Source organism: Pongo abelii, chromosome 2 (assembly GCF_028885655.2).
Source record: "Pongo abelii isolate AG06213 chromosome 2, NHGRI_mPonAbe1-v2.0_pri, whole genome shotgun sequence".
In the NCBI taxonomy this organism is placed as follows: Eukaryota; Metazoa; Chordata; class Mammalia; order Primates; family Hominidae; genus Pongo; species Pongo abelii.
This window is the reverse complement of record NC_085928.1, coordinates 119984712-120056800: the sequence shown is the minus strand read 5'-3', so window position 1 is coordinate 120056800 and position 72089 is coordinate 119984712.

The following is a 72089-nucleotide window of genomic DNA, read 5'->3' as shown; positions in this document are numbered from 1 at the left end:
ATTGTGCAGCAATAGATCCAGCCCCTGGAAGATGAAGTTAGTTCACATTTGGTGCCCAGCTAGCAGCAATGTGACTTAGGCTTTTTGTCCTAGTAGGTATGGAGTTCTGCTCTGAGCAACAATTCATTTATTTTGTGCTAATAGTCTGACTAGCTCATTCTAGAATCTTCTATTTTGGTCAGAATCTGTCCTATATTCTTGGCTGTGGTTCAATTCCTTCAATCAAAGATCTGCCGAATCCTATTTTCCCATAGCTAATGTTGACAGGGTTCACCATGCCATCCTCATCTCCACCCCCACTTCTCATCTTCAGCCCAAACCCATCTTCATCTCTATCTTCATCTTTACTTCCATCCACACTGCAATCTTCAACTCCATCTACCAATACCAGTCTTAAGCTCCTGTGCCCTACCATCCTCAGTCATAGCAGTGCTGGATGTGATAACCTATTCAAAAATTTCAAACCAAACTGCCTAGCATTCACGGTTGTAAAGGACATGTAGAATCAGTCAACTGATAGATACAAAGTAACACTGAAACTGGTTGAGCAATAATCAGAAAGTTGGCGCTGCAACAGCTTCCTCAGTTGTACCTCTCTGTCCACCGCCCAGCTCTTTCCTGTTGCTTCCAGTTCCTCTCACTTATACTTCTTTATTAACTATTTGTTAACATAACTTTCTATGGTTTTCTTTCACCTAAGACCCAAACCTCTTCTCCTGGCTTGCATTTCCACTACTCCCTGCCCAAGCCTGAGGTTGCACAAAAAACATATCTCTAATTAATGTCCCCTGTTCCAGGAATTTCACTAATTGGGCCTGCAAAAGATTTTCATGACAAATGAAATATTTTTCCAAACCAAGGACTTGGGGATAACTTGAGGGTCAAGGACATCTTATCATATTTAAGGTGTGACTCTTATCTCTCTCTGTTGTGTTGTAATGTGTCAGTCAGCGTTTACTATTAATAAGAAAGTTTCTAAAAGCTATGTAGAAAATTTTAAAAAGGAATGATAAATTTTGCTACAGTAGAATCTGCTCAAGATAGAGCACTGAGATTAGCTGGCACACAAAGAGATAAAAAGATGTGCTAAGAAAGTCATTTACTAGATAATAAATCTAACCCAAATGAGGCCTCTGGGTCCCACCCCAATGGATACAATACTCTAATTTCAGAAATGCAAATGTTATAGGATTAACACAAAATGGAATAGTGAAAGAAGATTAAGCATAACCTGATGCACTATTAATCTCAACCTTCCTTTGAGAGTCATGTTTCAGAGAACGTAGCAAAGAACTCCCTAATGAAAGTATTTATGTCTGGGAGGCTATTCAATAGACGCAAACAAGTCTTGCTTAATACGTAGATGTTATGGAAGGGAGACTTGTATCTCCATTCTCTATGGCTTTCTGGAGGAGTCATTGACCTATGTCATAGCCAGAATACATCAATGTTGTTTGTAATCACAGCTCCCATCACACTACTGACACTGCAGCACCTGTAAATCGAACTTAGAAACACAAGACAAATTATGCAATTTGTGAGGTGCCCAGAAAACAGCTACTGTGGAAAGTTAACATTTATAACAGCCTCATTACAAGTTTAGCTTATTCTAAGCTACACTGGATCTTGACTTTCTTACTGATTTATTATATCCTCTATTCTGAAGATTATTTAAATGTATTAGAAAACAGTGGGCTTTTTCAATAACAAAAAGCATTAAATAAAAAAGTGAAAAGAATGACACTTTACAGAATTCAATGATTTTTACAAATGCTTCACATCAATAAGGAATCATCAATACTAGTCAAATCCACACTGAAATTTCCGACAACTGAAAATACAAATTCCTGCTGTCCAATTTCAAGTCACCACAGCTTGTCTAAATTCAACCCTTTGACATTAAAAACAACTTGAAATTTATTGAACTCCTTTAAGCTGCAGTTTAGACTTGTCAGATACCCGTAAAGCACAATTGAGCTGAGAAAATCCAACTTCTGTCATATATAAGGATTACAATCAACCAAATTTTCCTTTTATGCCTTCCAATCAGGTTCCTATTCAATGCACTGTTTGGTTCCTGATGTTACTGAGATTCACAGGGCACCATTTTTATGCACAGTGGGATCAATTTTTTTTTTCTAGCCCAACCTAGAATAGACTTTTATTTCTAGAGCTTAAGGCCTTTTGGGAGTCAGAAAATAAGATTGTTTTAATTATTATTTGCCTCTTTGAGTACAAAAATATTCCGGACAGGTTAAAATCTTTCAGGCAATATATTATCAAAAGAAATGCTGACTTTCCTATTGTAAAGCATCAAAAAAAAAAAAAAGGAATAGGCAATATGTTATCAAAATAAATTTGAATTCTCATTTATGGATCTAAAATTCAAGGCTTGCTACATGCCATGGTGTCATGATTTCTAATTATTTTGATATTGTAGGTTCACGGATTTTTCTTTACCTCTGAGTCATTCTGTAGAGCAGAGTCTTTGGAAACAAAAATTTTATATTTTGTTCAGCTTAATAAACATATTCTTAATATGTATTTTGTACTAGATCTGGAGTGATTCTCTGACAAGACAGAAATGGAGCAATCCTTGCCATCATGAAGTGCACAGTTTGGCAAAAGAGCTAAAATAAAAAACTTTATGAACATGAAGCTCCTAGGAGAGAAGGAAGAAAAGATGCTAGACGGTGGATCTGCTGCCTCCCAGCATGATACTGGTGGCTGCACCAACTTCTTTGTTTTTTAGGGCATGAAAACACCAGTCTTGTGTGTGTGTGAGTGTTGGTGGTGGTGGTGAGGGCTATTTGAGGGTGGGGCGGTCAGATTCTATAGATAAGTAAATATCTCCAGATCTCATCCTGCTTAGTCAAGGCTTCTTTCCCTTCCATCTGCCTTTGCCAAGACCCTGAAATGTAAAGCAATGGCATGTATAGTTAGTCCTCTCTATTTGCGGATTTCACATCTGTAGATTCAACCAACTATGGATTGAAAATATTTGGAAAGTAATTAGATCTTTAGTGAACATGTACAGGCTTTTTTCTGTCATTATTCTCTAAACAATATGGTTTAACTGCAATTTACATAGCATTTACATTGTATTAAGTATTACGAGTAATCTAGAGATGATTCGAAGTATACGGGAGGATGTGTGTAGGTTATAGGCCATTACTATGCCATTTTATATCTGAGACTTGAGCGTCTGTAACTTTTGGTATATGGGGGAGGTCCTCAAACTAACTCCCTTCGAGGGACAATTCTCCTGTTAGATCTTTTCGATAACCTACAGTACCCATAAAGATTTCTTGTGTGTATATCATGGGCTATAGAGTGTGTACTATGTGCAGGGCGTGGGCACTGCATTACATGTGGAGGTAGAGAAGCAGAAAAGTCTCAATCAGTTCTTTTAATATTAAAACTCATAAAGCCAACTATTTCGTGGTGAAGACAGGAAAAAAACAAGTAAAGGAAGAAAATATAGTTTTTTATTGTTTCTATGAAGAAAAAGAACAAGGTATAGCAATAGAAAATGGTCTCTGTAAGGCAGAAACATTAAAAGTGGGATTTGACACACAGGAAGCAAGCCACACAAGGCTATGGAGGAGAGAATGTTTCAGACAATGAGGATGAAGCTAGAGGGAATGAAGGAGAGTGAAAATGGAAGAGAGTAGTAAGAAATGAGGTTTGGTGTTTGGTTAGGATATTGGCAAGGCTTTGTGGGTCATGACTAAGAGTGAGGATCTTATTCAGCTCCCATATGAAGACACTAAAAAGTTTTGAAACTTCTCATATATCACCATATGATTTGCATGTTTAAAAAGACTCTTCCAATTGCTTCATGGAGAATGGATTTGTGTCCAAGGGATGAAAAGAATACCAGCAGTTGCACTAGCCTAGGCTGTTGCAATAATTTAGACAAACATTGCTGGTGGCTTGGCCTGGGGCAGAGATCCTGGAAATGCTAAAGCTAGGAAACAAGAATATGGCAACTTATCCTACGCGGTCTGTTTTTCATGTCAAAATATACTCCAGCTTTTCCAACAAAACTGTCCTTCATGAACCTGTTTATTCCTTCAGCGAAAATAGGAATATGTATTTGGCACTGCATTACATGTGGAGGTAGAGAGGCAAAAAAGTCTCAATCAGTTCTTTTAATATTAAAACTCATACTCAAATGGGGGAAGATACAGACTTACGGTTTATAGTGGACTAACAAGTGCAGCTATATAAGCTTATGCAAAATGAATAACTGCATGTAGAAGAGGATGATCTCCCATTGAGAAATGTTACTCTACACAGTGTGTGAGTGTGGCAGGATTTTCCACTGAGGAGGGCACCTGGAAATCTTAAAACATCTAACATTCCAGGGATGTTGGGAGCTGTTGGTATGTAAATGGCCTCAACCATCACCTCCTTCACTTCTTGCTCTTAGAATACAATTTGACATAACTGCTGACTAAAAGATTATAAGGCTGTACTTTATTATATAGTTACAGGAAAGAAGCAACACACTAAAATGTTTCATGGTGGAAATTCAATGAGAATAATCAGAATTTAGGATACTCTTTGCCAAGTTATGTCAATAGAAAGTTTATTTTATAAGAAAATGAAAGACGTGGAATCCAGTGATTTATCTCAGGAAGTTGCTAGTTTATCAGAGAAAGAGAAATCCCAAGAGAATAAGTAGCTATTAGTAAAATGGAGCTTGTGTCTGACTTAGATGCAATGTCCTCTTGTGGAGTGAGGACAAAGAGCTGATTTTAGCCACCCATTCTACACCTCCAAGATAACATGGACAGTCTCAACCCATGGGGCATCCTAATGTCTGATAAGGGATCCTAGAGAATCACACGATTTGGGAACCTGTCACTTACCCCACATAATCCAGAGGACTGGAACCTAAAATATTTTTGAAGTGCCGGTGGCCAAAATCAGTTCTCTCATGAACCCTCTACCATGCTCCTGGTCTTTGTCCGTTTCAGACTCATGTAATTGTGACCTAATTTTTCCCTCTTGCTACTGAATTTACTGGAGAAAGAATTATTATTGATGCTAAATTAACAAGAGGCAATTAGCACGGGCTTTAGAAATGGCCAGATTTTTATTTCCAACCTAGCTTTACTACTTAGTAGCTGTGTAAGTTTGACCAAATGATTCAAATTCTGTCAGACTCAGCTTTTTTTTTTAATTAAAAAAAAATTTTTTTTGAGACAGGGTCCTGCTCTGTTGCCCAGGCTGGAGTGCAGTGGTATGATCATGGCTAACTGCAACCTCAACCTCCCAGGTTCAAGCAGTCCTCTCATTTCATCCTCCTGAGTAGCTGGGACTACAGGCACATCACACCATGCCTGGTTAATGACATGATCTTATATGTAGAAAATACTAAAGAATCCCAAAATAGAAAATATATATATTAGAATTAATAATTAATACATGAACTGAGCAAGGATGAAAGATATATATTAAAAATTTTGAATTTCTTTGTAGTGACAGGGTCTCACTATGTTGCCTAGGCTGGTCTTGAGCTCTTGGGCTCAAGTGATTCGTCTTCCTGAGCCTCCCAACAGCTCCAGCTTTTCATATCAACAAAATGAGGATAAGGATTATGGTTTTGGGAATATTGTGAGGTTTACACTAGATAATGAATGTGAAGTGCCTAGTTAGTCTGATGCTTGGTACACGGTAACACCCAACACATATTAAAATAATGCAATCAGATTTGACTTTTTCCTAGGCATAAGATATGGCATTCTGTACTCTATTGCACTCTATCTCTCTGGACTTCTTGTCCTATTTGGACTTCTCTCTTACATCTTGGCCCTTTTGAAATCTATTCTGATTATCCTACAACCCAAACTTTTATTTTGAATCGTTTCAGACACAGAAAAAAGTTGCAAAATAAAATAACCATCTGTACTCAACGCTTGTAATCCCAGCACTGCGGGAGGCCTAGGCGGGTGGATCACAAGGTCAGGAAATCAAGAACATCCTGGCTAACACGGTGAAACCCCATCTCTACTAAAAATACCAAAAAATTAGCCAGGCATGGTGGCAGGCACCTGTAGTCCCAGCTACTAGGGAGGCTGAGGCAGGAGAATGGCATGAACCCGGGAGGCGGAGCTTGCAGTGAGCCGAGTTCGCGCCACTGCACTCCAGCCTGGGCAAGAAAGAGAGACTCTGTCTTTAAAATAAAATAAAATAAAACAAAATAAAATAAAATAAAATAACCATCTGTATACCATCTAGATTCAATAATATTTTGCCATATTTGCTTTAATTTTTGTATATTTATGCTTTTTTTGTCTAAGCATTTGATAGATACAGACACCATGAGCATTCTCCCTAAATATTTCATTCAGCTTGTATTTTCTAAGAATAAAAATATTCTCCTTCACCACTATAATAACATTATGACTCTTAGGAATATTAACACTAATTTCACATAATCACTTAATATCCAACTCAGAATCAACATTTCTCAGCTGTCCCCAAATGTCTTTTATAGCTGCTGCTTTAATCTTTGAAGCAGCATCTAATTAAGGTGCATACTTTGCATTTGGTTATATCTCTTTAATCTAGAATAGTTTTCCCACTTTTTTTCCATGACATTAATATTTTTTAGAGTGCAGACTAGTTTTCTTGTAGAATGTCCTAACTTCTGAATTTGTCTGATTAAAACCCATTCCTCTGACTCAAACCCACATTTCTTACTCAGTGCCCCAATGTTTTTTTGAGTTGCCACCTTGTTGCTATAATAGATGCTAATACCTTGAAACCTTCTTCTAGCCTGCAAGAAAATCATCAATGGGTCTTCAATATTAGTATTTTTATATTAATTTGATTGAGGGAAGTTCCAAGGTGGAAAGTCAGGCTTGGAGAGGACACTGAGGAGAACTCTGTGCTCTTTCCACCAAGAGGACTGAAACCTGGGAGACAGCCCCCCTTGCCAAGCATAAGGGAAATGCTGCCCTGGAGAAGGGTAGATGGCCAAAGTGACTTCTGGAAGGCCCTTATAGGTTACAGAGTCCACTGAGAGGTGGCCCCTCAGCAAATGGCTCCTGTAGCACTCACCAGACAGCAGAGGGTTTCTCCTAGTGGTGCCTTGACTGAGGGCTGCAGAATTTTCATAGGTCAAGAGAGGCTAGTTTGCCAAGGATTCTAATTGAATCCCTTGTGGGACTTTCATAGTTTCCAGACCACATTAAAGCCATGATCCTTGCAGAAGAAGCTCAGGAAATTTGTCTGGCTAGACATATTAAGTTTTGTTTCTGTCTCTTCCCTGTAGACCAGCAATGTCTAATGGAACTTTCTGCAGTGATTGCAATCTTCCTTTCCTTTTGCTGTGCAGTCCACTATGGATCTAGTAGCCACATGGGACTATGAACACTTGAAATGGGCTAGTGTGACTGGGGAACTGATATTTACATTTAATTTAATTTTAAATAATTTTCATTTAAATATAAATAGCTATGTGTGGCTAGTGGCTACTGTATTGAACAGCACTGCTGTAGATGTTGTTACCACTGAAACCTAATTTCCAGATTTGGAGACAAGGGGCTACTTTGACTAGTTCCATTTTCTTTCTCTTCCCCCTCCTCATTGGTACTACACGGAAACATACATTATTTTCAACTTCCCAGGTTCTATTTTCTCCTTCCCTAGAACAGCCACAGGATGTCTAGGAGCCAGCAGAGGGGCCAGACATGCTGCAGTTTATGCTATAAAAGGAAGCCTGCTGCTGTGAGTGGTCCAGTGGGAGCTCTTGCTTTGTGGTCTCAGCCTTTCACCTTTCCACCTGATGAGTTGCTCTGAATCTTCACTTCCTGGGCAGGTGAGCTGAGTCCTAGAAAACACAGCTCACAGGAACTCTGCTTCAGAGTTGACAGAGATTTAATTTTCAGGATTAAATTTCTCTGAGAGAAGGTTAGCAACACTCTGGCTTTGTCTTAATTAATAAGCTGTAGTTTGTGATGCGATTGCTGGATAAGACATGAAACATATCAGAACAGAATGGCAATAAAAATGACCACAAAATGAGAAGGACAGTAACAATTACATTTTATTATGTGTGAAGTGCTTGGCACTTGTGTATTTTACATATATTTAATCTTTATAATAACAAACATAATAAGTATTGTGACTTCTTATAGATGAGGAAACATGATGTTCAGAAAGGTATATGACTTGATCAAGAACCCACAACCAGGCAATGAGAGGGATACGAGGCAAAATCCAATCTACCTGATTCCACAGGCAGGTTCCACAAGCACTTTCTAGGGCTTCTCATCGTGACAGTGATTTTCTACCTTGAGTCTGGCCTACCTCCTTCTCTGTCTCCGTCTCTCTCTTCCTCTCACACACACACACGGTCTCTTTCACACACACACACACACACACACATTTATGAATTTCCCAAGCATCAAAAATTTACTCCTTCAATTTCAAAACTCTTAAATGGAAAATAATTTATCTTGACAGAGTTGCCAAATACATGTGTTGACTTACCCTGTCCTACTAGAAAATTAATCCTTTCTTGGTGCACATAAATTATTATAGAACTGCAGTGTGATATATGCAAGTTTTAGTGAGACAAGTAGAACAGTTTGCCATACGTGAACCAACTTCAGATCACTACAGTGTTTTTAATATTGTGCTAAACTATACTTAAAAATTGTTAAAATGGTAAATTTAATGTTAAGTGTACAGTTTAGTGGCATTAAGTACATACACATTGTTGTATAACCATCTCTATTACCTATCTTTAGAACTTTATCCAGCATTCCAACTGAAATTCTGTACCCATTTAATAATAACTTCCCACTCTCCTTTCCCCCAGCTCCTGGTAATTATGATTCTACTTTCTGTCTTTGTGAATTTGACTTCTACATACGTGGGCTTGGAGCTTCCTAGTCTGCCATTTTGCTGATATTACTTCTGAAGTCACCAAGTTTTTAAGGCCAATGCACTTCTTGTCCACAAGTGGTAGAGGTAAAAGATGAATTTAGGGTGTGTGTGTGTGTGTGTGTGTGTGTGTGTGTGTGTATGTATGTGTATGTATGTGTGTGTGTATTGCAGGAGGCAGGTGTGGGATCTATAAGGCAGACAGAATAAAACTGAAAATCCTTCATGGATTTAGTTCCTATTTTTCAAAGAACAAAGTAAGAGAATAGTTGCCAACTACATATTCAAAATTACACTTTTCTTTCCCTCCTCCTGCCCTTCCTCCTTCCTCAAAAGGCAAGTTATGGTAGTCTCAAAGAGTAGAAACCCAGATAATTCAGGAGACAGATTTTTTTTATTAATGGAGAAAATCAAGACTTGATAATCATACTCATGAAATTTCCTATTTACTTCAATGCCAATGGGGAACTGAATTTTGAAGACACCTGGGCATATTCAAATATCAACTGGTAGAACCAGCTGGGTTCTACTTTAACTCAGACTCACTAATTAATTCATTTGAATATTCTCTGACTTCTGTGTCCTCCCCTTTTCTCAAGAAATATAGAAGATTAAAAACAGAGTCTCATCCCTAAGATAAGAAGCTGAATTCATAAATTTTTGATTTGGTATATTATTTAATACTTCAGGATCTGATGCACTTTCAGTGAAAACAAGGCTTTTGTAATTTAGAGATATATGAAATTCTCATCACACAAGAAATGTTGATCCCTTTGAGTTATGCAGGGAGGAATAAATATCTAATTATGTAACCTAATAATTGTCATTCCTTTTCATCTTCCAAAATGCTAGTCATTTCTCATTGTTTTCCGCTACCCCATTGGCTGTTTTAAAAAGTTATCCTTTTGAGTTCAGCAGGGATAAAAGAGGCTTAAAGATAAGAAATAACAGAAGTCCCTGCACTTCATGGGGATTACAAGTAGAATTAACATGGCTATATAAAATGAAGCCGCAGCTCAGGGGTTGGGAATGACAAGGTTATTTATTCTCCTAAATCCTGGGCACTGGTTAAGTTGTTATTAATCACAGTGAATTCATGGCTGAGTCCAGGAAACTTCATTTGTAGCTGGCAAACTATTGGGCTTTTGAGTCTCTATCAAAGTATTCTTTCTAAAAGCAATGTCTAAACATGGAAAAAATCTAGTTTTTGAAAACTGTCTAAAATGAAGTTATAAAAGTATCAATCTTCCCCCACCTCCATCACCACACCCCAGAGATAAGTACCTTTTAAACATTTTCATTTTTCATTCTTTTGGCACTTCCAATTAGAATTTTAAATGTTTTTATTTCTGCTTCTATTTATTAAGCTATCAACTTTAGACAGCAACAATCTGCCTTATGCAATAAAAGATGAAGAGAGCCAGGCACAGTGGTGCATGCCTGCAGTCTCAGTTACTCAGGAGGCTGTGGCAAGAAATTGCTTGAGCCCGAGTTCAAGTCAAGCCTCAGCAACATAGCAGTAACCTATTTCTAAAATAAAAAGGAAGAGATTTTAGAATTTTTATTATTATTTTACTGTATATAACTTATCGTTATACTTCAGTGTTGTCAATTATATTATTTTAGTTCTTCTAGTAATTCCCTTTTTAACTGTAAAAGATATATGTTCGTATTTGTATTTCTTGATTTACCAATGCTAGAGATTGTTAGAAGGTAGAATAAATACATTTTTAATTGTTTCTATTTCTTCTCATTTCTTCATCTATTAATCTTTGTTGTTGTTTTGCTTTTTGTTTTTTATTCTTTTTTCAAATCAGAATTTCCACAAATATTCATTTTTATTTATTAATAACATATATGTTGTCAAGTCTTATAACATTTATATTGTTCCCATTATACTTGTTTTTTTTTGTGTGTTTTGTCTGTAGGCTGATTTTCAAATTGAAGTTCTCCAAAATAGTATTTACAGTAGAGTCATGATTATGTGACTGTTACTCATTTTGAACCAAATAAGCAACTCTTCCCACAAAGGAGGACTTTTAATTCTGTGTCATTAAATCCTGCTACCTCCACTTCCAAAATAAATACTTTAGTGTGGAAACCCAGGAGATTCTGTTTTGGAGCTTTTTGGTTTTTTTTTTTTTTAGTTTTCTGGGCACAATCCAATGCTGCTGTTCCTTGTAGTTTACATTATCTTCTTTTTACATTTTTCCCCCAGAGTACCCTCTTTGATGGGTTGTTTTTAAATACAATTATCTGATTTTAATACTTTATGAGAGCTTGCATGCCTGAAAGGTATTTTGTCCAATATTTGTTTAATGGTTTGGCTGGGTATATATTTCAAGGTTGAAAAAACAAATTTGAAAAAAAATTGCTACATTATCTTTCAGTGTCCATTGTTTATGGTAAGAAATTTGATGTTAATTTGTGTTTCTCCAACTGTGGAAGCTTTTATAATTTTCTCTTTGTTCTAGGACTTCTGAAGTTGCTGGAACATTAAATGTTCGAATTAAATGTGAACATTTTTCCTCATTGATTTTGCTAGTCAATCTGAAAATACATTATTTTTTAAATACAAGAAAACTTTCTTCGAGCTTAATCTTGGTATTAAATGCTATCTATTCTCAATCCAACTACTGAGTTTTTTTTGTTTTTTTGTTTTTTGCAATAAAATGTTTATTTTTTTGAAGGTTTCTCTTTTCTGTTTGCTTCATTTCTCTAGAGGCCCATTTTTCGTTTTGGAAGAAAAAACTTTTTGTTCTTTCTGAAAATTACTTACTAGAATAATTTATATTCTAACAATATTATATTCATAATATTTTATTCTGAATATGCTTATTATTTTATTCTAATATGCTTATTAGATAATTTAAATGTTCTTTTCCTTGATCAACTCTAATTTAGCTGGGTTCAGATAATTCTTTTTTTCCACTTTAGGCTTCTTTCTTCATGCTGTAAATTTTCTTCAAATGTCTCAGGTCCTTGTGGTTCAGTTTAATGACTGACTGTAACAGATAATTTTTGTGCCCCACGCCATGTTCTGTGGTCTCCTTTTGGTTTTAGCTGCCACTCTGGTGGACATGACCCTCGCACTGCCAATGACCTACCTCAATTGCTTGCTACTTCTCTCCACAGTTTTGCCTTCTGGGTTTGGAAACATGCTAAGTCTTACTCAGTTCATGTCCAGAGAGCATGGACATATTCATTGGATGATACCTCCAGGGGCAACACTACCCATGGTGGGACTGGCAGGGTGTCAATGGATAAATGCTTCAGCTTTCTGTTTTTCAGGGAAACAATTCCGGGTCATGTTCTATGAGGTTCCTAAAGGTTACCAGCAGGATGGAGTCCTAGCGGCCTACAATGGCAATCCTCAAATAACACATTCTTTATTGAATTTTCTTGCTCCTCTCTTTTCCTACTGTTGCTGTTCTTCATACCTGCTTCCTGGGATCACCTCCCATATAAACCATGTTCTTGTTTAAGTTTGATTTTGTGGGTATCTAAACTAAGTCAGGGTAATTAGGATATGCAGGAGGCTTGGAACAAGGAGTTTCTCTGGAACTCTGTAAATTTCCCTCTCCAGTAACCCTTTTCCTTGGATAGGAGAACTGACTTTGAGTTCTGTGTGTACCATGGGGTGTTTTAACAAACAACTTCCCTGTAGAATGCCTAGATACTTTAAGGTGTGGTTTTCTCTCTTCCATTTGCCCTGTCAATATCTTTTATCTATTTTCTATCTGCTAGAATTTCCTCTCATTTTCTAGTCCATGAATGGCACCTTTTTTTATTTGCTTAAATAGACCATGTATTAGGTAAACATACATATGCTGGGTCTATCATCTTGAACAATTTCTCTTATTTTAGATGATGAAATTATAACTGACTTAAATGACTTGTTTAGTCACATAGACATAGAGCCTCAGAATCTAGTAAAACTAACGTCTTCAGATTCTAAATCTTGTGTCTTTCTGTTTCATAATTTTGCTTAGAGCTCTGAGTATAGATGAGGCAAACTTCACATGGAAAAGAAGCCATAGTTTGAAAAAACTACGTGGAATCAAAGAGAACTAACTCATAGAAGCAAAATTTTGGAGATAAGGTATCTAATAGCAGTAGTGATCTCAGAGTCATGGGTGGATGACCCCCTACTCCTTCTTTTAAATAAAACTCTTACTTGCAGGAGACATACTGAATGTATTTGACCTTGGTGGCAGCTGGAATTCAAAAATCCTGGGTTGTGTTAGTTGACTAAGACAACATTGTAGTACTGGTAGAGAATTCTAAAATCAGAAGAGCTTCAATCTCTTTTAATCTAATTGACTATGGAGATTCAGGCAAGTTATTCTGTCTCTGAGCCAGATTTAATTTCCTTATCTATAATGTAAGGAGAAAATCGATAACTTTAATATTCTCTGATTCAAAATGTAAGCAAACAGAGAAAGGTGATTGGCAACTTAGTTAATTGGCAGGGTTATTGGTAAAGAGTGAACACTGGGCATGATCCTTAAAGATTATGACATTTGGATAACCATCTTGCATCTTGGTCCAGTAGGCCAGCTACAGTAATTGCTGTAGGTTATGCTGAGTCTAGGACTGGATTCCAATTAAGCTGTGATTTTCACCAGTGCTAACTGTGGAAGGGCAGATCCATACAGAGCAGTCCTCAGCTAGGTAGTTTGAATTATTCCTAGAGGGATGCCTCCCATTGAAGAGCACCTGGCATTTTTACTAAGAGGAGATCTAGCCATTCTAGCAACTCTGATTCACTCCCCTTTTGTTCATCATCTATATTTCTCCATGGCTATTCCTTCCAAAGAGAAGCTATTGCTATAGCACACCTAATAGAACAACTTTACCTCAAGGACACAGCTTTATTATCTGCTGAGGACCCTGATCTAATACTGTCAGAGTAGAGCCTGGTGTTCTGGGGAAAACTTTAGGTTATTAAAGCCAATCCTAATGGTTGGTTTAGATATGGCCTCTGTCTTGATATCCCTGCATAGAACTTCTATCTTTTATTAATTTGGTGACTCCTCAGAATTTCTATTCTGAGGAGCCTAGTGCCAGGTGTGTATTTTAAAGGGAGAGCTGTGGGTCTTGATTTAAACCTGTATATGCATACAAGTACCTTGTTTTATTAAACTACATTGTCTTGCTCTTGTTGGTTTTATCCTTAGGGGTTTGGACATGCCCCATCTCTGTACTTGATTCTGCTGAGAATACAGAGGTTGACTGTACCATCATGGCACACTACTCTGTGTGCACTGACCTAGGGCCTGGCACGCCTCATATAGATACCTCCCATCCCCTTTGTGCCTGCATTTTTCTCAACCACAGGCCACAGTAGCTAACATTCTCAGTTTTTGACCCACTAATTTTTGGCTTTTGCCCATCCCCATTGACTCCCATGTAGGCCCTATGTTCACCAGAAGGATCCTCATGTCTGCAGACTACATTAAGAGGGAGGATATGCCTCTGTGAATCCAACTGATGGATATCTCCTGTGTGCCAGGGAATGGCAGGGCCATGGCTCTCTCAAAGCCATGCTCATAAAAAGCCTCCTCTGCATCTACTTCCAGTCCCATTTGATTCTCAAGCAAGGAGTTCCATCCAAGAAGGAAGCTGTCACCTGTCACTCTCTTTTATGAATTCTTAAGGACAGTGGAAGAGTTGAAAGGTTGGCAATCACAATGACAATAGGCTATTACAAGCAGATGAAGAGCCTTCTTCTTTTGCTCCTTACCCCCAACTGCTGTTCAAATAATCAAAAAAGGGTCCTCATTGAAACTGATTTAATTCTCAAGAGTAATGAAAGACATTTAAAGGGCAAGCCAACTTCATAAATGACACTAAAAGGTTTTAAAATAGTGTCTTGCTTCTAAAGGGTGTTTGTAAATGTCAGAGGTAACATATTGATTACAGTCCTGGCAGTTCTTGCTCAGGGCTTCTTAGCTTTCTTTGGCTTAACTCATGCTATTGACTTATGCTCATGGTATGAAATATCTCAGCCATCTTACTTTGTTTGCTTAAACTTTTCCAACCCACCAGACTTTATCCACATGTGAATAAAAGGTAACATCAAATTAGTGGTGTTTATAATTCTTGTGCTTTTTAATGTCTCATGTGAATTATATAAAGTTATGAAAATGGCTATAGGAATTGGCCTACAAACTCTTGAGATGTCCTATAAGTTCCTACAAGATATTGAAAGTTGGTTGCTTTGAGGATATAATTCTGAATGTTGAAACAAATTAAAAAGCCAACTTGGAAGGGGATACATAATCCCCTTTAAGTCAAGACGAGGGGTATAACCTCTCCCATATATTCTGGGCCCAGTCATCTGTGTTGAAAAGAACTCTGATAGTTTATTTGCTGATACTATTAATGGGAGCCAAAAACATTGTGGAGAAAGGTGATATTGTCATCGTGAATCTCTCTGAACTCCTGTTCCCAATTTGTCACCAGTAGAGAGCATGATTGCTCTGATGACAGGATTATACTACGGATCTAAGGAAATGAGAATAGTGCACATGTGTACTCTGATTTACAGTTTACAAAGGCCATTCAATAATTGGTGAAGCTGAAACCAATGACTTCTGATTTTCAGCACCATTCAGAATCTGGACATATAATGTGTTTATGGCATTTAACCTAGTCAGGCAGTAGATATCGCTCTAAGTCATGGCCTACACCTGTGAGCCTACTTATATCAGCATTTGCCAAATGTACTTGTAGCTTGTGGTACTGACCTCAGAGAACTTAGCCAAACAGCAAAGACTGCCTAATTCAATAAGTACTGGTAAGTAATAGATATATTTTGGTTTACTGTTCTAAGAATTTTATACAATGGTGAGGTGGGATAGGATAGACACTTCTTATTTTTATTATAAAAGTGATAACATTCCTATGATAAACTATAACAATAATAAAATGTGTAATGTAAAAATTAAAATCCTACCCCTGATCACCCTCTCATTCTCTATTGGTAATCACTGTTAACAGGTTTTTTTTTTAATATATATTCTCCAGAACCTGTATATTCTACTAGGAATAAACACCCATTCATACCCTTCTGCTTCTTTCTCCTCCCTTCTTCCCTTCCTCACTCCCTTCCTTCCTATGTTTTTTCATCTATATCATATAGGACATTTTCATCTGTCTGTACATGTATTAGATCATTCTTGCATTGCTATAAAGAAATACCTGAGACTGGATAATTTATAATGAAAGAAGTTTACTTGACTATGGTTCTGCAGGCTGTACAGGAAGCATAATGCCAGCATCTGTTTCTGATGAGGCCTCAGGAAGCTTTTACTCATGGTGGAAGGTGAAGGAGGAACAGGTGTCTCACAGGGCAAGAGGAGCAAGAGGGAGCAGGTAGGGGGAGGTGCCACACACTTCTAAACATCCACATTTTGTGAGAACTCACTATCTCAAAAACAGCACCAAGCCATGAGGAATCATTTCCTATGACCCAAAGACCTCCCATCAGGCCCCACCTCTAAGATTGGGGATTATATTTCAACATGAGATTTGAGCACAGGCAAATATCCAAACTACATCAGTACATATAAATGTACTTCCTATTTTAACGACATTACATGGATGTGACATAATTCTTCAATCATATCCCTGTCAAGGTACATTTAGATTTTTTAAAGTTCTTTTTTGTTTGTTTGTTACTAAAAACAGTTCTGTAAATACCCTTAAACATAAAATTTATGTGATTTTGCAATTTGGGTAAAAGCCATACTTCCTTTTGCCCTAATTTTTTATTAAGACATTTCCAAACCTACAGTAAAGTTGAAAAAAAGCATCAAGAATGCTCAGATTACCAAAACAGAGATATACACCAGTGGAAAAGAACAGAGCCCTCAGAAATAATACCACACATCTACAACCATCTGATCTTTGACAAACCTGACAAAAACAAAAAATGGGGAAAGGATTCCCTATTTAATAAATGGTGCTGGGAAAACTGGCTAGACATATGTAGAAAGCTGAAACTGGATCCCTTCCTTACACCTTATACAAAAGTTAATTCAAGATGGATTAAAGACTTAAATGTTAGATCTGAAACCATAAAAACCCTAGAAGAAAACCTAGGCAATACCGTTCAGGACATAGGCATGGGCAAGGACTTCATGTCTAAAACACCAAAAGCAATGGCAACAAAAGCCAAAATTGACAAATGAGATCTAATTAAACTCAAGAGCTTCTGCACAGCAAAACAAACTACCATCAGAGTGAACAGGCAACCTACAGAATGGGAGAAAATTTTTGCAATCTACTCATCTGACAAAGGGCTAATATCTGGAATCTACAAAGAACTCAAACAAATTTACAAGAAAAAAACAAACAACCCTATCAAAAAGTGGGATAAGGATATGAACAGACACTTTTCAAAAGACATTTATGCAGCCAACAGACACATGAAAAAATGCTCATCATCACTGGCCGTCAGAGAAATGCAAATCAAAACCACAATGACATACCATCTCACACCTGTTAGAATGGCACTCATTAAAAAGTCAGGAAACAACAGGTGCTGGAGAGGATGTGGAGAAATAGGAACACTTTTACACTGTTGGTGGGACTGTAAACTAGCTCAACCATTGTGGAAGACAGTGTGGCAATTCCTCAAGGATCTAGAACTACAAATACCATTTGACCCAGCTATCCCATTACTTGGTATATACCCAAAGGATTATAAATCATGCTTCTATAAAGACACATGCACACGTATGTTTATTGTGGCACTATTCACAATAGCAAAGACTTGGAACCAACACAAATGTCCATCAATGATAGACTGGATTAAGAAAATGTGACACATATACACCAAGGAATACTATGCAGCCATAAAAAAGGATGAGTTCATGTCCTTTGTAGGGACGTGGATGAAGCTGGAAACCATCATTCTCAGCAAACTATGGCAAGGACAAAAAACCAAACACCTCATGTTCTCACCCATAGGTGGGAATTGAACAATGAGAACACTTGGACACAAGAAGGGAAACATCACACACGGGGGCCTGTTGAGGGGTAGGGGGAGGGGGGAGGGATAACATTAGGAGATATCCCTAATGTAAATGACGAGTTAATGGATGCAGCGCACCAACGTGGCGCATGTATACATATGTAAGAAACCTGCACGTTGTGCACATGTACCCTAGAACTTAAAGTGTAGTAAAAAAAAAGAATGCTCACATTTCCTTTATCTAGAGTCACTAATGGTGATTCATCTTTTACCACTTTTACTTGCACTGTCTCCTTCTTTCTCTGCATATATATTGATATTTTTATATATTGCAGAATCATTTGAATGTAAATTGAAGATATCATGACATATCGTTCCTAAATAATTCAGCATGTATCACCTAGTAACCAGGCCACTTTCCCATATAGCTATAATACCATTGGCACATGCAGCAAATAAAATTCACCCAATAATGTTATCTAGTATACTCAAACTTTCTCATATTTTTTCAAAAACATTTTTATAGATGTTATAACTGTTGTGAATATCAGATCCAGGCAAATATCATTCACTGCATTTGTTTGTTAAGTCTTTAACTCTAGTCTCCTTCAATCTAGCACAGTTATCTTGGCATTTCATGTTGTTGCTGTTGTGACATTGACTTGTTTGAAATATGTGGGTCAATTATTTTACAGAGTACCCCACATCTGAACTTGTCTTTTTGTCCCCTCATGATTAGATTCAGGTTAAAAATTTGTTGCAAAAAAATATTGCGTAGATAATGTTGTGTACTTCCCATTGCATCCCATCAGAAAGCAATGAGATGTTAATTTGTTGGATTATGGGTGATCCTCAGATAATCACTTAGTTAAGGTTGTCTCTCTCCAGATCTCTCCATAGGAGTTTCTAACTATGCATTATATTAACATGTTTTTTATTATTAAGTAATGCATTGTTACTTTGAAGTTTTATGACTGTTCTATTCCCCAACATTTACTCAGTTTTTTGCTCTTCTATTGACGATCACTGAATGAATTAATGATCACATTCCAATAGTAAAATGGTGATTTTGTAATTCTACCATTTTTTCATTGGGTACTACTCATAGATTCCCCTCCCCTATCCCAGTGTATTATAATCCATCACTGTGCTCAAACTGTACTAAATTTGCTGGTGGAGGCACTATCTTTTGTCTGTATCCTATGCTCTGATACTTTTTCTTGCTTTCTAGAGAAGATGTTCCAGGATTACTTCATGCTGTCCAGGTCCTAGATGTGGAATCATTTGCTTCTTCAAAAGTCTGGATCCCTTTAAGATACAAATTGTATTTAGAAACCAAAATATGGATGCTAGGTGTGCTCATGGCTCATGGCCATTGGAGTGTGTTTCTAGACCCAGGAATAAGCAAATAATGGCCTGTAAACTATATCCTGTCTGTGGCCTGTTTTTGTACAGCCTAAGAACTAAAAATATTTTAAAAATTGTAAATGGGAACAAGTCAACAACAACAAACAAATCAACAAATAACCCCACAAATAAATAGTTTCTTAAAGACCAGAATGACCAAGAAGTCTATGCAACAGAGACTGTATACTGCCCACAAAGCCTTAAGTATTTACTGTGTATCCCTTTATAGAAAAACTTTATCAATCTTGGTTCTATTTTCACTATACAGAGCTAAGAAAAATTATTTCATAAATAATACTGAGTTTATAAACAACTTAAAGGAGAACTACCATTTGATCCAGCAATACTATTACAGTGTATACATCCAAAAGAAAATAAATCATTCTACCAAAAAGACACCTGTGCTTGTATGTTCATCTTAGCACTATTCACAATAGCAAAGATGTAGAATCAATGTAGGTGTCCATCAACAGTGGATTGGATAAAGAAAATGTGGTATATATACATAATGGAATACTACACAGCCATAAGAAAGAACAAAATTAGATTCTTTGAAGCAACATGGATGCAGCTGGAGGCCATTATTCTAAGCAAATTAAGGCAGGAACAGAAAACCAAATACTGCATGTTCTCAGTTATAAGTGGAAGCTAAACACTGGGTACACATGGATATAAAAATGGGAACAGTAAATACTGGTGACTCTAAAAATGGAGAGGAAGGGAGGAGAGCAAGGGTTGAACAACTAGCTGTTTGGTACTATGCTCACTATCTGGGTGATGGACAGGATCATTTCTATCCCAAACATCAGCGTTCATGCAATACATCCAAGTAACAAACCTGTACACATACCCCCTAAATCTAAATTAAAAGTTGAAAATATATTTTAAAAAACCTGTTACACATAAGTTTGCATAAATTGTGCCCACTTTAATATTGAGTTTAGTTTCTTAATCCTGAGTTCTAGTTTGATTGCACTGTGGTCTGAGAGACAGTTTGTTATAATTTCTGTTCTTTTACATTTGCTGAGGAGAGCTTTACTTCCGACTATGTGGTCAAGTTTGGAATAAGTGTGGTGTGGTGCTGAAAAAAATGTATATTCTGTTGATTTAGGGTGGAGAGTTCTGTAGATGTCTATTAGGTCCGATTGGTGCAGAGCTGAGTTCAATTTCTGGGTATCCTTGTTAACTTTCTGTCTCGTTGATCTGTCTAATGTTGACAGTGGGGTGTTAAAGTCTCCCATTATTATTGTGTGGGAGTCTAAGTCTCTTTGTAGGTCACTCAGGACTTGCTTTATGAATCTGGGTGCTCCTGTATTGGGTGCATATATATTTAGGATAGTTAGCTCTTGTTGTTGAATTGATCCCTTTACCATTATGTAATGGCCTTCTTTGTCTCTTTTGATCTTTGTTGGTTTAAAGTCTGTTTTATCAGAGATTAGGGTTGCAACCCCTGTCTTTTTTTGTTTTCCGTTTTCTTGGTAGATCTTCCTCCATCCTTTTATTTTGAGCCTATGTATGTCTCTGCACGTGAGATGGTTTTCTGGAATACAGCACAATGATGGGTCTTAACTCTTTATCCAACTTGCCAGTCTGTGTCTTTTAATTGGAGCATTAGGCCATTTACATTTAAAGTTAATATTGTTATGTGTGAATTTGATCCTGTCATTATGATGTTAGCTGGCTATTTTGCTTGTTAGTTGATGCAGTTTCTTCCTAGTCTCGATGGTCTTTACATTTTGGCATGATTTTGCAGTGGCTGGTATCAGTTATTCCTTTCCATGTTTAGTGCTTCCTTCAGGAGTTCTTTTAGGGCAGGCCTGGTGGTGACAATATCTCTCAGCATTTGCTTGTCTGTAAAGGATTTTGTTTCTCCTTCACTTATGAAGCTTAGTTTGGCTGGATATGAAACTCTGGGTTGAAAATTCTTTTCTTGAAGAATGTTGAATACTGGCCCCCACTCTCTTCTGGCATGTAGAGTTTCTGCTGAGAGGTGTGCTGTTAGTCTGATGGGCTTCCCTTTATGGGTAACCCGACCTTTCTCTCTGGCTGCCCTTAATATCTTTTCCTTCATTTCAACTTTGGTGAATCTGACAATTATGTGTCTTGGAGTTGCTCTTCTCAAGGAATATCTTTGTGGCATTCTCTGTATTTCCTGAATCTGAATGATAAAGGGATATCACCATTGATCCCACAGAAATACAAACTACCATCAGAGAATACTATAAACACCTCTACGCAAATAAGCTAGAAAATCTAGAAGAAATGGATAAATTCCTCGACACATACACCCTCCCAAGACTAAACCAGGAAGAAGTTGAATCTCTGAATAGACCAATAACAGGCTCTGAAATTGTGGCAATAATCAATAGCTTACCAACCAAAAAGAGTCCAGGACCAGATGGATTCACAGCCGAATTCTACCAGAGGTACAAGGAAGAACTGGTACCATTCCTTCTGAAACTATTCCAATCAATAGAAAAAGAAGAAATCCTCCCTAACTCATTTTATGAGGCCAGCATCATCGTGATACCAAAGCTGGGCAGAGACACAACCAAAAAAGAGAATTTTAGACCAATATCCTTGATGAACATTGATGCAAAAGTCCTCAATAAAATACTGGCAAACTGAATCCAGCAGCACATCAAAAAGCTTATCCACCATGATCAAGTGGGCTTCATCCCTGGGATGCAAGGCTGGTTCAATATACGCAAATCAGTAAATGTAATCCAGCGCATAAACAGAACCAAAGACAAAAACCACATGATTATCTCAATAGATGCAGAAAAGGCCTTTGACAAAATTCAACAACCCTTCATGCTAAAAACTCTCAATAAATTAGGTATTGATGGGATGTATCTCAAAATAATAAGAGCTATCTATGACAAACCCACAGCCAATATCATACTGAATGGGCAAAAACTGGAAGCATTCCCTTTGAAAACTGGTACAAGACAGGGATGCCCTCTCTCACCACTCCTATTCAACTTAGTGTTGGAATTTCTGGCCAGGGCAATTAGGCAGGAGAAGGACATAAAGGGTATTCAATTAGGAAAAGAGGAAGTCAAATTGTCCCTGTTTGCAGATGACATGATCCTATATCTAGAAAACCCCATTGTCTCAGCCCAAGATCTTCTTAAGCTGATAAGCAACTTCAGCAAAGTCTCAGGATAAAAATCAATGTACAAAAATCACAAGCATTCTTATACACCAAGAACAGACAAACACAGAGCCAAATCATGAGTGAACTCCCATTCACAATTGCTTCAAAGAGAATAAAATACTTAGGAATCCAACTTACAAGGGACGTGAAGGACCTCTTCAAGGAGAACTACAAACCATTGCTCAATGAAATAAAAGAGGATAGAAAGAAATGGAAGAACATTCCATGATCATGGGTAGGAAGGATCAATATCATGAAAATGGCCATACTGCCCAAGGTAATTTATGGATTCAATGCCATCCCCATCAAGCTACCAATGACTTTCTTCACAGAATTGGAAAAAACTACTTTAAAGTTCATATGGAACCAAAAAGAGCCCGTATCACCAAGTCAATCCTAAGCCAGAAGAACAAAGCTGGAGGCATCACACTACCTGACTTCAAACTATACTACAAGGCTACAGTAACCAAAACAGCATGGTACTGGTACCAAAACAGAGATATAGATCAAGGGAACAGAACAGAGCCCTCAGAAATAACGTCGCATATCTGCAACTATCTGATCTTTGACAAACCTGAGAAAAACAAGCAATGGGGAAATGATTCCCTATTGAATAAATGGTGCTGTGAAAACTGGCTAGCCATATGTAGAAAGCTGAAACTGGATCCCTTCCTTACACCTTATACAAAAATTAATTCAAGATGGATTAAAGACTTAAACGTTAGACCTAAAACCATAAAAACCCTAGACGAAAACTTAGGCATTACCATTCAGGACATAGGCATGGGCAAGGACTTCATGTCTAAAACACCAAAAGCAATGCCAACAAAAGCCAAAACTGACAAATGGGATCTAATTAAACTCAAGAGCTTCTGCACAGCAAAAGAAACTACCATCAGAGTGAACAGGCAACCTACAAAATGGGAGAAAATTTTTGCAATCTACTCATCTGACAAAGGGCTAATATCCAGAATCTATGATGAACTCAAACAAATTTATAAGAAAAAAACGACCCCATCAAAAAGTGGGCGAAGGACATGAACAGACACTTCTCAAAAGAAGATATTTATGCAGCCAAGAAACGCTTGAAAAAATGCTCACCATCACTGGCCATCAGAGAAATGCAAATCAAAACCACAATGAGATACCATCTCACACCTGTTAGAATGGCAATCATTAAAAAGTCAGGAAACAACAGGAGCTGGAGAAGATGTGGAGAAATAGGAACACTTTTACACTGTTGGTGGGACTGTAAACTAGTTCATCCATTGTGTAAGTCAGTGTGGCGATTCCTCAGGGATCTAGAACTAGAAATACCATTTGACCCAGCCATCCCATTACTGGGTATATACCCAAAGGACTATAAATCATGCTGCTATAAAGACACATGCATAAGTATGTTTATTGCTGCACTATTCACAATAGCAAAGACTTGGAACCAAAGCAAATGTCCAACAATGATAGACTGGATTAAGAAAATGTGGCACATATACACCATGGAATACTATGCAGCCATAAAAAAGGATGAGTTCATGTCCTTTGTAGGGACATGGATGAAATTGGAAATCATCATTCTCAGTAAACTATCACAAGGACAAAAAACCAAACACCGCATGTTCTCACTCATAGGTGGGAATTGAACAATGAGAACACATGGACACAGGAAGGGGAACATCACACTCTGGTGACTGTTGTGGGGTGGGGGAAGGTGGGAGGGATAGCATTAGGAGATATACCTAATGCTAAATGACGAGTTAATGGGTACAGAACACCAGCATGTCACATGTATACATACGTAACTAACCTGCACATTGTGCACATGTACCCTAAAACTTAAAGTATAATAATAATAAAATAAAAAAAATTGGGTTTATAATACCTCAACTTCAATTGTAACATCACAACTTTTTCCTATCCTTCTCACATTTGTATTAGTAATTTCCTTCTCCCAATTATCAGCAGAATTTCAACAACAGCAATATATTTTCTTTTTCCTATAATGTGTTCCAGTTTCAGAAATACAACATCAGTACCAACTATTAGCAGAACATCAACAACAGCAATATATTTTCTCTTTCCTATAATGCGTTCCAGTTTCAGAAATACATCAATACCATCCCTAACCACAAATCTAATTCAAGTTCAAGATTTATTTACTTATTTGTTGTTGTTGTTATATGCCATTAAGACTGTACAGTCAAGTTACTGTTTATAAGTAAGTCAATTAATTAATCTCTGTGCTTATTTCTATCAGCGTCGTATGCATTAGGTTAATTATTTTCTTTTTGTATTCAATTTTTGGGTATTCCTTTTTCATACTTTTAAATTAATTTATATTTGTATATTATAAAATATATGATTCAAACATCGAAATAATGTATCAAGCTAAACTTAGATTAATCTTATCCATCCCCAGAAATATTCTTTCTACCCTATTATCCACCCCTACATATAACTGTTTTAATTAGATTTAGCCTTCTGTGTTTACTTTTGTAAAAATGATAAATGAGTATATATACACACACATATACAAACATATACAGACATATTGACAATATATATTTCTATATTTTAAATCACATTAGTGTACAAATGAATATATAATAAATATATAATCAGCTATGCATTTTTGAATATACGTTTATTTTTATGTCATCTTCCTTACACAAGATGTAACATATTATATGTACCCTTTTATACCTTAACATTTTCACTTAAAAATATACTTATGGATAGAAATTTATAAAAAATCTTTTTCATTTTTCATGGCTGCAAAGGATATATCATGATTTATCCAACCATTCTACTAAAGACAGGGTTGGATGTTTGTTTGTTTCTAATATTTCACTGTTACTGTGAATAATCTTGCATATATCATTTTTTATGGTGGAGGTAAGACTTCAAGGTAAAATTTTCAGGATTGAGAAAACTGTCTCAAAGGGTCAATGCATGTGTAATCTTAGCAGACATTCCCAATTGTTCCTCCATGGGGGTTGTTCCATTTTTTTTTTTTTTTTTTTTTTTTTTTTACTACCACCAGCCAGGTATGAATATGCCTGTTTCTCCACATCCTCACCAACCGAGTGAATTGTGCTTGTTAATCACTTGACTTTTTGCCAAGTTAATCGGTGAGAAGTGATTTCCCAACTTAGTTTTGGTTTGTATTCCTTTTTATTATAAGTTGAACAACTTTTTGTATGTTAAAGGACAGTTTGTATTAATACTTCTTTTTTATATAATGACTTCTTCTGTTTTTTACTTACCTTCCCACCAGATTTTAGGTAAATGACCTTATTCTTAATTAATTACATCTATATGAGAAGACATAATTTGAATCTGGCTCCATGCACTAAAATAAATATATGTTGCAATTACTCTTGGTCACTGTGGCTCAAATGAAAAACAGTTCCCCTACAACAAACAAATGCTTACTTCAGTGATAGAGTTTTGGCCCTGAGCTGATGTGCTAGGACTCATATAAATCAAGAATAATGCAATTGACAGTGATTGTAGACTGGGTGAATGGTTGCCGAGTTAAGATTTTATGAAAATCCAAATTGAGAAAATGAGAATGATCTTATGACACAAGGAAAGTGGGAGAGTAGATATTAGCTGCAGGATCAAAGACTCAACTCAGACCCTCATAGAATAGGTTCAAAACTGCCAGGTCCCATGAGGTTTGGCAGCTGCCTATTCCTCTGAGAGATGCCTAACAACCAGAGACAAATGGCTGCTACTGATTCTAGAAAGGCCTTCATTTTACTTCACAATGCCTGGAAAAATACATTTATCAGACAAAGGACTCAAATCCAGGCAATAATAATGCCTATAAATCATAACAAAAAAGAAAAATACATTAGAAAAGTGGGAAAAAGTCTTAAACAGAAACTTCACAAATAAGAGTATCAGTGTTTAATAAATAAACGTAAACATGTTCAATCTCTTTAGTAATGCCAAAGAAAAATTGCATCTAATGGAGTCAAACAGGCAAGAAGAATTTACTCAAGACTATTGCAATAGGGGAGAGAGATGAAATTCAACTCCTCTGAAACTAAAGGCTGGACAGTTTTCAAGCACTGGGGTGAGCTAGTGGAAAAGTGCTGGAAGACATTAGTGGGGAGCGTGGTCCATATGATTAGGTCATCTGTATTTGCTAATTGGCACTTAGGGGAGTTAGGATTCTACCCTCCCACAGAAACTATAGGAGATAGAGGCTCCATCTGTCTTGATGATTGCATTTCAAAGGGATGGCTTCCAGGTCCTTGAGAAAGACATTTCTGGGTTTTAAAACTGGCAAAAGACAGGAAGAAGATGTAATTCTTAAAGAAGGAGAAATGTTCTGGGGCCTAAAGAAAAAGTGGTTCTGGGACCTAAAACCAGGAAGAAACTTGTCTAAAGTTTAATCAAGTTGAAAGGAATGTTAGTTCATCTTGATCATTTTCAAATTATTCAGTAATCTTTAGCTTATTATTATTTTACTCTAATGCTACTAATGAAGTTCTGAAGTTGGTGGTAGAAATCTAAATGAAATAATACATGTCAAAGTGCCCAACACAGTATATTGTCTACATAGCATGTGTGTTAAATAAGTGAACGAATGGTTGGATAAGAATTGGGTTCCTGGGAATTTGTACATACAACTTAATAGCAGGATGTGAGCTTGGATGAGTAAAGTATCATAAATGAGTGTGTTGGTTAATCTCCCAAGTGTTACCAAAAGTGAAATTATATCCTCCATATAAAGTGTAATTGGAGTGTAAAACTGAAGGAAGGTCATGATTTAGTTGTAACTGCCACTTCAGGTCTCAAGAATGCAGCTTCACTCACCTTATAAATACTAATTGGAGTAATGAAAAGCACACACACAAGACATATTTAAGAATTGACATCTTATCTATTGAAGGATAACAAAAGACATTCCCACCTCCTTGCTTTCAACAATTACTCTACCACTGCTGAGGTGTAGTTAGGGTCATGGCCGAGATTGTTAAAATATAATATTACTTTAAAACTGACATTAATCTGGAAAAGAGGTGGTTTTATCCCCCATTAAGAAAATCATTGCTCAAAATATTATTTTTCTTACTACACGTCATGTAACAAGGTTAAATATGCGTATTTGAACTCATAACTGTCTGACTCCAGGTTAATACTCTTTCTTTGTAGATAGAAAAAAAATCTTCAGTTCTGTTTTGCTGGGGGCATTTGCAAGGAATATTAGGAAGTGCTCAATGTCCCCTGTAATGTTATAGCTTAAAATAAAGTGGGAAAATTCAATAACCGCCAACTCCAGCAAGTTATTTGCCTCTAATTTTAGATTGCCTACAATAAAACAACAACAGTAACAAAAGTGACTGCTGTCATCACCTTTACTGTTGGAGTGATAGTTCTACATTTGTAAAACAAGGAAATGTGATGATTATTCAAGGACTGTGCTTTTTTATGCACAAATGGCCTGCCTGCCTGTCTGTGATGAAAATAAGCTGACAGCCTTTGGCTGTTTTCACATAACATTTGGGTCCAGAATGTCCCTAGTTAACAACAGGCCTCCCTACTTTTAGTTCACGTGCATTTTTTTTTTTCCAGTGTAGGAGTAGGAATTCCTTAAGACTCACCAACTTCTACCAATCATTTGGAGCTCTCTTATACTTCTCTAGTTTCATTTTTGTGCTATCACATATATACAGAAAAGTGCACAATTCATAAGGGTAAATTTTCACAAACTGTAAACACATTTAGTGATTTTTTAAAAAGCCAGATCAAGAATAGAATATTAGAAGACGTAATGGCCTCTCTTAGGCCCATTTTGGTCATGACCCTTCATCCTTATTAAAGTGTGTTTATTATACCATACATTAGTTTTGACTCTTTATTAACTTCACATAAATGGAATCACAGCATATACTCTCTTGTGTCTTGCTTTATTTCGTTCAATATTATGTTTAGGTAATTCACTTATTTACATTACTGTATTATATTTTCTTATAGAAATCCACAATTTATCTACCATTCAACTATTGATAAATATATAAGTTGTTTCAAGTTTTTGGCTATTATGAATAAAACCTGTTATGAACATATATGTGTGTATATATATATATATATAACCATATATATGGCCGAGTGCAGTGGCTCATGCCTGTAATCCCAGCACTTTGGGAGGCTGAGGCAGGCAGATCAGAGGATCAAGACTATTCTGGCCAACATGGTGAAACCCCTTCTCTACTAAAAATACAAAAATACAAAAGTTAGCTGGGCCTGGTGGCACATGCCTGTAATTCCAGGTATTCCGGAGGCTGAGGCAGGAGAATCGCTTAAACCTGGGAGGTGGAGGTTGCAGTGAGCCGAGATTGCGCCATTGCACTCCAGCCTGGGGTACAAGAGCAAAACTCTGTCTCCAAAAAAATAAAAACAAAAAAAAATGTGTACATACGTAAGTTACTGGAAAGGGGGTCCCAATGCAGACCTCAAGAGAGGGTTCTTGAACCTCATGCAAGAAAGAATTCAAGGTGAGTCCATACAGTAAAGGGAAAGCAAGTTTATTAGGAAAGTAAAGGAATAAAAGAATGGCTACTCCATAGGCAGAGCAAGGCATGGGATGCTCAACTAAGTATACTTAGTTATTTCTTCATTATATGCTAAATGAGGGGTGGATTATTAGTGAATTTTCTGGGAACGGGGCAGGGATTTACCAGAAACAAGGGTTCCTCCCCACTTTAGATGATATAGGGTAACTTCTGGACATTACCATGGCATTTGTAAACTGTCATGGTGCTGGTGGGAGTGTCTTTTAGCATGCTAATGAATTATAGTTAGTGGATAATGAGCAGTGAAGACAACCAGTGGTCACTTTTGTTGCCATCATTGTTTTGGTGGGTTTTGGCCGGCTTTTTGCTGTGTCTTGTTTTATCAGCAAAACTTTTGTGACCTGTATCTTGTGCCGACCTCCTATCTCATCCTGTGACTAAGAACACTTACCCTCCTGGGAATGCAGCCCAGTAAGTCTCAGCTTTATTTTACCCAGCCTGTATTCAAGATGGAATTGCTTTTGTTCAAATGCTTCTGACACATACATACATTTACTTGGTATACACCTAAAATATATTTTAAAATACACAGCTGAGTCATAGTATATAGGGATGTTCAGTTTTAGTAGATACTTCCAAATACTTTCCCAAAATGCTTTTGTTGTTTCATACTTTGATCAACAGTTTTGAAGCATTTCAGTTGCTTCGTATTCTCGCTGACACTTGATGTTTCCAGCCCTTTATTAAAATAAATTTTAATCTTTCTAATGAAGTAGTAATAAAACATCACTGTAGTTTTAATTTTTCATTTCCTTAATGACTGACCAAGATGGCTTTTTCATTCCCCTGAGCTGAATTAAACTTTTGACAGATTTCTTCCTGGTTTTAGGCCCCAGAACTGCTGCTGCTTGGAACATTTTTCTCCCTCTTTAAGATGTACAATTTCTTCCTGTCTCTTACCAGTCTTAAAACCTAGAAATGTCTTTCTCAAGGATCTGGGAGCCATCTCTTTAAAATGTAATCATTAAGAACAGTGAGGAACAATGAGGCCTCTATCTCCCAATCTCTGAGGGAATGTAAAGTGCTAATTAGCAAACACAGGTGACCTAATCACATGGACACCTCTCCCCACTAATGTCCTCCAGCACTTTTCCCCTAGCTCACCTCAGTGCTTGAAAAGTGTGCAGCCTTTAGTTTCAGAGGAGTTAAATTTCATCTCTTGCCCCTCTTGCAATAGTCTTGAATAGAGTCTTCCTCTCCTGTGTGACTCTATTAGGTGCAATTTTTCTTTGACGTTACTCAACAGATTGAACATGTTTATGCTTATTTATTGAATAATTGGATACTCTTTTATTTGTGAAGTTCCTGTTTGAGAATTTTTCCCATTTTTCTACTGTATTTTTAAATTTTTAAAAATTATTTGTAGGTGTTATGACTACCTGAATTTGTATCCTTGTTTGATATGAGTATTTGCCTCACTAAATTGAAAAGTCACATTTTTACATAAATCGTGACCATATGTATACATGATCTGGTTCTGAACTCCTCTATTCTGTATAGCTTGTTTTCTTGCCATATACCAAAGCCATTCTATTCTTAATTCTTGGAACTTTATAAGATATATCCGTTAGTGTAATTGTTTTAAATTTGTTCCTTCACCCCAAATGGTCTTGGCTGTTCTTGGCCTTTTGCATTTCCATATACATTTTAGAATCAGCATATAAACTTATGCAAACACACATTAACTGAAGTTTTAATTGAGATTATATTGAATCTATAGGTCAATTTGGGAGACATATTTTTAAATATTTCACTTTCCATTTCATAAATATGGCATGACTCCTCATTATTTTTAAGGTTTTGAGTTTGTCATAAAAGTTTTTAGTTGTCTACAGAGAGATGTTACATGGATTTTTATAGATTGAGTCTTAGGTATTTGGCGTTTTTGATAGTATAGATAATAGTATTTTATGATTTTCATTCTCTAGTTGTCTATTGCTAGTATATATAAATATACACTTATGTTGACTTTGCAAACATTGACCTGTGTACATGCATGTATGTATTTTTAAATTTATATATATTTAAACATTTTCCTCTCTATATAACCATGCTGTATTAAAATAATGGTGATTTCATTTCTTTCTTTTGCAATCTCTCTCTGTTGCACACACGCACACTTTTTGCTTTATAATATTGACCTGAACCTCTAGAACAATACTGAACAGCATTCCTTCTTGATCAGAAGGAATCTTTAAGTATTTAACCATTAAACATGTTTTAGTCTTTAAATTTTATTTATTTGTCTTTGTATATATTCTTTATTATATTAAAGAATTTTATTCTCTTGAATTGCTAATCTGTTAAGATGTTCTAATGAGGACTACTTGAAAATCTGCTTTTTTGGTTTTTTTTTTCTTTGATAAGGGCTTGTCTCTTCTCAGTTTGCTTTCGCTTGTGTGGTACAATGTATTAAAGACTCTGACTCAATTCTTTCATGTTACTTCATATTTTGAGACCATTGAAAGCTGTACATGGTGTCTTAGCCCTTTAGCTGCAACTCCCTTCTGGGCTGCTTAGATTCTTGTCTTATCATCAGGTAGAAATCACAAAAGGGGAATTTCTAGAGGAAACACGGAAAAGAATTTTAGGCTCATAGCAATGTAGTTCCCACCTCTGGGATCTTGACTCCTCCATATTTAACTGCCTTTGTTACTTTTCAATCCCTTCAGTAGCCTTTTTAAAATTCAGTTTTTCAATTGTCTGAAGGTTTAGCGCTAGAAGCAAATTCCACCATTTTATTTAATTGAGAATTATATATGCTTCTACTGTAAATTCACCACTGTGTTAGATACAGTGAATATTCAAAGACTAAAGAATTTTCCCCTTCTCAAGAAAGTTGTTATGCTGTAGGGGTATAAGAAACACAATAAAATGCATTATGTGCAAAATAGCATTGCAATCAGAGATTACAGGATTGAGTCACCCTGCTGGGAACACTCGTTAGGACACATGATTTTTACAATTATACTTCTTTGCATGCTGAAAAACAATGGTTGCCTAGCTCAATTGATGTCATAGATTAGCAACACGAACACCCTGAATTTGAATCCCAAATTTCACAAAATATTCTATGTTCACGAACAAGCCAGCCAAGTAGAATTATATACTATGAAGGTTTGTAAGAAATTTAACAGATTATACTATTCAGTTCTTTCACTGAAGTTTCACACAGGCTAAAGTCACATAGCCAGTAGGATAGAAGCAGGAACCAGAATCTGAGGCTTAGCCTTCTTATGCTGTGTTTTCAAAATATTTTAGGTATGTAGTGACAATGTGTAAACATCAAAGGGAAAATCACATTTATATGTGGACTGAAGTTTCATGTCTTGGGAAATATTGATTGATTTCGCAATATTGAAGTGCAAATTCAAGCACTTGAAAACTGGTGATAGACTGCAAAAAAAAAAAAAAAACTAACAAACAAAAAAACACACACACACACACCAAAAACTCAAAGTAAAATGGTTCCTCTAGTTTAATTAGAAACAAACCAAGATAAAACTACTTTTTCAGATTCCAATATGGTAAGCACTTTGTTCCTAGTTTTCCTATCACTGCACTTGTCTCTCCAATTCATTCTTTTTCAGTTGCTACGGTTTACTTTCATAAATTTTGCATCTGAGTCATTAACATACAGGCATACACACTCGTAATATATATAGAATCAAAATTTCACACAGCAATATTTAGTCCTCTAATATATGATCCAATTTGATATAGGTGATCTCATTTTATTTATTCTATTTCATTTAAAAATTATGCTGGCCTGGACTTACTACATTGATCTGAAGCAGGTTCAGACCTGCTGTCTGGAAAACACTGCTCTATATACTAACCAGTTGTCTTTTCCAAATGTCAAAGGGTTGATTGCATCAGCTCTGAATTAAAACCTTCCATTTTTAATCTCATTCTTCCCAATCATTGTACATATTGTAAAGTCAGAATCATTCCGTATACAAGGCTTTCTATGATATGGCTTCATCCCCCTTGCAGTCCTTAGCTGTACCATTTCTTCCAGCTTGCCTGATCTGTTTGATATAGTTTTCTACAAAGTCCCTTCCTCTCATCAATCTCAATATGCCTTTCAGTATATGAGTTATGCCACCTTCTTTGGGAAACCTCCCATACTATCCAATCTGATTTTAATTTTCCTCCTTATAAACTTACCATACTATAGTGGAACATTTAATGATGTTTATGCATTGAACATATAGTTTGTATCAGAGGCTGTTTATTGTGTAGTGCTTTGGTATAGATACTGATATAATCCCTGTTGATTTGACGAGGGAATTGAGGCTTAGAAAAGTGATGCAATCGACTCAAGTAATGCTGCTGGTGAACTGAAGATGGGTGGCTTGAACCCAAGCACTCTGATCTCAGAGCTCTTGCTTTTAAACATCAAGCTATTTGAGGAGGCAAGGGGGTAAAAATGGCATTGTGACTTATCTGGTAGTGTCAATCCAAGCCCACAATTTAACTCCTCTCCATAGCTTTCTTAGCCTCTGATTAGATGTGTCAGGAATTTTTTTTTGTTTGTATTTTCTGAGTTCCATGGTTTCTCTCTATACTTCTCTAGTATGTTGTTTGCATATATGTGAGATACATAGCCTAAGGGATCTGCATGGTATTATCTGAAGAGGTATTATGTTGCTCATTGGACTTGTGGCTTTTAAAGTATGGCTGGTCCCATTCCTGGCTATTCTGGTGTTTGCTGCTGAAGTCTTTGTTGGAACTAGAGGTTTGCCTTCTTAGCTCAATCAGAGATCAGTAATTTTCTCTTATAAACTAATCCCCACAGCACTCTTGGATGTTGCAAAGGTCTTTGATCTTGGCTGTGTCTAACAGCTTGCTCTGAGCTCATCTCTAATGTCAGGTTATTTCACAACAAAAAGCCACTGGCTTTCAGCCATGTTACTGTTTTCTTTATCAAGGGTCACATAGGAACCTCTCTAGGTATCCAAGCTATGTGAAAGCCAAGAAAGGCTTGAAGACCTAACAAGGCTTCTTTCTGTGTGACTATGTTATCAATGTCTATTTTTTATCTTCTAGTGAACCCTATTTGAATTCTATTTTAGAAATCTTTTCCTACCCAAGGGTTGAGAAGATATTCTCTTGTTTCATTGTAGGAGTTTATAGTTTTAGCATTTATATCTGGGTCCATGATCCATTCCCTTCCTCTATGTTTCCATAATTCTTTAATCTAGGAAGGCCAGGTTTAGGGCTTCCTACTTCTTCTTCTTCTTCAAGATATCCTTTGTCTTTACTTCAGGCATTGTGTAAAATTGTTTATGATTTTATCCGCTAAGATGCTCTCTGGATATGTTTACAAGAGAGATAAAGGAACTTAGAAAAATTCCTTCTCCTTTGTAATAAAATCTGGCTGTTACATCTATTATCTTCCTATAAAGCTTTTTGCTTGTTTTAGATAACAAAAGCTATTTTAAAACTATCTTTTAAGATATGCCTCTTGCTCAGGCTGTCCCTTGCTCAAGGAGAAGGCAATGTAGACAAAATTTAAAGAGAAAAAATTTATTTATATTTTTATACAATACAACCCCTATTACACAGAGGTTCCCCAGCATTTGTATAATGAAATAATTCTTCATAAAAGAAGATATCTGAAGGAGTGTATGAGAATCTGGCTGCACATACTAAAGGATAGTAGAATATAAAAATAGCATGATGAATAGAAACTCCATGGTGGAAGTAGAGCTATAGCTGGGATAATTACAGCTGTATTGGAAAGAAGGAGAACAGAAAATCAGCACTGATGGATAGTAATAGAAAAATAATTTAAGACTAGAATTAGGAGGGTAGTGTAATTGTGAGACAGAAAAAAAGAATTGGAACAAGGTAGAAGCCAGGAACCTTACGTCTTCTCTAAAACCAATCTAACTGAAGTTTTCACATTTTTCTGTATATTTCTATATTTCTATATATCAGTTTTCTGATATACAAAAATAGATATTATATTTTGATTATACCTCCAGAAAGCATTGTAGTGCTATAACACAATATAATGCCATTTATATACTAAGAAGCTAAAATGATGGTCATGGATAATATATTTTATTATTTTCATCAAACAAAAATTCAGCTTCTTTAACTCATTCATTCCAGAAATACTTGTGCATTTATTTCTCATCTTATAAGTGCTAGACCCGTGAAATACAGAGTGATTTTCAAACATTGTTTCTTAACTGAAAATCGAAGAACCCTGCAACACAACTGGGCAAAAGTAAATTACTGTCCAAAGAGGTGTGATAAATACATTTATAGGTTATTAGAGCAGATTTCCAGAGTAGGGTATGATTCAATTGAGTAATAACTAATACATGTGAATTTGTCAAGTTTCTCCCCAAGTGCATTTGGGATGCATAGCTCTCCTGTTCCTATAATCACTCAATAATTTGAATCCAGAAGTAGCTGTTTAGGTGGGTTTCATCATTGGTCAAAGGGAGATACTTTGCAGTAGAGGAGCCAGGGAAGAAGGTGATGACAGAAAAACTTGTTTTGTCGGGGGAAACACGATACTTCATTTGGAAATGAATATTGAATAACTAAATTTTCTCACCAAAATGAGTAAAGATAGAAGCAAGGAAGTATTCATGTGATAACTCTTTGGGACAGAAAATGTTATGTGATACACATAAAATATTATTTATATATATAATATTTTATATAAATGTTTTATATATATTCGATATATAACAAGTGTCCCAAGCCTTTGGAAGATTTGAGTCAGCAAGGGAGTCCTAAAACAATAAAAGATGTTTTTCTCTGCGTATAGATTAAAATCAGATTGAGAATGAAATTTATTTCTGCTTCTCTAGAATCATGACAGCAGAGTTTCTCTGTGGTTCAGAAATATTTGAAAAGAACAATAAGAAAGAATTTAATTCCCAAGTGCTTGCTTAGCAAGCATCATGCCAGTTAAGCACTGTTCTTGTGTCGTTGTGCAGATCCCCAGTGGACCAGAAGAGAAACTTCTTAATTAGATTTAAATGGTCCTTGTTTGCCAAGGTGCACTGTTCGGGGATATCTGGTGACTGGCTGGCTAAGCATTTGTTCTAGTTTTTGCCTCTTCTCTGTAGTATTCTGCTGAGGTGTGACACTCTCTTGTTACTTTGCAGTTTCCTCTGACAACAGGTTAAGTTAGTCTGCCCCTGTCATATGTGGAACCTGATGGATGTCAAGGGATGAGACCAAATTAATTCAACAGGTGGCAGAGAACCCTGGGGGAGGAGAAACCTGCTCTGCGTGAATATGCTAATACATATTTCAGTGCATGATTATCATTCTGCAGTTCAGGAATAATTGAATTTGCATATCCCCAACGTTTAAGAATTGATTTCCTAAATGAGGAAATCTGGGGCATAATGACCATGTGCCTATGCATCACTGCACATTATTTCAGGATCCAAAGGAATCTGCAGAGAGTAAATTACTTAGTCCCCTTGGATAGATGGAATTTTCATGTTGTTTTAGGAAAGTTGTGGGCATTTTTTTCTCCTAATCAAATGGAATCATTCTCTGTTCTAAACATAGGATCAGAAGTGCCTTGGAGGCAGCTGCGAGGGTAAATAATTAGCTACCCTACTGCCTAGAGAAATAGTTTAGAGGTTTTTAGAGACTCTGCACAAATGGACTGGGATATTATGCAAAATTCGTTTTGGTTAGACTTTAATTTATCAAATTTAATATAATTATTGAGAAAAGCAAACTGTGGACAGTTAGGAACAAGGAATCAAGAGTTTGTGCAAAAGAGATTGGACATGACAGTTCTACTAAAGAGATAATGACAATTAAGTATGGCTGGATTTATTGCTGCCTTTTAACATAGCATATTTAGAGTTTGTTCTATATCCACCCCACTGTATCTTCAATTGTATCTTTATTATTCATAAACTTCATCTTTATCAGGATCAAAGTCCTGTGAATAAAGGTAAATAATCATGTGATATCATCATACTTCTACAGCATTTCCACATACGGCAAAATTTGATTCTGAATCTATTTCTTTAAACTCCCTGGCCATAGGCAGAAGATAGCAAACCAGGACTCTGAGGCAAGAAGATTTTATGCTTTAGAGGACAGGAAAGGAACAAAAATTTTAGAAGGCTATGTCTAACCAGCCTAGTGCTCCCTTAAGTGTGGTTCAGTTGACTCAAGCAGCAATGTAAGAAAACACAATAAGGTTTATTATTGGCTGCTGTAGGATATTTAGGTTCATTCAGTGCCTCTGATGACTTTCAGACTTGTTAGGGAAGTTGAGTCATAGACCTCTGTGTTGTAGGAGGCATGAAGAATAGATTTTGAATGGGATTGGAGATGGGAAAATTTGAAAGAGACGTGACATTTGATTAAGTCATAAGTTAACAGAAAATGGCTCTTGAGACTAACTCATTGGGAAGTAGCTCAGGTTGGGTGGAGATCTAATGGAGTTTAGTCATTAACATTTCAATTGAGCTTTAGTCACATCAGCACTCACATCAACCTTCTTTCTTGTGAACCACAAAACCATTTATTAGGCGAGCCCTTGCAAAGAGAGCTATATCATCTGTCTTAGAGGCTGACATTTAGTAGGTCTTTGTGGCATATTCTTTCTTAAGAAGTTCAAACTGCAAGTTGAAAACTGATCATGTTGTGGGGCATAGGACCTGCTGAAGAAGCTAGGAGTATTAGAAAAGGTGGGAATGGGCAGGGAGCCTAAATAAACATGCAGAGTCCCAGAAATCAAATTAGAAGAGTGAAATCTGGGGAGTAGGAAGAAGGATGAAGTGCAGACAAAAGATCGGTAGGGGAAACAAATATTCAGCCCAGATTTTTTGACTGCTTCACAGATAGAAACATTAAAGAGATGCACTCCTGACAAAGTTCCTAAAATCAGGCTCAAATAAGGTGCTCCCTTTTTTGTCCTTCTCAGTTCTTGACAAGCTTAGTGTTAAGATCAGATGAGGAGGATGACACAAGTAAGGTGTTCCTAAAAACCTTTGACCCTATCTCACTTTCTAAGCTATCTCCATCATTTTCTCTGCTGTTCTTCACAGACTAATGTCTAGAAATAAGGAGTTTCTGCCTCCAATTCTCTGATTACTCAATATGCTCATAAGCCTACCCCTTTCAGTTACCAGCTCATTCCAATTTGATGTCTTGTCACCACTCACCTGAAACTGGTTTTGAGTTGTTTCCAAACCCAAAGCACACTTCTTGATCCATATCCTATTTAACATTTAGGTTGTAGTTAATATAATTTACCACAACTTTGTTGAAACAGTTTCCTTTCTTGGGCTACACATCACACTTTTTCTCATTTGAGCTCCATTACTCCTTCACTAATCTCCCAGTTTCAGGGCTCTCTGAGCAATCTGTCTTCAGGTGATTTATTCATTCGCTAGATGTGAAAACCATCTGATTGTTATGAATTCCCAAATATATATCTCAAGGTAGAGCTGATTGTCTCAGTTTCAGACTCATAGTCAGTTTTTAATTTTATTTGCATTTGAATAGCTTACAGATATTTCAAACTTAACAAATCCAAATTTCTGGTGATGACCCCACCGTTATGACCTCATTTAAACTTAATTACCTCCCAACAGCCCCACATCCAAATAACATAACATTAGAGGTTAGGGCTTCAACATATAAATTTGGGGAATGGGGACACAAACTTTCAGTCCATAACAATTGAATAGCTCAGACACAAGTACAGTGTCAAGTAACCCAAGAACAGAACTGTTAGTTGGAAATTAGAGAGATTCCAGCCTCTTCATTAAGTTAAGGAATATTTCTTATTAGAAGTAGAGTTGGAGAAAGTTGGAAAAATGTGAAAAAAGAGACAAGTGTCTAATATTACTTTTAGACTCAGTGCAGTTGGATTGAGAATCCACTAAAACCAGGTAGTACCTTTACTCTTGTGAAACATTCTTTCTTTTAGAGAAATTATTCATTGTGATTTCTCAATGTCTTCTCTTCAACTTTAATTCTATTATTCATCTTTATAACTTACATGTGTAGTATAGAATATGGGCATCGCTCTTCCCATTTTATAGTGGAAGAAATGGATATCTAGAAAAAGGTATAAATAACTTATATGAGCTTTACTTTACATCAGAGACTAAGTTGGGAGGAGAATTGACATCCTCTTTGAAGCATGATACAGATTTTACCACTGTATGTTTCTCTCCCATAGTCCTTGACCATAGTCATGTTTATGATCCTGTTAGTCACTCCCTTTTCAGTGCTACTCAGGTTTCCAGTGTCATATCCTGGGCCTGGTTTCTTCCTCACTAGGACAGGGAAAACAACTCCGGATATCATTATAGCTGTGCAATCTTGGCTAAGATATTTGATTGTTCTTAGATTTAATTTCTTTATCTGCAAAAATAATACATTCAAAATGTTATTGCTGGTGCCTGATTTTCTATGATCCTGAAAAGTGACTTGGGAAAGGAAAAGTGTGGTAAATATGGTATTCATTACATCATTAATAACATTAATGACTGCCATCAATGCCAATATTTGTGGTAATAACCATTTATATCAATAAAAATTCAATGAGTACCTACTCTATGCAGAAAACTGGGAGGGAGACAAGAGTGAGTAAAATCTAGTGCCCCTCTAAATTAGGAAAATGCAATTACTCTAACACAGTAGCTGGCATTACAATTCTTCTTTGAAGAAGAATTAGAACTCATTGCTAGAGACATGGGTTTTTCTGATTAGGGATTCAGTTTGAACACAGACATAGGCTAGGAAAGTTTCTAATATGCTCAGGGAACACAGATGAAAGAAGATGGACAGGTGGATGATTTGAGGTGGTTTGACAGTGATATGGAAGCTGGGTCTGCTTCATAGAGAGTCTTGTAATAAAGAGTTAGAGCTGTGGGTCTGTGCCTCTCAATCTGGACCACCAGCAATATGCCAGATAATTTGCAAAACCATGGTGCATACCTGGCACATTCTCTTGAAGAAGCAGTTTTATGTCATGATAAGCAATTTAAAACATTACTTTCAAATGAAAAATAATATTTTGTAGAAAAATACAATTTAAATTTTTTTATTACAGTATATGTGAAATGTCAAAGTACTGTTGCAACTGTTGTAAGCTAATTCAAGCTTTAGCCTGAGAAATGCTAACCATAATTCCTTTCCTACCACTGGGGACATTTTGATTAAAATTATAGGAAGCCTGCCAGGAAAACAGAAGATAATGGAGAATTTATAACCTGGGTTTGAAGAAAGATGAGGGCTAACATAAAGGATGGTGTTGAGGTGCAGGGGAGTTGCTGGAGACAGGAGGATGATATGTTTATAGTGCACAAGTCCAGGCAGAGGTGGTGAGGGTTTTGATTAGGTTATTGCAATTAAGGTGGAGAAGAGAAGCTGGAAGTATGAGACAAGGCAGAGGTGGGATCTATGGGCTGGACTGTACAGTTGGATTTGGGGAATGAGAGTTGGTAAGATAGAGGCACTGAAAATGTTTCAGTTGTAGTCAGCCTTTATGGTTGGAAGATCAAGTCATCTATACTGAAATAGGTTAAATAAAAGAAAGTAGAATACTAAGGTACTCTAATAATCAAAACTGTTAGAGAAGAGTTACTGAAAGATAGAAATTCAGACTGCATCTGAAGTAATACATTTGACTCTATCAATATAACAATAAGCTTGGCTCTGTTTCAACTTTTGAGCTTCTCTCTGCCTCAGTATGATCAGAAGTCCCGGGCCATATATATATTTTTAATTCACCCTATCCTTCCAATTCAGGTTTTAGCTTGACCACAAGAGAGGCTAATTGTACTCACTTCATTCTGCCATGAAGCCAGCATCAGGACTATGTGCTGGCAGGGAACATATTGGCAGCTCCTTGCTTATACATGTTTGTGGAATAAGTAAAGACCACTCTAACATCTTCCACAAAACAATTTGTCAAGTTTCTACTGTGCATAGTAAACTGTGCTAAATGGTTGGTATCTGTTAGCTCTATTAATCCAAGTAGTGATTATCATATCATTTTACAAAGCCAGAGATAGTAAGGAATTTACCTGACATTAAACAGTTAGTAGGTTCAGTCCCCCTCATGGAAATATCATATGGGGTCAATATATATATCCTGAATAAATAGATGAAGAAACATTACATGAATGTGTATGGGCATATATATGAATGAAATAATGGTAAAATTCAAGTCTGTACAACATGAACATACTTTTCCCATGCTAATACAATTCTTCAACAATTATTAAATAAAGGGATTAATAAGTAAATAATAAAATGAACAACATATTTTATAGTTGCAGAAACCTTGGCTGTGAAGCTGAGTGGCTATATCTGGAATCACTAATGTCATTAATTAGTTATGTGATCTTGTGCAATTTACTTTAATTCTGGGATCCTCAGTTTGATCATACATAAAATGGGCTAATAATGCTTACTGCCTTTACTAAAATGGTGAGGATCTGTTCAGACTAAGGTTGTACCATTAAAATGAGAAATTTTCAGGACTTGAGCTTCTTAATTTGGTGGCCAACAGTGGTCCTAGAGTAGCCTATGTTCCTGTAAATAGTCTTTCTAGACCTAAATTTATCAAAAGGAGGAAGTTCTCAGCACTCAATATTTGTAACTATCATGTGTTAATTACTTCTCACTTTGTTTCAGTGAGTAGCCAAGTTGAAACATTCTTATTTAACACGTGAAGAAACAAAGTTTAAATGACTTGGCTAAATCTACATAATGCCCTTTATTTGCAATAAATATAGGCCTGAATGTACAGTATTATACCAGGTTCTAGAAATTTTTGTCCTCAAATTTTGGCAGAGTGCCTCCCTGATTATAGCCATAAAAATCATAATGCTTATAATTTATACAAGTGAAAATAAGTCATAGAAAGTATAAGAACTCACCCAAGGTTAAGAAACTAATCAGTGGTAGGCACTGCATTCTAACCTAGACAGTCTGGCTCCAGGGCCAATGCTCTCAACTCCTACAATTTACTGCTTATGCTAATATTTTACTTGATGTTTTACAGACTTTGACATACTTTCTCATCAATTAACTCACAGATAACTCACTTATCTTCATAGTGATCACGTGAACTAAATATTATCCTCGCTTAAATTTCATGAGGACATGAAAGCTCTGGGAGGTTAAGCAATTTGTCTTAAGTCAAACATGTGGTGACACACGAATCTTCTTACTGTAAATTCTAGATTCTGTCCACTAATTCATTAAGATGACAAGCTCTATATGTTATTAGTCATTTATTGACAGCTGTGCTGTGTAAATTAGTCAGTTTTCTCTCTGAACTCTAGGGTAGTAGGTTGCAGAAGACCACAATCCCCCACCCCTGCTTGCAGCCATGTCCTTTGCTAATGACTTTGCAGCTTCTCCCATCAAGAGATGAAATCTATATCTCCACATCTTGAATCTGTACTGAACATAAGACTTGCTTTGATAGATACAACACAGCAAAATGATGTGACAGTTGCAAACCCAGGCCTCAAGAGGGCTCGCATGCTTGAGATCCCTCTTTTTGGAGCTCTTCCCAGTTGCCATGTAAATGAGTATGGAATAGTCTGCTGCAGGACTTTCCAAGACAGGGCATCCTAGAGCAGCTAGTAACTAGTCAACCAACTGTATAGCTGGTTGCATATGCATGACTGAGTCCAACCAATACTAGAAGAACCACACAGATGAACTGAACCCAAATTGCGGACCTGCAGAAATATGGGCTAAATAAAGGGTTATATATTTAAGCCACTAAGTTTTGGGGGTGGTTTATCATGTACCTTGGTTTTCTTGATACCTCTAGGTCTGATTCTTCCATCTTTTACTATGATCACTGAAGGATTTCTGTTCTTTCAGAGAGATCCTTTAAAATTTGATCCTACTTCAAATGTATGTTGAAAGCATCTCATTGAAAACAATTCTGAAGCAGGGGGATGTCCAAGTTTTGTCTTTTTAAGAAATTTAAAACTCTGCTAAGCTAAAGCCTACATAGAGTCACTTCTCCTATTTTGATTTGCCAGCAAAGTCCAGTTATAGTGGCAGAAAGATTCCTCGAAGGCAGAGAGGCCATGGAGTAAACAATGCCTCAAGTGTCACAGAAGAATGTGTTTGGTTGTGGCATGTGCTTACTGCATGTTTGTGCTGGTTGCTGCCAAAGATTAGATAGATAGATAGACAGATGACAGATAGATGGATAAAACAGTGCATTTTAATTGTACTAGAATCATGTAGTTATACAATTATTGACATTCTGATTGTACCAAAATAACTTAGATTTTTATCCAACAGCAAATCACAGTGGAAGGTGATGTGATAAAAGCCTTAGCAGTGCATTTCTATTTTTCATTTTTTTTCTCTAAAAGTGGATAGTAAAATCAATGAAAGCAAGTGACTATATCCTTTACTTAATAATGCTTCTAGCATTAAGTCATGCCTGGCTTTGTAAAGAACATTCGCAAATGAAGGCAAATTTCCTATGAGGTCACTTGAAAAAATAGGCCTGTCTGACTTGGCTTCATTTATTATTTATTGACTTAGTGGTTCCCTTATTCATGCATTTATTAAATACATATTTACACAGTGTCTCTCATATTCTACTAAACACTGGTAAATCAAAGAGAAATAAAATATACTGCCTAATATAAAGTCATTTATAGAATGGTATAGGATACATCATATATGGTACATATAATAAGAAAGAACCAACTATAATATGTGAGCAAGAGATTGGTTTGTGCAAAACAGATCTGCAAAAATAATATAATATTAGACATAATATTTCAAATTTCCATTTCTTCTTGAACTTCCTGACTCAGACTTGTTTATTCTGGCATTATAAAAAAAATCACCATATGTTTATTTTTAGTTCCAAATATCATTTCCTCTGTAGCAGTATACTGAATTTACAAGGTGTTTTTTCCCAGCTGGTGTTACAAGTGACTTTTCAATAGGCCACTTTACCATTCTATGAGGAAAGCTACTTCTAGAAGAGGAGGTACATGAAAAAAAAACCCATTGGCATTAGTTTTTTAAATATCCATTGTATTATAAGTTTTTTGATGGAAAGCATCATTGTGCATGCTACCATATTAATGTTATAAGGATTTGTATGACATTAACAGAAATATGTTTAGCAAGTAAAGAGAATTTGAGTCCAATACAAGTGTCATTTAGAATGAGGACAAATTACTGGCTCTTCCATAATTGAAAGGATCCCATGTAATCACTTTGCCACCAGGAGATGAACTGATCATTTTTAGAATCTGTTACCATATTTGGGGCTCCTGGTAGGTCACTACTCTTAGTGAATTACCACTAAGCAAGGGTGGGATTCAGATGAGAATTAGCAAAGCAAAAACAAAAATTAAACCAACCTTTTTTTTTTTTTTTCTTCAGGAAGTATAGTAGAACTGAAGAACAACCTTTTAAAAAAGCCTATTTACAATCACCAGTTCAGTTACTATGGCCACATTTTAAGAATCTCACTGGGGGACTGGGGATAGGAAGCCAATCGACAGACTCAGAGAAGACCATCTTGTTATTTAACAGCCTCTTCTGCAATGGGATCCTGAGGTCCATTTAAAGTGGTACATTCACATATATTTTCCCCAAATCTCCTTGTCATCAGTCTTCCAAACTTGCTCCTTCCAAGGACATGACCTTGTAATCATGTCTATGTGGATCATTACTTCAGCATATCTTGTCTTCTAATCCAAGTAGGAAATGAGTTGTAACACTTAAACTTATACCTACTGGGGATATCTCCCTATTCTAAACTCTTTCACATCCAATCCATCTCTGAGTGTGGTTGCAATGATCCAGCCGTACACTTTTACCTGGTGTTAGCTTATCATGCAGAATTTTTTATAAATTGATTTTTTTTCTCTTTTAAACCAAGTAGTTATAAAAAGGTTTCTCAGTCTCAGCACTGTTGATATTTTAATAATTCTTTGTTTTGGGGGAGCTGTTTATGTACACTATAGAATGTTTGGTAGCATCCAAGACCTTTACCCACTAGATGCCCATAGCATACCCTCTCTCAATTTGTTACAACCAAAAATGTCTCCAGATACTGTCAAATGTTTTAATGGATGGGTAAGAATCACTCCTAGTTGGAAAGTACTGAGTTATAGGTAGGGTGAAAATGCCTAATGATTTGGCTAGGACAGTCCCATTTTAGGCCTGTTTTCCTGGCCTACTTTTTAGCTCAAAAATGTCCCTGTTTATGATAAATTACAGTTACTGTAGTCAGAAGGGACTCTCCATGAGATCAAAAATGTGGGTTGATAGAGGGGAGATCGTGTGCCAAGAGAAGACATGCTGTGTGTGTGAGCCATCTGCTCATGTAACTTTCTTATGCTTTAGGAACTGCTTGGGCCCAGTCTCATATACATCTCTTCCTTTTGATAAAGGTGTGCTGCTGTGTGCATCTGACTTCATTGTTTGGCGTTTCTAGATAATACACAATTCATGATGTCTAGCTCAGTTTGAATGGGCACATGGATTAGCGTCAACTAAGAAAGAAAATTAAGCAAGAGTATTCTTCAAAATAATAGTTACTTTGTAAACAGTGCACAGGCTTTTTTTTTCCTTGCACAGGATTTTAATCCATAAATCCTAGAAATTGTGATTTTTTTTTTCTATCAGGATTGTCACAGGCTCCAGGCAGCATCCCACTGCCACAGATTTCAAGCATCATGGAGTCAGCTGGATTGTGAGAACCAAGTGGCAGAACTTCTGACATTGCAACCTGGACCAGCTAAATAACTTCCTTTACTCTTGAACTCACTCAAAGATCAAAACATTTTTGATAATCCATTAAGTAGATTGGAAAAGCATACTTAAATATGGTATAGGTTGCCTGTAAAATCCCAAAAGTCCACTTGGCATCTTCCTCAGTAATAGGAAATGAAAGATTTAGGAATCTGTCTTTCACTTAAAATATATGCCAACATGCTCAAGATTACTGGTTACCTTAAAATTGATGTCTATATTTGCAAGGGATTCACCTCCTAACCACTAGCTTGCAAGTGTTTCCAAGGCATTCTTTGTATCTGCTATTTTCAGCTCCATAGATCCACTAATATGATGAATTAGTATGGTATATTGAGATAGAAGTTCAAGGTTCTTGCAAACCAAATTGTGATACCGAACACAGAAATATGCTAATTATGAGGGGTAAAGCTGTATAATTATTTCTGCTAGGTGAAAACAATGGGTTCTGGTAACTCATCTTTTTAAGATAAGAAAAAACAGTTGTTAGATAAATAAATAGTAGCATACTGACTATTGCAGATTAATTAATTTCTTCCAGCAAGCAGACCATATCTAGCAAAACAGCTTCAAATGGATTCATTACTTAATTGAACAAATGACCGTTCATTGTTACTCTCAAGGATCTTCATCTTCTGTATTGGCCGAATTGGTGAGTTAAATAGAAAGGCGAGAGGAATCAACACATTGCTTCTCTTGAGTCCTGAATGGTTCTGAGACTTCCCCAGGGATGTCATTGTGCTTTCAGTTCAGAATTTTGGTATATAAAGGGAGTTCTAGATCCTTTCATTCACCTTTCTATGAAAATAAACCTTGCTCCATGGGTCAGATTACAATTTTGATTATGCCAGTTGCTGAGGATATATAGTCTAAAATATACTTGGGAATCGAGGAAATATACGTGATATAGGTTCAAGAACCAACTTGGACTGTGAGATAGACTGGAGTTGCAATCTATTGAATATTTGACCTCTATAAAGACTTTATTATTTTCTGTACATCACAATGACATTCTACATCCCTAGGGATTAGCTTTCATTTAAATTCAACTTTAACCTCCAAATGTCCAAATACATCTCTTTACCCAATTCCCACTTAGCTTGGTAAATGGCCACAAAGCCATCTGGGCAATGCTGGAAGGAAGATCTATGATAAGTACCCGTGATGTTATTGCAGAGTCCTCCCTCCAGGGTATCCAGCTTTCTCTTAGTTAAAAAGGGTCTGAATCTGGGAAGTAACTCAAGTGTGAATGGGTCCTATCGTGAAGGCTTAGATATTGCCTGTGCTAAGCACAAAATTTTGAGGGCTATAAATGTCAGGCAGAATTTTAGTAGACTGCTCATCCATTCCTGTCATGTAGAACCCCATTTTTAATTAGCCATAACCATATATTCCTGTGAGATGTATGTATAAAACATTTAGTATCCAAATAGCAAAACAAAACTTACGAAATAATTAGTTGTTCTCTGCATCACCTTCCATTCTCTCTCTCTCTCTCTCTTTAAATTTTAGGTTCAGAAGTAAATGTGCAGGTTTGTTATATAGGTAAATTGTGTGTCCAGGGGTTGGTGTACAGATTATTTTTTCACTTAGGTAGTAACACAGTACCCAATAGGTAGTTTTTTTAAATCCTCCCCCTCCTTCTACTCTCCACCCTCAAGTAGGCTCTGGTGTCTATTGTTCCCTTCTTTGTGACCACGTGTATGCAATGTTTACATCCCACTAATAAGTGAGAACATGTGGTATTTGGTTTTCTGTTCCTGCATTAATTTGCTTAGGATAATAGCCTCCAGCTCTAACCATGTTGCTGCAAAAGACATGATCTTGTTCTTTTTTATGGTTGCATAGTATTCCATGGTGTACATATACCACATTTTCTTTATCCAGTCTACCACTGATGGGCAGTTAGGTTAATTCCATGTCTCTGCTATTGTGAACAGTACTGCAAAGAATGCATGCATGCACATGTCTTTTTGGTAGAACAATTTATATTCCTTTGGATTATACTCAATAATGGGATTGCTGGGTCAAGTGGTAATTGTTTTAAGTTCTTTGAGGGATCCCCAATCTGCTTTCCATAATGGTTGAACTAATTTACATTCACACTACCAGTGTATAAACATTCCCTTTTCTCTACAACCTCACCTGTATGTTATTTTTTGACTTTTTAATAACAGCCATTCTGACTAGTGTGAGATGGTGTCTCATTGTGGTTTTATTTGTATTTCTCTAATGATTAGTGATGTTGAACATTTTTTATTATGCTTGTTGGCTGTGCTTGCATCTTCTTTTGAAAAGTGTCTGTTCATGTCCTTTGTCCACTTTTTAATGGGGTTGTTTCTTTTTTACTTATTAATTTGTTTAAGTTCCTTATATATTCTGGATATTACACCTTTGTCAGATGCAGTTTTCAAATATTTTCTCTCATTCTGTAGGTTGTTTACTCTGTTGATAGTTTCTTTTTCTGTGCAGAAGCTCGTTGTTAATAGTTTAATTAGGTAGCACTTGTCAATTTTTGTTTTTTGTTGCAATCGCTTCTGGCATCTTTGTTATGAAATCTTTTCCAGGGCCTATGTCCAGGTTGGTATTTTCTAGATTATCTTCCAAGGTTTTTATATTTTTAGGTTTTACATTTAATTATGTAATCCTTCTAGAGTTGGTTTTTGTAAATAGTATAAGAAAGGGGTCCAGTTTCAATTTTCTGCATATGGCTAGCCAGTTATCCCAGCACCAGTTAGTGAACAGCGAGTCCTTTCCCCACTGCTTGTTTTTGTTAACTTTGTAGAAGATCAGATGGTTGTAGGTGTGTCACATTATTTTTGTTCCATTAGTCTATGTGTCTGTTTTTGTACCAGTACTATGCTGTTTCGATTATTGTAGCCATGTAGTATAGTTTGAAGTCAGGCAGTGTGATGCCTTCAGCTTTGTTCTTTTTGCTTATAATTGCCTTGGCTATTCGAGCTCTTTTTTCATTCCACATGAAATTAAAAAAATTTGTTTCTAATTCTGTGAAGAATGTTACTGGTAGTTTAATAGGCATAGCATTAAATGTATAAATTTCTTGGGGCAGTATAGCCATTTTACCAATATTGATTCTCCCTAAATATGAGCATGAGGTGTTTGTGTCATCTCTGATTTCTTTCAGCAGCATTTTGTGGTTCTCATTTTAGAGATCTTTCACCCCTCTAGTTAGCTGTATTCCCAGATAATTTATTCTTCTTGTGGCTATTATGAATGGGATTGTATTTTGATCTGGCTTTCAGCTTGGATGTTATTGATGTATATAAATGCTATTGATTTTTGCACATTGATTTTGTATCCTGAAACTTTGCTGAAGTTGTTTATCAGAACAGGCAGCCTTTAGGTAGAGACCATGGTGATTTCTAGGCATAGAATAATATCATCTGCAAACAGAGATAGTTTGACTTCCTCTCTTTCTATTTATATGCCTTTTATTTCTTTTTCTTGCCTGATTGGTCTGGCTAAGACCTCTAGTGCTATTTTGAATAGGAGTGGTGAGAGTGCAAATTCTTGCCTTGTACTTGTTTTCAAGAGGATTGCTTCCAGCTTTTGCCCATTCAATGTGATGTTTGCTGTGTGTTTGTCATAGATGGCATATTATTTTGAAGTATGTTCCTTCAGTGCCTAGTTTGTTGAGGATTTTTAACACGAAGAGATGTTGAATTTTATCTACATCTATTAAGATAATCATGTGGTTTTTGTTTTTAGTTCTGTTTATGTTTATTGATTTCCATATGTTGAACCAATCTTGCATCCTGCCTGCTTGATTGTAGTTGATTAGCTTTTTGATATGATGCTGGATTTTGTTTGCTAGTACTTTATTGGGGATTTTTGCATATGTGTTCATCAAATATATTGGCCTCAAGTTTTTTTGTTGTTGTTGTTGTTTCTCTGCCAGGTTTAGGTATCAGGATGATGCTAGCCCCATAGAATGAGGTAGGGAGAATTCCCTTCTCCTAGTTTTTAAAAATAATTCCAGTAGGAATGGTACCAGCTGTTCTTTGTACATCTGGTAAAAATCGGCTGTGAATTCCCCTGGTCCTGGGCTTTTTCTTTTTGGTAGGCTTTTTATTACTGATTCAATTTTGGAGCTTGTTAATGTTCTGTTCAGGGATTGAATTTCTTCCTGTTTCAATCTTGGGAGGTTGTCTACTTCCAGGAATTTATCCTTTTCTTCTAGGTTTTCTAGCTTGTGTGCAGAGAGTTGTTCATAGTTGTCTCTGAGGGTTCCTTGTATTTCTGTGGGGTCAGTGGTAATATCCTTTGTCATTGCTAATTGTGTTTATTTAGATCTTCTCTCTTTTTTTCTTTATTAGGTTAGCTAGTGTTCTATCTACCTTATTTATTCTTTCAAGGAACCATTTCCTTGATTCATGGATCTTTTGTATTTGCTTTTTCAGATCATAATTTCCTTTAGTTCAGCTCTGATTTTGGTTATTTATTGTCTTGTAACTTTGGAATTTGTTTGCTATTGTTTCACTAGTTCCTCTAGGTGGACTGTAAGGTTGTTAATTTGAGGTCTTTCTAACTTTTTGTTGTGGGTGTTTAGCACTATAAACTTCCCCTCTTAACATTGCTTTAGCTGTGTCCTAGACATTCTGGTATATTGTATCTTTGGTCTCGTTAGTTTCAAATAATTTCTTGGTTTCTGCCTTAATTTTATTGTTTACCCAAAAGTCACTCAGTAGCAAGTTGTTTAATTTTCATGTAATTGTATGATTTTAAATGATTTTCTTAGTATTGATTTCAATTTTTATTGCACTGTGATCCAAGAGTGTTGTTGTTATCATTTTGGCTTTTTTTGAGCTTGTTTTAGGACTGCTTTATGGCCAGTTGAGTGGTTGATTTTAGGATACATACCATGTGGTAATGAGAAGAATTATATTCTGTGGGTTTTGGGTGGATAATTCTGTAGATGTCTGTTAGGTCTATTTGGTCAATTATTGAGTTCAGGGCCCAAATATCTTGGTTTGTTTTGTGATAGATAGATAAGATGATCTAGCTTATACTTCCAGTGGGGCATTTAAGTCTCCCAGTGTTATTGTGTGGTTATCTAAGTCTCTCCATAGGTGTCTAAGAACTTGCTTTATGAATATGGGTGCTCCTGTATTGGATGTATATATATTTAGGATAGTTAAGTCATCTTATGCAACTGAACACTTCACCATTATAATCCCTTCTTTGTCTTTTTTGATCATTTTTTTATTTCATGTCTGTTTTGTCTGAAATTAGAATATCAACCCCTGCTTATTTCTGTTTTCCATTTGCTGGGTAGATTTTTCTCCATCTCTTTAGTTTGAGCCTACGGGTATCACTGCATTTGAGATGGGTCTCTTGAAGACAGCATAACCTTGTGTCTTGCTTTTTTATTCAGCTTGCCGCTGTGCTTTATAATTGGGACATTTGGCCCATTTTCATTCAAGGTTAGTATCGATGTGTGTAGACTTGATCCTGCCATCATGTTGTTAGCTGGTTACTATGCAGACTTGATTGTGTGATTGCTTAAGAGTGTCAGTAGTCTATATTCTTCTGTGTTTTTTTTGTGGTGGCTGGTTACAGTCTTTCCTTTCCATATTTAACACTCCCTTAAGGATGTCTTATAAGGCAGGCATGATGGTAACAAATTCCCTTAGCATTTGCATGTCTGAAAAGGATTTTATTTCTCCTTCACTTATGAAGCTTAGTTTGTTTGGATATAAGATTTTTAGTTTGAATTTCTTTTCTTTAATAATGCTGAACACAGGCTTCCAATGTCTTCTGGTTTGTAGGATTTGTGCTGAAAGTTCTACTGTTAGCCTGATGGGGTTCTTTTTATAGGTGACCTGCTCCTTCTTTCTACCTGCCTTTAACATTTTTTTTTTTTTTTCCATTTCAACCTTGGACAATCTGATGCCTATGTATCTTGGTGATGGTCATTTTATATAATATCTCATGGGGGTTCTCTTCATCTTGAATTTGAATGTTGGCCTCTCTAGCGAGATTGGGGAAAGGTTCATGAACTATAATTTCAAATATGTTTTCCAAGTTGCTTGCTTTCTCTTACTCTCTTTCACAGAAACAAATAAGACATATATTTGGTCTCTTTACATAATCTTATATTTTTCAGAGGCTTTGCTCATTCTTTTAAATTGATTTTCTTTATTTTTTTCTGACTGAGTTATTTCAGAGAACTGGTCCTCAAGCTCTGAGATTCTTTCCTCAGCTTGGTCAATTCTGCTGTTAATACTAGCAATTATATTATGAAATTCTTGAGGTAAGTTTTTAGCTCTATCAGATCAGTTTGGATCCTTCTTAAAATGACAATTTTGTTTTCATCTTCTGTATCATTATATTGTATGTATTAGATTCCTCGGATTGGTTTTGACTTCCTCCTGAATCTTGATCATCTTTATTCCTTTCCATATTTTGAATTCTATTTCTGCCATTTCATCCATTTAATCCTGGTTAAAAACAATTGCTGGGAAACTGGTGCAGTCACTTGGAGGTGAGATGACACTATGGCTTTTTGCATTTGTAGAGTTCTTGAACTGGTTCTTTCTCATCTGTATGGGATAATGTTCCTGCAGTCTTTGAAGTTGCTATCCTTTGGATGGAATTTTTTTTTTTTTTTTGCTCTTCTTTGATGCTCTTGGGGGTTTGATTGTGGTGTAAGGTGGGTTTGGTCAAGTGGCTTTGTTTCTGGATGATTTTAGGGGGCCAAGGCTCAGCTCAGAAATCCTGGGTTATGTGCTGTAGCTCTAGGGTGCTGGTACTGGGCCCCAGGCTTTGTTCTCCGGCCCCTTTAGGTTAGGAACATGCTGTACTAAAGGGGCTGTGTTGTTCCCAGTCCACTGGCCATAACACTTTGATGGGTGGTGGCAGTGAGATCCATGCTCACTCATGCATGCCAGCAGCTGTGGAAGTATGGCCAGGTGCATAAGCATTGGCTAGGGTGAGGTACTTGCTGTAGTGGGATGGCAGTGTTCCTACATGGGCTTGTGCCAGTCATGCTCTTTACTCCTTCTCCTTTCAGGATCAGTGAGAAGGCTGGTGAAGCAGTCTAAAGATGAAAGTTCTGGTGGCAAAGCACTATCACCATCTCCCTATTGGAACACTCTCTTTAGTAAGCCATGCTGGGGCACATACCCTTGGAGATATGTACCAGGGACAGAACCACCACAGGAATTATGGACATTGACTACATGTGCTACTGAGTTCTGCTAATCATGGATAATTGCTACCCTGCCATTTATTTGGCTTTCAATCATATAGCAGTCTAGGTGACTAATCTGTAACTCAACCTGTGCTTTTACATCCTACTCTAGAAATGCAGGGTCACAGGTTACAGCACTCAACACACCAGGTTCAGAGCATGAGTCCACATATCATGTGCTAGGGGGTGGTGAAGGAGATGTCTGCATTTCCTGAAACTTACATCATGGATGGAAGGACCCTGTCTGAAACTTATCTTGAAGTATTGGCTAGGAAGCAATAATTATGTATGTTCACAGTAAGAAAGTAACTATATTTCTTTCGTCTTTTTCAGACTGGTGTAGTCAAATCCAGTTTCCCTTCTGGCCAGGTGGAAATGTGAAGAAAAATTAATAAGGGTTTATGGCTATTTGTCCCTCTGCTTTGCACTGTAGCATAAATGTGAGCCCTGGGAGTGTATGAGGTCTTTAGCTCCGAAATCCAGGTCATGGTGCAGTCTTAGATCTAGAAGGGTGGGTTTCACCTAGTGTTTGGCAAGAGCTACATATTTCCTGCCTGGAAGAAATTGATAGTACTGACGTCAAACTTAAGCCTTGAGAAGAAATGCTTTTGCTTTTCCTTATCTATGTCCCCCAAAGAAAGGTGACTGGCCAGGGCAAGTCTGAGATCAATGGTCATGAACCACCCACATGGGATTTGAACATATTATTGGCCATAAACCACCTTAGTCTTACCACATAATGTAGACATCCTTTTGCAGTAAACCCAGGAAGGCAAGCTGCATATGTATTGACTGTCTCCTGACTCCTATTATACTCACCACTGAGGCATATAAAGAAACAGAAACAGCCTTAGAGTGTCTAAGGGCTGTTTGGCTTTAAACATTTTTTATTTTCCAATTGAATTAGAGTAAAAACAGTACTCTGTTTTTACTCTGTTCATGGCTGTTGTCATGAAAATTCACAATAACAGATTAGCCCAAAATAGCCAATTTTCTGTAGTTTCCAAGGATACAACCACAGTTAGAAGTGTCATCTGCCAATTTAAAAAAAAAAATTTCAAGGGACATTAAAATAAGACAATGGAAGAACAAGGGCCAGAGGGAAAGTTTTTTTTTTTTTCTAAATAAAGGTTAGAAGAAAAGGATAAAGAATAAAGAACTCTAAAGCAGATTATTTTGACTTTCTTCAGGCTAGTTTAAGAAAAATGACTGAAATGACTCTTAAATTGACTCTGGTCCCTCAGAAGTTTCTTAATTGATAACAAAACAGGATGGGTCATGTTTCTGCTTTACAAAGTCAGGATGGCCAAGTCCTCTAATTTACCAGACCATAAAACCCTTATCCTTCCCCTGTCTAATTTTAGCCTTCATTTATTAAGTGCTCTACTGACAGTCTCTAATTTAATCCCTGTAACAACCTTATGAGGACATAATGTTAGACACTTCCTATTTTGGTCCACTAAACATCCATTCAACTATTTTTTGGCAATATCACCTTGATGTTCTTTTAGAAAATTACCTTTGTCCCATCTGATAGTGTCCAGTTAGACAGTAAGTTACGATACCCTAGACACGGTAGAAATGTGAAACAATCAAGCCACTTAGAGTCAATCCTGAGTAGATAAATCTTGACCTGAGCTTTAAGATTACTGAATATTGTTCAACTCATTTGCTTTGTGGAAATCCTACATGAGGCTATAGTGTTCCTACTAACTTGCCCACAGTGTTGTTGTCTTGATTCCCATGTTCCTTTGTTAATTCTGTAAATTAGTAATATGCTTCCACCAACTGTCAATTTTTGTTTGTATTAGCAAAAACTAAAAATAATACCAAGTGTTATTATTCCCCTTTTTAATTTGATAAAACTGAGGCTCAGTTAAATTAAATCGTTTGTCCAAGGCTAGTCAGTTGATGATGTAACCTGAATGCCAGTTTATACCTGTTTCCCTCTCCTCTGCCTCCACTATTTCCTTTTATGTGAACAAACAAGTTACCTCACTGACTAGTCCCAAAGTTGAGGACTCCCTTTGCAACAGTGAAATCAAAGGATGACTCTTTCAGAGAAAAGTCTCATCGTTCACACTAACCTTTTTTTTTTTTTTTTTTTCGTGATGAGTCTTTTCACATGTTTGGTGATTTTTCTGTTTGGTCTTTCCACCTGAGTAGGGGAAGAATGACAACGACTGTCATGAACTAGCATCAGATACAGTTTATTCCAGAATATACCAGTGTCTCTTTTGTCTCCTCACATTTTCTCATCTCATCTCTGTTTTTCTTCTTTTTTGCCCCAGTGTTCTTACCTAGGATGTGAGCATAAGAATAAACAAAAACAACAACAACAAAATTGGAGGATGGGGGGATGCTTAAAATGAAGAATACTGGAAAGAACATGGGCTTTAAAGTCAGGTAGAGCTAAGTCTAAGTTCTAGCACCAGAAGTTTTTAGCTTGTTATTGAGGAGATTTACTTTTCATTTATGAGAACTTCAGATTTATTGTAATTTTTTTATTGATGCCTTAAAGACTCAGGAAGGTAGCTGCATTTACAGAGAGGCAGTTCAACTGTCTAATGGCTACCTCTGGTCTGCTTTGACATCCTAGAACTCCCTGCAGTATTATTGCCTTTGCAAATGCCCAGTGTTACTTAGAAGAAAACAAATTCCAAAGTATAGCCACTTCCTTGCACATGTAGACCTGCCTCAGGCAGGCTGTGAATAATCTTCGGTTTTTTTGTGCCAGGTGAACGTGGCATCCAGATTAGAGGCTCCAAATGACTCTAGGATTACCCCAATTACCTGCTGTGTAGTTCCAGCAGGCTAGTTTGTATGATTTGCTTCAGGGGAGAAAGAGGGATGGGAGACAGAAGAGCAGGAAGGGGATTAGGATAATCTTGCTGCTGTGATCCTTCTTATGTTCTTCAGTTCAAAGTACTCAGCATGCCAAGGTACCACACTTTGGGGTATTGTGTTCTGAACTCAATAGGAGGAGGAAAACTGGAAATTAAAAATTAAACTGCCACCATACTAAGCTATTTAATTCCTGTTCTTCAAATAGCACTTTGAAATTTTATTGCAGCGATTTCATTGGTCAATATTAAAATTATTTTATGTAAGCTGATACCATTTAAGGGAAGTTGCTTTCAGAGACAAACCCTAAAATCTTGATGACTTAATATTATAGGTGTTTATTTCTTGCTCATGTTAAATTCAGTTGGCAATGGGAAGCAAGGGGAATGGCCAGGGGAGGGGAGCTTCGCTTCTCATGGTCATTCTGCCATCTTTAACATGCATATTCCAAGATCACCCTGGGCCTTAGCATTCAGTAGGCAGAGGGAATAAAAGAAATAAACTACATGTTAATGCAGGAGATTTTTATGAGCTAGATCTGAAAGTGGCACACCTGGCTTTCACCCACTCCCACTCACCACATTTGGTCCTATGGCCACATGTAACTGAAAATGAGAAGTTAAAATGGAATCCTCTTCTATGCCTAGGAGGAAAAGGAACCAGATTTGGTGAAGAGATAACCCATCTTGTCCACAACATATCCACATTTTATGTCAGTTCACAAGCTCTGTCAAGGCAGGGTGAGAGTTTTACTCACATTTATCTGCCACTTAGTCTAATATAGAAACTGGAGATAATAGCAATTCAATGAGTGTGCAATTTAATGGGCTTTTTGTTTTGAAATTTAATTTGAATTGTTTAAATATTCTCTAATTTTAATCATGGGAAATGCACTTCTAGCAGGGACTTGCAATGGACAAGGTTACCCTAACACAAAGAAGAGATGGCAGATGGACAAAGTGGACTAGGTATGGAACAGATTTTTCCTGAGGCTCTATAAACTGTGAAAAAGCCCTGCTTTATTTTAACTCATCATGTAAAAGGACACATATGTTTAGCTAGGTTAGATCAGACAGAATATGGTCTGTCATCTGCCATGATCCCATGCAGTGTGATGGAGAATAATCCAAGATGACACTAGTATTGCCACTATATTCATGCTTAGAATAAATACTTTGAACAGATAAGGCATTGTGTGTGTGAGGAGGGTATGAGAGGCTGTTCATCATTAAAAAAATTGCTATTAGCATCTCTAAGTATTATATTTTTGTGGTATTATCATATTATCATCTAAAATGATGTGGCATATAACACAATGTGTCATTATTTTTAATGATATGCATAATCTCATTTAGAATAGGCCCAATTTTGGGAAACTTCAGCATGATAATCTCTTACTGAGACATAAATTACCAAGTGACATGGAATTCTTGAATTTTCAAAAACTAAGAAAACATGTAGTTTAATTCTCTTAATTAGGAGATCAGGAAACATGTTCATATGTTTAAAGATTTGTAAAAGAATGCATAGCACAGAGGGGACTGGAAGCAAATTTTCTTCTTATAGCAGCCAATATTCCTGTGGTCTCATTGGTATGTGAAGGACCACATGATGTGAGAGTCTCATAAGGTTACAACCAACATGGTTCTCTTGGTGGCCTGTCCTGTGTTTTCAGTTACTCCTGATGGGGAAATCTTTAGGATTTAATCAGAAGAGGCTAGACAAAAGGGCTCTGGAGTCAATGAGTCCAGATCAAGCGTCCTTGCTCCCCAAATTACTTCATTGTTGAAAATTTATTTTCTGATTTTTCAAAGTCAAAAAATAATAAGCAAGAAAAGGGAGATGAGGGAGAGAAATTGAGGAGAAATTAGGGAGATTTAGACTCAACAGCTATCTCTTTAGCAACTTACATATCACTGAAACTTGTGTTAAATACTTATGAGGAGAAAAGATCTAAAAAGAGAGACACTACTTTATATTTCAGCCTAATCATGGATGACTCCACACTCCAAAATAAACAAATGCATGCAGTGTTACATTTATTAATTTGAGCATGTTAAAGACTAGCCTATTTCTAGAGAGATAGAACTATTATTATTTTTACTTCTTTGAAAATTAGCTTTGGTTATTTAGAGAAAATCCTACATCGAAAACTGGAGTTGGTACAAATCAAAATCACAATGAAATACCATCGCACACCCGTTAAGATGGCTACTATAAAAAATCAGTAAGTAATTTGTTAGCAAGAATGTGGAGAAATTGAAATTGTGACAGTTGTGCACTGTTGGTGGGAATGTAAAACAGGGCAGCCACTATGAAAAATAAGTATAACAGTTTATCAAAATATTAAAAATAGAGTTACCATATGGTTTTGATTTGTGTCCCTGCCCTACTCATGTCAAATGGTAATCCCCAGTGTTGGCGGAGGGGCCTGATAGGAGGTGATTGGATCATGGAGGTGAATTTTCCCCTTGGGTGCTCTTCTCATAATAGAGTTCTCATGAGATCTGGTTGTTCAGTGTGTGGCACCTTCCCACTCTTTCTTTTTCTCCTGATCTGGCCATGTAAGACATGCCTGATTCCCCTCTGTTCTCTGCCGTAATTCAAAGTATTCTGAGGCCTCCCTAGAAGCTGCTGTGCTTCCTGTACCACCTGCAGAACTGTGAGCCAATTAAACCATTTTTCCTTATAAATTATCCAGTCTCATGTAGTTCTTTATAGTAATGCGAAAACAGACTAATACACTATATTATACAGCAATTCCATTTTTGGGTATAATGCCCAAAAGAACTAAAAGCAAGGGTCTCAAAGAGATATCTGTACAGCCATGTTCTTAGTAGCATTGTTCACAACAGACAAAAGGAGAAAGCAATGTAAATGCCCATTGACAGATAAATGTATAAAAAAGGTGGTATGTATATTCACACACACAAATACCCTCATGTGCACAATGGAAAATTATCTAGCCTTAAAATGGAAGGAAATTCTGACACATGTTACTACATCTGTAAGCCTTGAGGACATTATGCTAAGTGAAATAAGCCTGTCACAAAAAGACAAATTCTGTTATATTGCACTTCTATGAGTTATTTAAAGTAGTCAAATTCATAGGGACAAGAAGTAGAATGGTAGTTGCCAAGGGATGGGGAAAAGGCATAATGGGGAATTGTTATTTAATGGGTATAAAATTTCAGTTTTGCAGATGAAAATAGTTCTGGAGATTGGTTGGACAACAACGTGAATGTACTTAGCACTACTGAGCTGTATACTAAAAATTGTTGAGATGGTAATTTTGATATTATGTATATTTTACCACAATTTTTTAAAGGTTGAAGTTGAAGGTAGGTATGAAGTCTCATGGTTGACTCCCATCCCCTTTTGAAATAGTTCTGAGACTTAGCTCAGAGTGACTTTGTGCCTAAAACACGTGAAGGTTTTTAGCATCAGCTAAAACTAAACATCAAGGAAGTAGGCAACTTGTATGAGCTGCTGGTGTTACTACCACTGTCTGACACAATGGGTTTTAGTGTATGTGTGCGTGCATACACTAGTCAGTTTGTATTGAGCACCAGTCTTTATGTGCATTTGCTCAGACCTCACATTAACCCAATGATTTGGGCACTGTTATTATGCCAAGCAAACTTTGAAACCCGTCTCTGTCTGATTCCTAAACTCAAGCTTTTAATTACTCACTGTCTTCAGTTCTTCCATGTCAGAATTCCCAATAGATAGAAGGAGTCACAAACCACAGATAAGCCCCAAATCCTCAACTTGTCAATGTTAGTTATCATTATCCAGCTTTCATGACTCTTTCCTTGCTTTTTCTTTCCCCATGGCTGTTTCTCCAAAACTGCACTTTTCTCCTGAAGTTTTTCTTCCCATTGTTCATACTTCCTTTCAATCCTGTCAGGATAGCCACTTCAAGGACCATATAACAGGCATCACCCCAGAGCATGCTCATGTCCCTGCGTCTCTCCTTCACCATTCATCTACATCAGTGCACATCTCTCACTGCTTTACTTCTCTCTTGAACAAAGCTTGGACAACACCTGTGATCTGAGTTACATTTTGCTTGACTCCTGATGATTTTTGTTCTGTTGATTAAAATAATTATAGTGCTTTTAAAACTGACTTATTGAGATGTAATTGACATACAATAAATTGGTTATGTTTGAGTTGAATATTTAATTAGATTTAACATATGTATACACCCATGACATCATGACCACATTCAGGACAGTGAGTATATTCATAGCTCCCAAAAGTTTCCTCATGTTTTTAAATAATGCCTCCCTAAAGCTCCTTCTTAACTTCCCATCTCTGAGCAAGCACTGATGTATTTTCTGTCATTATTGATTAGTTTACATTTTCTAATATTGTATATAAAGAGTACAATATAAACTCTTTTAGTTAATGATAAAGGGAGATGATATTTAATGATAAAAGAATTAATGAAGAAACATAACAGTCTTAAATGTGCATGCACCTAACAACAGAGCTTAAATAATGTAAAATAGAAACTGATTGACCTGAGAAAAGAAATAGTCAAATCCTCAGTCATAACTGAAGATTTCAACATGCTTCTCTCAATAATTGACAAAACTAGACAGAAAGTAAGAACATGTGAAAACTAAAAAACAAACTTAACCAAATTGACATTTATAGAATATTCTCTCCAAGAAGAGCAAAACATATTTTTCAAAAGTGAATATGGAACATTTAAGATAGGATATATCTTGGGTCATTAAACAAGTTTTAACACATTTAAAATAATTGTTGCTTATAGTATTTCCTTGTAAATGACAACTCTACGCCCGTGTTAGTCAAAAACCTAGCTCAAGTCCTTGAAACACACAACCTACTGAAAGTCATACATGATAAAATAGATAACCTGAGTAGTGCTATACATTTTAATGTAAATGAGCTCATAGTTCAAAATCTCCTAACAAAGGATACTACAGATCCAGGTGGTTTCACTGGCAATTTCTACCCAATATTTAATAAAGAAACTATATCAGTTTTACAAAATTTCTCCTAGGAAATTGAAGAAAACACTTAACTCACTTTAAGAGACTAGAACTACCTTGATAGCAAACCAGAGAAATAAATATACAGAAAAAAACTATAGACTAATATTTATTGTAAACACAGATATAAAAGGCTTCAACAACATATCAAATTGAATCAAACAATTTATGAAGGGAAAATATAGGATAATCAGGTAGGGTTTATTGTGAAAAAGCTTTGTTTAATATTTGACAACTAGTATAATAAACTATATAAATTGTCTAAAAAATAACTACACAGTCATATTAATAGATTTAGAAAAGGCTTTCAACAAAAGTTGCACTCTTAATACGATAAAACCTCTCAAAAAACTAAGAGGAGAAGGGGACATCCTTATTCTGATAAACGGCATCTACAAAAAGCTAACATTGTATTTCATTACACTTAGCATCATACTTAATGTCTTCTGTCACCACTACTGTTCAACATGCTACTGAAAGTTCTAGCCAGTGCAATAAGTCAAGAAAAAGAATTAACAATATATTTGCAAGTTAGTAAATAAAACTGTCTTTATTTTCAGCCATGATTTTCTTTGTAACAAAGATCAAAGAATCTACAGAAAAGTTTGTAGAACTAATGATTGAATTTAGCAAGGGCACAAGGTACATAATCAGTACACAAAATTCAATCATACTTCTATATAATAGCAATGAACAGGGGGAAACAAGTTTTTAAAAAAGTACTATTTATAATAGCTTGTCCTATAATTTTAAACTTCACAAAATATGTATGGGATCTATATGCTGAATAGTACAAAATGCTGAGAGAAAAGATCAAATAAGATGGTAAATCAATAGAAAGATATACAATATACCATGTGTTCATGGATTGTAAAATTTAATATACTCAAGGTGTTAATCCTCCTGAAATTGATTTATAGATTTAACACGATCCCTTTAAAAATTTCAGCAGGATTTCTTTTGCAGGTATTGACAAAATGATTCTAACACGTATATGGAATGTAAAAAAAGAATAGCTAAAATGATTTTGTAAGAGAAGAACAAAGTTTGAGGACTCACCGTATCTGATATCAATACTTAATGCTACTTTAATTAAATCAGTATGTTATTGGTAAAAAGCTAGACACATAGCTCAAGAGAACAGAATATCAAATTTAGATATTGACTGACACATATATGGTTCATTGATTTTTGACAAGATGTAAAAGAAAATCAATGAAGGAAAGATAAAATTGTAACAAATAGTGCTGGAACAAGTAGATGTCCTTATACAAATTAATGATTCTTAATATATCCCTAATATCTTAGGCAAAAATTAACTCAAAATAGATCCTAGACTGAATGTAAATTCTAAAAGTATAAAACTTTTAGGAAAAACTCTTATGATCTTTGGTTAGGCAAAAAAAAATTAGATCTGATGCAAAAAACCCCTCAATGTATAAAAAAGTAATAAATGGGAACTTGTCAAAATAAAAAATAGTTGCTCTGTGAGATAAATTGATAAAGGGATAAAAATACAAGTTATAGGTATGAAAAGAGAATACTCACAAGTCAGTTTTCTCAAAAAGGACATATTATGTAACCAACTCTCAAAACTCCATAATAAGAAAGTATAGAACCTAATGAAAATAACAGGCAAACATTTTTACAGACACTTCAATAAAGAGAATAGGAAGATGGCTAATAAACACATGAAAAGATACTCTTCATTGTTCGTCATTAGAAATTGCAAATTGAAACTATAATGTGATACTGACACATTACTTAATGCAAAAAAAAGAAGCAACCAAGTAATCAAATGAAAACTGAAAAAATAGAGAGTTGTTGAAAATTTAGAACAACTGGAACTTTTTTACATTTCAGATGAGAATGCAAAATGAGAGAGTGACAAAAAATATTTTACAGTTTTTTGAAAGTAAAACATATTTACCATATAATCCACTAATCCCACTTTTAGGTATTTACCATAAAGAAATAAATATTTGTGTTTGTGCAAAAACTAGTACATGAGTTCATATTATATAAATGAATGTTTATAATATTATGTTTCATAATTCCAAAACTGAAAATAACCCATATTTCATTCAGTGGGTGAATTCTAATCACTCTGTGATACATCCATACAATGAAAACTATTCAGCTGTCAGGGTAATGTACATCACAACATAAATTAGCCTCAAATGTATTGTGCTAACTGAAAGTAGCTGTACTCAAAAAGTTACATGTGGTAGGATTCTATTTATATGATATCTGGAAGAGACAAAACAGTCAGAGAGAACAGTCAGTAATCGCCAGAGATTGGGGTGGAGAGAGGGGTGTGACTTCAATTGAGTATCATGAGGGATTTTTATTTTTGCTTTGAGAGAACTATTCTGTATCCCGATTGTTATGGTGGTTACATAACTCTACACATTTACTAAAACTCATAATACTATACAACCACCACAACCAAATAAACTTCCCAGTTTGTAATTTTAAATATTAAAAAATTTTTAAAGAGATCTTGTCAAAAGATCTCTTGAAAAATAATAATGTCTTTTTTTGAAAAAGAGAGCAAGCCCCCAATTTGTGAGATGTTAGAACACTTACAAGGTAAGCTGTATATTATTTCTGGAGTTATGAATGGTTACATTCTAGTTTCCCTCATACGTAGATAAGACCCATCAATGTGATTATTAGAAAAAATAGACGCATTTTTGTCAGAGAAGTGATATGGACAGGAGGCAGGGAAATAATAGAAAAGGACGGGGTCCCTGGCAAGGGCTCCACCCTCAAACCTGGACCCGCAGCCCTAAATGAGAACATGCATTCCTGTTTTCTTTACTGAATGTTGCCTTTTCCAAAACCACCCTGGCCTGCCACTCCCCTGACCTTGTACCCATAAAAACTCCAAGCTCCACTGGCAGAGGAGCAGAGTGGAGCAGCAAAGAAGGAAAGAAGAGAAGCAGCAGCTGGACGTTGGAGAAAAGCAGCTTGACTTTAGAGGAATGGCCAAAGTTCAGGGGATGATTGTCTTCCCATTCCATCCCCCTTCCAGATCCCCTTCCTGCTGAGAGCCACTTCCATCACTCAATAAAATCCCCTACATTCACCACCTTCCAATTTGTTTGCACTACCTCATTCCTCCTGGACACCAGACAAAGACCAGGGTGTGGGTGCAAAAGGCTGTCACAATGACTCTCCAGTGAGCTGTTTAACACTTAAGCCATCCACAGATGGCAAAGCTAAAGGAGTACACTGTAACACATGGCCTCTGGGGCTCCAGGGTTTGCAGGCAACCCCTAGATGTTACCATAGGTCAGTATAGGGTTTGTGCCTGTTGGCACCCAAAGGCACTTGCCCTGGCTCCTGCACCTGCTTACCTATATGCTCTCCCTCCTGCAAGGTGTTTGAGCACTGCAGGCTGAGTAAGAAAGCCACTCCTCATGAGTCCTGTGAAGGGGTCAAGGGAACTATCCTGTCTCAGAAGAACCCCCAGAATGACCATAAACTTCACTTTTAGGCTGCAAGCACGGTTTATGAGGAAGATGATAATCCATACTGACAGATCAATTAAATGATAGAGTCATGCCCTAGGCCCCCAAGAATGCCATAATCGGAGAACATTCAAGGAATATTTGTAGTAACTGGGCGTTTAGGAGCTGCTGGCAGGAGAGTGTTGGGGCTATCAATTCAAGTTTTTCAGACCTGCTGAGCGCTATTAGCTACATCACTGGAGATTGGTGTATTTTTTTTTCTGAAGCTATCAGCATATTTAATCCCAAAGCTAATATATATGTATTATTGCCTTGCTGGATTTCAAGGCCTTTCTCATTAGAGGCATTGATAATGATAAAAAGTTGTTTACCAGCTCAGGTCCTTTTGCCACGGAATAATTCTTGGCCTCCCTAATAGTAACTAGGAAGTCCAAGACTATGATTCAGATTAATTGGAATAGTATGGAATGAAAAACCTGAGGAAAGCCTGGTTGCTTGAGGTATCAAAATAAGCTATTATTTCCATCTTACTCTGCCACCCTCCTCTGACTCCTCTCCCTTAAAAGGGCATTGACTACAAACAGAAATAATAAACTCTCCCTTAGACTGGCCAGTACAGGGATTATTTCCATGAATCATTACCTGTGACCGCCTATTTATTTTTGGAGAGCAGTCCTAACAGAAGTGAAGGCTTGATAAGCTCAGGCTTGTGCTGCAATAGTGTCTTTGGAATGCTGGCTCTGCTTCAGTCTAAAAGTATGGCAGAGCCTTTGCTGCCACTAAAATTGGACCAGACCAGAAATATACTCTTTACTAATAGGGTATTCCATACGGCTGTCCTTCTCTTTCATTGGCTTCTGGTTTCCATCCATTTTGTGATGGAAATGGGGCAGAACCCCACTATGTACCTTCTGCCTTCTTCTGATGCCTAGATATCACCAGTCCTAGGCAAGATGATCTCAGAATCATTTTTTGCTCGTATACAGCAAGACTTTTTCTACTCTGTCTAGATACAAGTTGTGTTTTTCAGGAATAATGGTTTATCTGGTTTCCAGTACAGTTAGCTCACATGAAACTGAGCAGAGGGTTTGGCTGTAGGCAGCATGCTGTTTGGGGAACTTGAAGAATCCGTATAAATATTCTTTTGAGGATGAAGAGAGAGAGAGAGATGAAATCTGAGTCACAGTACTAAGCTTAACATAGCTCCATATGCCATTTCATTGACCTCAGGGTTGCATTGAGAGCATTATCAGGGACTTCTGAGGCCCTTAGTAGAGGGAATTTCAACGTCTCTTATGGAAATACATCTGAGAAAGAACCAGATACCCTAAGCAGACTGGTGCATCTATTCTCCAGCTCTGTGAATGTTGGCTGCTGATGACTTACAGCTGCCCTCCTATGGGAGAATTGCCCTTGGCTGATAGGAAACTGGTTTACTACCAGAGGTTATGTGCTGCTGTCCAACTCAGGGGCAACTGGGACAATGACTAAGTGATATCAGGGAGCATAATTCAAGCCCACTTGTCTCAAGTGGGAATGTCTCTGTGTTGAGATTTATGTTCCAGAGCCCCTGTGGATAAGACTTTACCTGAGACCACAAGTGTGATGGTTAATTTTATGTGTCACCTTGACTGAGTTCTAGGATGCTCAGATATTTGGTGAAGCATTTTTTCTATATGTTTCTGTGAGAGTGTTTCCAGAACAGATTAATATTTAAGTTTGTAAACTGAGTAAAAATCTATCCAATGTGGATAGATATTTAATCTCTTGAGGTCCTAAATAGAAGAAAAAGGTAGAGAAAAGGTGAACCCACTCTCTCCATGACTATTGAGCTAAGACACTGATCTCTTCTTACACTTGGCACTCCTGATTCTCAGGCCTTCAGGCTCAGATTGGAATTTATAACACTGGCTTTCAGCTCTCAGGTCTTAAAATATACCACTAGCTTTCCAGGATCTCCAGTTTGCAGATGGCAGATTATGGGACCCCTCAGCCTCCATGGTCACATGAGCCAATAGCGTCTAAAAACATCTTTATAGAGATATAAATATAAACATTTATATTTATCTATAGCTAACTTTATAACTTTATATAATTCTAATGTATCTCTTTCTCTCTCTGCATGTACGTACATGCACACACACACACACACACTCACACACAATTTGTTCTCTTTCTCCATAGAACCCTGACTAATGTAAGTTTAGCCTTTTCCCCGTACAATTCTTCTTTTCTCTTCTCTTATAGGATTGTCCTGAAGGACACTCCCTCAGTAAATCCTGTGCACCCAAATTGTTATCTCAAGCTCTGCTTTCTGAGGAGTTTTCCCTAACCACCAATTCCTTAGAGTTATTGGCAACATCTATCTTACCTGGCTTTGTTGCTCACCTCTTATCTTCTGGCACAGTTTTGAACATTTCTCAGTCTCTCTCTCTCAGTCTTTTTTGAACATTTCTCAGTCTCTCTGTTAGCCTCTCTCTCTCTCTCTCTCTCTCGTTTGCATAGCAGCTCCTCAATTTTATTAAACACATCAACATTTATTCACTATTAAAGGGAAACAAACACTCAGGATGTATAACAATAATAAAAGTGGTTAGATTGTAGATGTTTAAATTTTCTTTGTGTTTTAGGTATACATGTCCCTGTTTTCTTTGTAATAAAGAGGTATTGTCTTTTTAAAATTATTTATTTTTATACTGTCAACTTATTTTAGATTCAAGGGATACATCTGCAGGTTTGTTAAATTGATATACTGTGTGATGCTTATATTTGGGATATAAATGATCTTGTCACCCAAGTAGTGAGCATAGTACCCAACAGTTAGTTTTCCAGTCCTTCCCCTCTTGTTTCCCTCCCCTGACTAGTAGTCCCCAGTGTCAATTGTTCCCACCTTTGTGTTCATGAATACCAAATATTTAGCTCCCACTTGTAAGTGAGAACATGAGGTATTTAGTTTTCTGTTCCTGCATTAATTTACTTAGGATAATGGCCTCCAGCTGCATACATGTTGTTGCAAAGAACATAATTTCATTCTTTTATTTATGGCTGTGTATTTATTATTCCATGGTATATATGTACCACATTTTCTTTATCCAATCCAATGTTGATAGACATCTAGGTTAATTCCATTTCTTTGCTATCGCAAATAGTGCTATGATGAACATACACATTAATGTATACTATTGGTAGAATGATTGATTTTCTTTTGCATATATACCTAGCAGTGGGATTGGAGGGTTGAGTGGTATGCCATTTTAAGTTATTTGCAAAACCTTCAAACTGCTCTCAATAGTGGCTGAACTAGTTTACGTTCCCACCAACAGTGTACAAGTGTTCCCTTTTCTCTGCAGCCTCATCAGAATCTGTGGTTTTCAAGTTTTTAATAATAAAATGATGAGTTAATGGGTGCAGCATACCAGCATGGCACATGTATACATATGTAACTAACCTGCACATTGTGCACATGTACTCTAAAACTTAAAGTATAATAATAATAAAATTTAAAAAAAGTCATTCTGATTGGTGTGAGATGGTATTTCATTGTGATTTTGATTTACATTTCCCTAATGATTAGTGATGTTGAGTATATTTTGATGTTTATTGGCTGTTTGTATTTCTTCTTTTGGGAAGTGTCTATTCATGTCTTTTGTTTGCTTTTTAATGGGGTTGTTTTTTGATTGTTGATTTGAGTTCCTTATCGATTTTAGTTATTAGGCCTTTGTCAGATGTGTAGTTTGAGAATATTTTCTCCCATTTTGTTGGTTGTTTACTCTGCTGTTTGTTTCTTTTGCTGTGCAGAATCTCTTTAATTAGGTCTCATTGTCAATTTTTGTTTTTGTTGCAATTGCTTTTGAGGAGTTAGTCATAAATTCTTTTCCTAGGCCAATGTCCATAATGGTGTCCCCTAGGTTTTCTTCTGGGATTCTTATAGTTTGAGATCTTAACATTTAAATCTTGTATTCAACTTGAGTTAATTTTTGCATATGGTAAAATGTAGGGATCCAGTTTCATGCTTCTTAGTCAGTTATCCCAAGACCATTTATTGAATAGTATCTCCTTTTCTTTTGCTTGTTTTTGTCAACTTTGTTGAAGATCACCTGGCTGTAGGTGTGCAACTTTATTTTTGGGTTATATATTCTTCCATTGGTCTATGTGTCTGATTCTTTGACAATACTATATTGTTTTGATTACTATATCCTTGTAACATAGTTTGAAGTCAGATAGTGTGATGCCTCTAGCTTTGTCTTTTTTGCTTAGGATTTTTTTCACTATTCAGGCTCTTTTTTGGTTCCATATGAATTTTAGAATAGTTTTTTTCTAATTCTGTGAAAAATGACACTGGTAGTCTGATAAGAATAGTGTTGAATCTATAGATTGCTTTGGCCAATATGGCCATTATAACAATATTGATTCTTCTAATCCATGAGCGTGGCATGTTTTCCCATTTGTTTGCATCATCTATGATTTCTTTCAGCAATATTTTATAGCTCTTGTAGATACCTTTTACCTCCTTGGTCAGATGTATTTTTTTGGGGCTATTGTAAATGAGATTATGTTCTTTTCTTTTCTTTTTTTTGTTTGGCTGGGGGTGGGTGGTAGGGACAGAATCTTGCTCTGTCACCCAGGCTGGAATGCAGTGGTACGATCCCTCAGCTCACTGCAACCTCCACCACTCAGGTTCAAATGATTCACCTGCCTCAGCCTCCTGAATAGCTGGACTACAGGTGCATGCCACCATGCCCAGCTAATTATTATATTTTTAGTAGAGACAGGGTTTTGCCATGTTGGCCAGGCTGGTCTTGAACTCCTGACCTCAAGTGATCCTCCCACCTTGGCCTCCCAAAGTGCTGGGATTACAGGTGTGAGCCACTGTACCTGGCCGGAGATTGCGTTCTTGATTTAGCTTTCAGCTTGAATGTTATTGGTAATAGAAATACAACTGATTTTTGTACATTGATTGTGTATCCTGAAACTTTACTGAAGTTCATTTAGCTGTTCCAGGAGTCTTTTAGCAGAGTCTTTAGGGTTTTCTAGTCATAGAATCATATCATCAGTGAAGAGAGGTAGTTTGACATCTTATTTTCCAATTTAGATGCTTTTTTTTTTCTCCTATCTGATTGTTTCAGCTAGGATTGCCAGTACTGTGTTGAATTGGAGTGATGAGAGTAGACACCCTTGTCTTGTTCAACATCTCTTTAGTCCTGGAGGTGGTCTTGGAGATGTGGTGTGTATGGCTGTCTTTAATCTGAGTCAGATCTAGTCCCTTTAGGAGGCATCAGACTAACTCAAACTTACCCACAATATGATATACAGAGATCACATGGAACTGTTGAGGGAAAACGAGAGGGGCAAAAAAAGATAGGAAATGATATACATCTTTGTTCATAAACTAGAGAACAATCAGTGCAACTAGGAGCTGTTCTGGAATGTGTCAATTCTGAGAGAACAAAATCCCAAAATGTTTCTAGAGAAATGCTCTTTATAGGAGAGAAAGATGCATAATTTCTTACTGGTAGAATTATATATGATAGTCATTTTACATAAGGCACGGCAATGTAATAATGTCTTAGGTTGTTATTTATTGTGGATCCTTCAAATCTCCACAAATCACTACAGCTCTTTCAAGCTAGACAGATATTCCCTATTATATCTTTATTGATCACTCTCCTTCCTCTTTCTTTGCTTCAAAAAAAGATGCTCGGTTTTATCCTTTGTATTTTGGTTATTGCATTTTAATCCATTCCTAAAATATTATTTGAGTCCTACAATTCCTACCCCCTGCATTTGTCTAGACTTTCCTGAATGTGTTGTATTGGCAAGTATTCAAAAGCTTTTGTGCTAATTATAGCTTGACAGTTCATTGGAGAACTTAATTAATAAACCATACAGGTGTGTAAGAGACATCAATTAGACCAGAATTCATATACCTATTTTTATGCTACCCTTCATACTAGAAAGCAGGTGATAGAAAGCCCAGGGTAAAAATGCATCAAGAAAAAATGCCATTTCTGGAAGACAGTAAATGTATGGGGTTGGAAGAAGGAGGCAGAAGTTCAGAGTGACAGGCCAGCAAGCAGGAAGTGTGAAGACATAAACCATTCATTGACCAAGTAAGCAATACCCAAGAATTAAAAACAAATACATTCTGGTCTGACAAGATGGCTCATACCTGTAATCCCAGCACTTTGGGAGGCCAAGGCAGTTGGATCATTTGAGTTCAGGAGTTCGAGACCAGCCTGACCAACATGGTGAAACCCCATCTCTACTAAAAACAATACAAAATTAGCTGGGTGTGGTGGCACACGCCTGTAATCCCAGCTACTTGGGAGGCTGAGGCAGGATAATTATTTGAACCTGGGAGGCGGAGGTTGCAGTGAGCTGAGATTGCGCCATTGCACTCCAGCCAGAGCAACAAGAGCGAAACACCATCTACAAAAAAATTAAATAAATACATTCTTTCAGGTTTTGTTTTTCTAATTGCTAACATGCTATCTAGACTACTTTTAGCATTCACCCTTCAAAGACATGAAGATCATGGGCTTTTAGGTATGTTTTTGTGGTTGTCAACTCTTCACAATGATTTTGAAAGAAATATTTTCTTTACACTCCCAAGAAGATTTAGTCTAATCACATCAACTTTTTGAAGATCAATAGATATTGAGGTGATAGTCCAGAGAAACAATTAAACTATAGAATTATTAATCATATGCTCTCATTACAGAAGCACAGAGATGCTTAATTAAATAATGTTTCTGTGTGGTTGAAGGTGGGTCAGGACCATAGATTTCTTAGACACACTAGCCTTGATAGACTAGTGAGTAAAGGAAGGAGAGCATATATAGGGAACAGTATCACACACCTCTGGGACCCTCCCTGACTCATATCCTGTCAAAATCACCTCTGATTTCAACTGTTCTCCAGTGGCTAGTTCCTTGTGGGCTTCATGCACTGCATTTGGACATTTCACCTTCAGCATATGCCACACGTGTTCCCCTTTATGTCCCAGGTTTGTATAACACGTTGGACACTGTCAGGAGCTCATTAGTTTAAGTATACATTAGTTTAAGTCTGGAAGTGCAGGGAGTGAATGACCCAGGATAGCCCTCAACAAATATGTAATGGGATGGGAGCTGATGATTTAAAACTTCTGGTCAGCTCTCTGGTGGAAAATTCTGTGAGGCAAACTATATGTTCCTCAAAGTCTGCAGTAGAGGATCTTGCCCACTACTCTCAGTAAGTGATCAAGAGTGTAACTTTCTACTGAAGCTTGCTTTCTCCCTCAGTCTCTCAGCTCCTTTACTCCTGCACCCAAGAATAAATAGCTGCCCACAAATCCTTGTCACTGACTGCTTTTCAGGGGAACCCAAATTAAGATAGTTAGTGTCAGGAGTGGCTTTAGAAATCAAGTGCTCACAATGAAATTGAGCCCAGCTGTCCACAGCAGTGGACTAAGGAACATGACTTTTATTGCCTTTTCCTCCTTCCTTCATTCTCTCCTGTTCTCACTTCTCCTCCTCGGATCACCTCCTGAGTCAACGTTGGACACGAGTTCTTACTCAGGGTCTGCTATTGGTGGAAACCCAAACTTAGGGACTGAGCAGGAGTGATAAGAGAAATGGAGCTAGTAGTTTCACATAAGTCAAAGGATAGACAAATTTCAAAAACAGTAATTAGTAACATCAAAAGCTATAGAGAGGTTAAATGAG